This window comes from Grampus griseus (genome assembly GCF_964374135.1).
Source record: "Grampus griseus genome assembly, chromosome: 11".
Taxonomy (NCBI): Eukaryota; Metazoa; Chordata; class Mammalia; order Artiodactyla; family Delphinidae; genus Grampus; species Grampus griseus.
Genome location: NC_139005.1, coordinates 60,840,632 through 60,912,720, shown reverse-complemented (window position 1 = coordinate 60,912,720; position 72,089 = coordinate 60,840,632). Strand labels below are relative to the sequence as shown.

General features: G+C 38.4%; 1 protein-coding gene across 4 annotated transcripts; it reads left to right on the top strand.

The window, feature by feature from the left end:
- The first annotated feature begins 27,066 nt into the window (after positions 1 to 27,066).
- Positions 27,067 to 59,666, top strand: NAP1L1 (nucleosome assembly protein 1 like 1). 4 transcript variants are annotated; one of them, XM_082665636.1, is made up of 16 exons: positions 27,067 to 27,171; positions 37,418 to 37,454; positions 41,735 to 41,820; positions 43,535 to 43,637; positions 50,415 to 50,556; positions 50,806 to 50,886; positions 51,621 to 51,749; positions 53,041 to 53,112; positions 53,951 to 54,090; positions 54,524 to 54,669; positions 54,763 to 54,782; positions 56,298 to 56,420; positions 57,180 to 57,209; positions 57,719 to 57,769; positions 58,783 to 58,826; positions 59,544 to 59,666. In XM_082665636.1, exons 2-15 carry the CDS (start codon positions 37,438 to 37,440, stop codon positions 58,816 to 58,818), a joined length of 1,176 nt encoding a protein of 391 aa, XP_082521762.1. In that variant the 5' UTR covers positions 27,067 to 27,171; positions 37,418 to 37,437; the 3' UTR covers positions 58,819 to 58,826; positions 59,544 to 59,666. The 4 variants fall into 4 exon arrangements, with proteins under 4 accessions (XP_082521762.1, XP_082521761.1, XP_082521763.1 ...); XM_082665635.1 differs by having other exon boundaries at positions 58,783 to 58,854; XM_082665637.1 differs by lacking the exons at positions 57,719 to 57,769; positions 58,783 to 58,826; positions 59,544 to 59,666 and adding an exon at positions 57,443 to 57,668.
- The last annotated feature ends 12,423 nt before the right edge of the window (positions 59,667 to 72,089 follow it).

The following is a 72,089-nucleotide window of genomic DNA, read 5'->3' as shown; positions in this document are numbered from 1 at the left end:
TATATTATTTTTTTTTTAAAATAAAATGATTTGTCACAGTCATTTGGTTAATTCCAAATTAGGTGTGGTTAAAATCATAGTCTTCTGAATTGCCATCTAGTATCATTATGCAAATACAGTAGAAGCAGTGATCCCTAGACTAGATAGAGAAGGAAATAACTCATGGTGATATATTCTTATTCCTTCCTAGGGTCATGATTGGGAGAAATGCCCTTTATAAACAAAATGCTAATGGATATGGCTACTACAAAAGTTAACTTTGCCAAAATTTTTACTTTAAAATTATGACCAGGGAGGGGAGTAAAAAACAGAAAAATAATTTAACTGATTCAAGCAATTTTATATTTTGGAATCAGTGTTAAATGTAAATTACTCCATGATTCATAGACCTTGAAGCATCTTCAGGAGATGTTTGAAGGGCTGGGATTTCCAGGAACTTAACAAAAAAAAATTTTTTATCTTAAAAAAAAGAAAATTGGGGGATGAGAAAGAAGGAAGGGCTGTCGATGAAAGGAGAACTGCATCTGGATAGGTTAGGTTTCTTTCAGAGAAAAAGGGGCATCTATCTGTCTATTCATTTTTAGCTGAGGGACCAGGAGGACAATGAAAAGAGATGGCATAACAATTGTCCTTGTTTGTGTTTGAGTCTCTGGGTTGAAAGAAAAGAAAACCAAAAACTGATGAAAGTGATTCCTTGATACTCAGAGAGATTATGGGCAAGATCTGAGGGCCTAGAACTGGTGGAACTAATGCTTCTTGACACTCTGAGGCTCTGGCCTAAAAGGAACTGCTTTCATTCCTGGTGGCAGTGTAGCGTGAAGTTAGAGAGGAGGTCACTCAAACTGATGGAAACCAGAGAGTTTGGTTGGAATTTCCGGATAGAAATCAGCACTCCTCAATGCCTGGATGACCAGTGGAGACCACACCAGACCCTGACCTTGGTGTTCTCACCACTAACACTGTCAGGAGGGCCAGTGGTGAGGCTTCTCTGAGTCGTATCGGGGGGAGGTTTTAACCTCCCAAATTATGGCAACTTTGTAACCCTCATTTTGCATAAATTGAGAAAACATAATTTTCATTTAGTTAATTTTTAACCTATATTGTCTCTTACAGGATTCCATAAAGATATTCACATGATCCACACATTCATTCTTGATGGTCTGGTACCTTCAGACTAATTTCTACTCTACTCTGACAAGCCACTTGTTCACTACAGATCAAATCTACTCAAATCCCCTTTGGGGATTCCCAGAAATATCTGGGGGATACTTTGAGAGGGAGCTGATTTCCTTCTGGGTAAGGTGGACAGGGGTATAGGTAGGGAGGGCAGGTGGTTGAATAAGGGCTCAGGCTGCTGAATCAGCAATAAAGGCAAGTGTGACCAAGTTTTGTAGTCAGGCCAGCGAGGTCTGCTTGTTTGAGCTGCATGTAAATATGCCTGAATTCCATTACTTTGTCCTCAATGACTTTGGGGGAGTTTCTTCCTATAAAATACTGTTTTCCCTCCCATCTAAAACCACTAATCTTGTTTCCTTCAACACAATCATTTTCAATGACTGTGTACTTTTGTAACAGATGGTTCTAGCACATTTGATCTGCATTATTGTTGGACCCTTAAGCCATTTTGTTTTCTGCTGTAATAATTTATGATACAATGAGCACTCTTCTTGATACAGTTTTGAGTACAGCTCTTATTATTTCCTTAGAATAAAGTCTCAGAAGGGAGATTTCTGGGTCAAAGAATACACAGATTTTTAGGTTTTTAATAGCACTACAGATTATCCTCCAGAGGGTTGTGCCCATTTATGCGCTCACTGGGAGGGCATAGGTGTTTGCCCACATCCATTTCAACAATTGGTACGCATATGTTAAAAACTTTTTACACATTGAAAGAATATTGATGAATGAATATTTCATATTGGTGAATATTGATGTCTTGATTTTTAGCATATGTTTGATTATTATTAGTGAGGTTAGATATACTTTGCCTTATTGGCCATTTGTATTCCTTTCTAAAAAACACTTTTTAAAAATTTCATAGACTTTTAATGTGTGAAGGACAAAAAGAGGTAATAAGCCTTAAATTAGAAGAGAATATTCAACATAAATTTTGGTGTGCCTTTTTTTTTTTTTTTTTTTTTTGCGGTACACGGGCCTCTCACTGCTGTGGCCTCTCCTGTTGCGGAGCACAGGCTCCGGACGCACAGGCTCAGCGGCCATGGCTCACGGGCCCAGCCGTTCCGCGGCATGTGGGATCTTCCCAGACCGGGGCACAAACCCGTGTCCCCCGCATCGGCAGGCAGACTCTAAACCACTGCGCCACCAGGGAAGCCCTAGTGTGCCTTTTTTATGTAGAAAAAAAGAAAGGAAGGAAGGAAGTAAAGGAGGAAGGGAGGAAGGAAGGAAAACTGATGGCCCAAGAATTGTCCTTCCATTGCAAAAATTATATTTCTTTAAGGATTTCTGCTTCCTCCTGAAACCATACCCTGGCGTGTGTGTGTGTGTGTGTGTGTGTGTGTGTGTACATGTGTACATGTGTACATACACACACACACACACACACATATATATATCCTTTTGCCCTGGGTTTTGGTCAGTAATGCCCAGAACTGGCCTTCAGACCAGTCACCCTGTGACACAGTGCCCCAGAATATACTCTTTGTTAACAAGAAAGTGCTGTGTTGATACTTAAATTCTCTGCCTGTCATGTTTGCAAATGTAATATGTTGGGCTACAAATATAGCCTCTGTTGGTGTGTATACAAAAGTTTCTAGTGATTTGAATAATCCATGCCTACAGTTTGTTGTCTTGAGCTAGGCAGGGGTGTTGCCCGAGGAGAGAGTGTTTGTCTGCCTTTCTCATATATCAGTAAGGGAAGGAAAGGGACTAACCATTAACTGAGCACCTATTATTTATTCCTTACAATTGCCTTGAGAGGTTTGTGTTTCTCATCCAAGCATTTTGTAGTTGAGGATCATGAGGTTCAGAGAAAGTGAGTAAAAATCACTGAAGGTTCCCTGGGGCAGCACTGGAGTACCGGAGGGGCTCTAAAACCAGTGCTCTCTTCTAAGCAAACAGCTCCTAAATGCCAGCCATTCAGGCATCAATTTCAGAAACTGCTATAGCTGAACACCATAGTAATAAGCATTTTAACTTAAATTAATTCACTTTAAAAAGTTTAATGTTTGTTTAAAAAGAAAATAGGGCTTCCCTGGTGGCGCAGTGGTTAAGAGTCCACCTGCCGATGCAGGGGACACGGGTTCGTGCCCCGGTCCGGGAAGATCCCACATGCCACGGAGCGGCTGGGCCCATAAGCCATGGCCGCTTAGCCTGCGCATCCGGAGCCTGTGCTCCGCAACAGGAGAGGCCACGACAGTGAGAGGCCCGCGTACCGCAAAAAAAAAAAAAGAAAAAGAAAAGAATATTACTACTGTAAATGGAATCTAGTATCAATGGTCATAAACAGAAGTTATAAAAATCTCCGTGGGCAAAAACGCTTGGCTTTCAGCTCATCCTGAACCTATTTCCACCTCATTGTGATCTTAAAATTTCTGTCTTGTGGCCCTGTGAGGTCTTGGTCAACCTCTATTTACCACCCTGCCCCAGTCCTTCTCTCCGAGAACTGAAGGCTGCATATCAAATAAATGTGAAGGCCATCTGTCTCCAAGCTTGGCCTCAGAGGCCCTCCCTGTCCCACCTCCAGGACTATAATGCTCATCCTCTTATGTACAGTCGATAAGCGTACATACTTTGGGAAACTCTGAAACAAACAGCTTCCTATCCTTCCCTTCTAAGAAAAAATACTAAATGCAAATACTGCTGAGGAATCAAAATACAAATAAAGACTGCAGTTCTGGGCATATGAATTGCCCTAGTCATTCAGTAATGACTTTGGAAAAACACAAAGGGCTAATGTATCCTTTTTAGTAGATAACATTTCTCTTCTAAGGCTCTCCTTGGTGGTATTTATTTATTTTGAGTCTTGTGGGTAGCAAACTAGGCTGGGGCATGACTGATCTATTCATTTATGCTGTCTTTAATGTTGAAGGCAATTGTTACCATTGAATCAATTCTGTCATGAACCAAGCTAGTAGTTATGGCCACCAACACAAATGGCCTAGTGGTGCCTTGGGCTTTTATTTTGTAGGCAGTCATCATCTCTCTCTGATTCATTCAGAATCTGAAAGGAAACATTCTTTGTAGCTGCAAGGAATTTTCTTTGGAACATAAGTGGTTAAATGTTGATTTTCTGAAAGCTTCTTCAGGTGATGACATTTTGGTTGCTAGGTATAGCCTATTCTGTTTGGATATGCAGGTCCCTAATTCCTGTTCTATGTGCACACATGTGCCCTTATTAAGAAGTTACTAGATTGTATCCCAGTGGAATCTACCCTTCAGGACAGCCAAGATTCCAAGTTTCTTGTGTTTTGCATAGCATCTTTTCTCTGTTTTCCTTATGTGGAATCTTGTTAGGTTAAATAAAAAGATCCTTTGCAATTAAAAACAAAAAACAGGAAGCAATGAGAACAAGACTCTAAGTAAAAAAGCCCCCTATGTATAAGGAGCCCCCAACCTACATATGTAATCCATTCCCAAAGTATAGACATTGATAGTTTGGAAAACTGTAGGGGAAGGAAAAAAATCTCTTTCCCTCTACCCTCCTAGGTTCTCTGGCTAGAGCCCTGTAAATTAGACTGGCAAAAAAACAGATTAACAAGAGGAAACCTGGGACTTCTCTTGTGGTCTGGTGGTTAAGAATCTATCTTGCAATACAGGGGACGAGGGTTTGATCCCTGGTCAGGGAACTAAGATCTCACATGCCTCAGGGCACCTGCATGCCACAACTAGAGAGAACAATGCGCCACAACAAAAGATCCCATGTGCTGCAACTAAGACCCAACACAGCCAATAAATAAATAAATTAATTATTTTTTAAAAAGAGGAAAACTTACAAATTTATTTAATATAAGTTTTGCATGACATAGTAGCCTTCATAAGGAAATGAAGACCTGGGAAACAGTTAAGTCTGAGTGTTTTTGTTTTTTAAAGAAGATGTTGGGGGTAGGAGTTTATTAACGTATTTATTTATTTTTGCTGTGTTGAGTCTTCGTTTCTGTGCGAGGGCTTTCTCTAGTTGTGGCAAGCGGGGGCCACTCTTCATCGTGGCACGCGGACCTCTCACTATCGCAGCCTCTCTTGTTGCAGAGCTCAGGCTGCAGACGTGCAAGCTCAGTAGTTGTGGCTCATGGGCCTAGTTGCTCCGCGGCATGTGGGATCCTCCCAGACCAGGGCTTGAACCCGTGCCCCCTGCATTAGCAGGCAGATTCTCAACCACTGCGCCACCAGGGAAGCCCTAAGTCTGAGTGTTTTTAAACTAGGTTTGATGAAGAGTGGAAAGTCATGGAAAAATGTGATAGAACAAAAGGGTAATGAGCTAAGGGTAGTAAACTGGGGAAATTTAGCAAGACCTGTTCACCAGATTCCTCTGTCCATCTTAGAGACAGGGATGCTCCTTTCTTCTGGGTGTAGGAAGGCACCTCTCACAGGAGGGTCTTACGACCTGCTTCAGAGGAAGGTCAGAGAGTCCTTCCCGTACCTGACGTTTCTCAAATTCCTTTAGCGTACAATATTCAAAATGCCAAGGTGCCATATTGTGGGGTAGTGTGTTCTGAACCTCATCACTACTAAACACTTTTTTGCTTAAACAAATGTTCATTGAGAGCCTACTGTCCTCTAAACACCTTTTCCATTGAAACAATAGAATGAATACTGCTTGGGTTCCAGGGCTGGCTCCCTAAAGCCTTTTCACCTAACTTGGAATGAAACTGTACCATGAGCTGTGCAAGTGATGTCTCTGAGCCCTGGGAACAGCAGGCCATGTGATAAGACGGGAGGAAGGGAGGAGGAGAGAGAATGGCACTTTCTGTTGTGGGAACTGACTAGCCCTAGGACCAATGATTAGTAAATACTTATTATTTTCATACCATTTGGGGCTAGCACTATTCTAAATGCTTTATGTAAAATAACTCATTTAAGCAGATATGTTTTGGTTTGCGCTGTCACCCACTTTCCTTCTGTACCCCTTCTCTACTCCGAGAGCACCTCTCTCCACATGACCAGGGCACACGTTGCTGTCCTGTGCTCTCTGCTCTGACTCTTGCCCTGGCCAGATGGACACTCCACGGTGCTCCATGCTCTAAAATCCTCTCTTCTCCAACCCCTACTCATCAAAATTACCATTATTTCAGTGCAGCTGATCTTAGGTGCTAAGAAGAATCTTTCCAGAGATGCTTTTATTTGCAAAGAGGATACCTCAGAAGTCAAAGGCATTTCTGGTGGTGTTTCAGGCAGGTGGGTCTGGCAGTGAGGAGTAGACACGTATGGGTTCCAGGTTACTGAGTGGAAGGGCTTGCCCTTCTGAAGGGACAGTTGGTGGAGACCACACCTCAGAACTGTTTCTGTTTGTACAGTATCTTCCTTTCTCCACTTCTGAACACGAGAAAAGCACAGGGGAAAAGTACCAGCAGAGAGAAACTGGCACACTCAGCGTCTCTTAAATTCTACAGAACATACCAAGCAAGGCAGGGTAAGCGAAGGCAATGCTGTGAAAAAAAATAGGAGTCTTCTTTGGCTTCAGGTTTTCTATCATTGCTGTTAATGTGCTAACACCTGTTACCTAGGGATCACTGGCTGACCTACGTGAAAATTAATTCACACTTACCCCTTTACAGGGAAGTTCTGAGTAGAAAAGAAAGTCTTAAAATTAACTTCTAAAACTCTTAGCCCATGATGCTATTTTGTTTGTTTGTTTGTTTTTAAATATTTATTTATTTGGTTGCACAGGGTCTTAGTTGCGGCACGCGAGATCTTCGTTGCTGCATGCAGGATCTTTAGTTGTGGCATGCGAACTCTTAGTTGCGGCATGTGGGATCTAGTTCCCTGACCAGGGATCGAACCTGGGCCCCCTGCATTGGGAATGCAGAGTCTTAGCCCCTGGACCACCAGGGAAGTCGCCCGTGATGGTGTTTTTTTATCTCCATTCTTAATGATGATGGTGGACTAAAACCTTCAAAGGCAGGAGATGCAGGAGATGCTGGTTTTCCTTAGTCATCTTTTGGGTATAACTTTCTGAAGTAAGAATTAATTATTTCACAAAGGCATGATCTTTGCTTATTTCTAAGGCATGATCTTTGCTTCTAAACAGAAGGTTAGGACTCTATTAGTCTCTGTCTTCTCCAAATTAATAATGCAGAGGTTAAAAGCAATGACATCATTTCAACTCAATATCCATTTTTATTATAGTAAAATTGTTTTATATACTTTCCAAAAGAATTTTAAAAACCGGAGTTCTACTGAAAGAAAAATAAATTTGAGAATAATTATAAGGTACTTCCTGATAAGTAAAAGGGACATTTATGCCTCTTATTTATTTTTGTTTTTTCTAATGAATTGATTGTCAAATGATGTACAATGAAATATCAGTGTATAATAGAATTGCTGACTAATGATCACAAAGTTTACTGGCAGGGACTTTTCTTTTTTTTTTTTTTTTTTTTTTTTTTGTGGTACGCTGGCCTTTCACTGTTGTGGCCTTTCCCGTTGCGGAGCACAGGCTCCGGACGCGCAGGCTCAGCGGCCATGGCTCACGGGCCCAGCCACTCCACGGCATGTGGTATCTTCCTGGACCGGGGCACGAACCCGTGTCCCCTGCATCGGCAGGCGGACTCTCAACCACTGCGCCACCAGGGGAGCCCAGGGACTTTTCTTATTAACTGGCCCATGAAGCCAGGACTATTGCCTGGCCAGGTTATGCCATCATTTATTTACCTTTTGTGGCTGTAGTCACAATTATTAATTAATTATTTGTGTTATTCTTTATATAATCTCTTTTTTCCCTATTCAACTGTGGGCTGCCTGAGGAAATTTGTCATGTTCACCACCATATTTTGCATCCCAGCTGTGAACATAGCCCCCAGTACATAATAGGCCTCATAAATACTTTTTATTTACATAAATATAAATAATCGTATGTTGAGTAAACAAATAATAACACTAAGCACGTGAGGTAGGTTCATTGTGACAGTTCAGCAATGAATTTGGCCAAGTTTCTTGGCAGTTAAGACCCAAGTCAAAACATATTGGGCTTTTGTTCTAATGGAAAATAACATGTACATGAAGAGACACTTTTCTTTGAACTGAACTCAGAGGCACCAAGTAACAGAAATGACCACATCTGTGGTTTTGCAGAACAACCAAATGCTATTCTAATGTATTATCTTACCGATGCTCCCTAAACATTTATATTTTACTAATAAGAATGTTTTTGTAGGTAACAGATTACATGGCCCAGGTACATTGATACCAGTTAATCAAAGCAGAATATAGTTTGGTGTTTAATTGCTCAAACTTTGGAGTCAGAAGGATCTGGGTATGCACACTGGCTGTACATACAAGCTGTGTGATCTGGGCAATATACTCCCTCTGAGCCTTGGTTTCCATATTGTATTAAAATGTAACACTAATCCCCACTCATAAATTTGTTGTGTGAATTAAATGAGATAACTTATGCAATCCTTCTGACAAAGAGTAAATGCTCAATAAACGAGAGCAAGTATTATTAGCTAACAATACTGAAGCAAAACTAGGGGAATCTAAAAAAATTAATAGCAATCATAACGATAAAAGTTTCTTCCAATCTCAGGGGCTTAAGTAAGTATTATGAATTGCATATCACAATCAATTATTGAGTGAATTTTTCTAGTAAGTGTAGGAAATGAAGCTATTTTATGTGGACGGTTAAAGGGAGTCATCTTTTAGATACTAGGTTGTAGAGAGCAAATTTGTTCTGCTGAGAATGAGAAGATCCCACACCTGGTATTCTGACCCAGACAGAATTTCCACTCAGTTGATCAGAAGTGCAGATGGGAAGCGTGCTTGTAAATATAGTCAAACTCTTTTATCAAAAATTTAATTAAGTACTTGATTGAGGTTCCCAAGTTCTATACCACATAAAAAGAAAGGGCAGCAGAACACTATGTGATCCTGGACTGCAGGATGAGTCAGGTAAAAGTGGCACCTCCCATGCTGCTGAATGAATTGAGGTACCTTTGGTGTCTGCCTACGGGTTCTGTTAAAATGTTGCAAACTGCCACATTTTTATAGGCATAACTCTTTGAGTTTGGGGGTAGAGGCCACCAACTAGCATCAACTAGCCAATCGGTCTGATCGATTCTTAGCACAACTTTTTCTGCATGAAACGTAAGAATGTGAACAACACAGAGGAGTCCTCACCCTCCTGTTTTCTGTAGCAGGAAAGCATTTATTCCAATCACCTATTAATCATCAGAATAAAATGGGTCTATGACATAGCTTTTATTCCTAGCTGTATTCTCAGTATGGTAGAATAAAGCATTATAGTGATAATACAAGAATAAATGTTTCTGAAATTTGTAAACAGATTATGCAAGAAAGCTGACATAGTTCAAAACACTAACTGGTCCACGATTTAGGGATGAGAACAGATTGCACCGTCATTCCATCTAGGCTATTCCTGTATGGCTCATTAGAGTAAATAGTTAAGCAATTTTATTTCCTATCTGGCATTTAGGACAGGAAATTTTAAAATTATAATGCCTAGAGATTTTTCTGGGGTGTTTTCTTCAGATGTAAGTAATTGATCCGATCATCTAGAGCAGCAGTCCCCCGCTTTTTGGCACCAGGGACCGGTTTCATGGAAGACAATTTTTCCACGGTAAGGGCGCGCGTGGCTGGGTGTGCGGGAGAAGAGTTCAGGCAATAACGCGATTGATGGGGATCGGCAGGTGAAGCTTCACTCACTCCCCGCCGCTCACCTCCTGTTGTGTGGCCCGGTTCCTAACAGGCCAAGGACTGCTGGGGGACCCGAGAGCTCCAGAGCTCTGCTGTCTAATTCGGTAGTCACCAGCCACATGTGGCTATCTAAATTAAAATTAAAATATCAGTTCCTCAATCACAGCAGCCACATTTCAGGTGCTCAAGAGCTGTAATGTGGCTAGTGGCTACCACATTAAACAGTGCAGATACTGAATGCTTCAATCATTGCAGAAAGTTTTATTGGAGAGTTCTGTTCTAGAATGACTAAAATCACTGGCTGCCAATTTGGGATGGTTCCTAGGACCTTACAAAATACCAAGATCATTCTAAGCTGAACTGAGGCAAGTAATTTGTCCAACTATCAATGGAAGTCTATACTTTTGTAATTCCTCTTGTAAATGTCATGCCCTAAGTAATTCTGTCCTGACAGCTGAGAACAGTTTCTCATCCCAACAATAATGCTATGTTACCAGGTCTCTACTAAGCACAGGTTTTTTTCATTAAATCTACACACTATTTCTATGAGGAAGGTATTGTTATTTTCAAAATGCAGCTGAGGAAAGTAAAGCTCAGAGTGATAAATTTACTTGTCCCAAATCATTCAGTTGGTAAAGGGACAATAGGAATTTAAACCCTATACTATCTTAAGTCGTGAGCCCTATGTATTATTCACCACACTCTCCAGTCTCTCTATCAGAGAAAATTGTAATAGTGCTTCCTGTATATGAGCCCCTTTAGATCTTTAGATTCTTAAGTCAGATTCTCACACTTAATAGTTGTATTACCTTGAGCAAACAATTTAACTACTCTGTGCCTCAGTTTCCTCATCTGGAAAATGGGAGTGATAACAGTAGCTACTTCAGAGGGTTGTGAAAGTTAGGTAGGCATATGTGAAGCATTTGGAACAGTGCCTGGCACTGGGAAGAGCTCAATAAGTGCTAGTATTTTCTCATTCAGTGATTTCTTTTTAAAAGGAGATTGAGAAAGAGCTTTTGGTACTTTGAAGTGCTAATTATTTATAGGTCTGGAAAACTCTTTTCAAACAGTATGTTTTTCAATAAATCAAACAAAGAGATTGGAAGACATACCTTTCCTCATCTCCACCCCCAAAAGTTGGCTGATTTGGGCCAATCTACTAAGGTGTCAAGAAAAAGAGAAGCTTCTCCAAAAAGCCTGAGCACTACAGCAGAAAATCCTCAGAGTGCAGAAGGTTTAACCAAAGCCTAAACAGAGCCTATTTTCACTCAACTTTTTTTTTTTTTTTTTTGAGACTGTAAGAAAGGGACATAGGATTCGGAACTTTGGGTGGAAAGAATATTATCAGAAAGGGACCATGTAAGGATTGCCATCAAATGCAGACCTTATTTAGGACCTTTCATTTTGCAGTTCTGCATCTAGAAGACTCTAGGAGAGCCTTTCTTACTGGCACCTGGGAGGTAGGATTCAGAGTTCATAAACATAGAAAACCTGATGGGTTTCTGGGGCAATATTTTTCATGAACTGGGGCAGAAAAACAGAATGTCAAAGCTGAGCAGCCTTTTACTATCCGGGACAGAAGACTCTGCATTTTATGCCTAGAAAGAAGGTTGGAAGAAACTATGCCTGCTAGCGTAAGGTTATAATAGTGATGGCCATTCACTCCACATACACAGGGAACAGCAATAGCCCCACCCTCAGGGAAGAGGGTTCTGAACCATTCAACTAGAAATAGGAAACAAATCAAGTTCCGATAGCAGGAAAACAAACACCAAAAACCCCAAAACACACACAACAAAATAAATATCCAGGCCTCTCCTTTTCTTTCTCCTTAGAAGTTGTGTGGTCGTAACCTTCTGGAGTCAATTACATTGTCCAACTCTTTGGATAATTCTAGGGAAAGGGGATGATGGTGGATTTCAGGCCCCTGTAGAAATGGAATAGCCCCTCACAGTAGGCCAGAGAAGGAGAAGGAGAATTTCAGAAAGTGGGAATCTTCTGGCAAATCTAAAGCAGCATTTCATTTTCAAGTAGGATTAGTTCTCATCATGTCATCCCTTCTGCAGACTTAGGCATTTCAGGCAGGAGGACAGGAAGACGAATCAGAAGCACCAGCCAAAGGAACCAAAACCACAGCCTCATTTAATGGACTGTCAGACACAATTTAGAAACAAAAAACAAATTAGAATACATTTCCTCCTTATTGCTTTTCCAGTTTTCTCCAAAATGCCCATTATTTTAAAAAATTAAGATCATTTCTACTTCTTTCTCCCTAAAACAGTCAGTATTTTATAAAAGAAAACAATAATAACCTTCTAAATGCCTGATACGTGCCAGGCACTGTGCAAGCCACTGAAGCATGATTTCATCTCATCGTCACAAACCTTGAGCAGGATTGCTAGAAAGTGGCAGACCAGGATCACAAACCCACACCTCAGCACCCTTTAACCAGGACACTGTTCTGTCCTATGTAGAATGTAGGACACCTCACAAATACATTAGTGAAGAGTGCATCGGCCACCCCGCCTTCCCCACCCCATTACCAGCCACATGAGGCCCTTGCTTCTAAAGAATAGAAAGTTTGCTTTTGAAGGTTTTCCTTTCGAACTGTTTGTCAGCGTGGGGTCCCTCCCTATCATTTTCAGTTCAAAGGGGACTCACACCACTGTCTCTCTCTCTCTCTCTCTCTCACACACACACACTTTGATGTTGGTCTCCACCTAAAATTCCTTGAAAGGGTACAGCTGCTCCTACATAAATGCCGGCAGAAGGATGAATGGGGATGTGGGTGGGGCTGGTCTCACCTTCTCTATTTTCCTCACTTTATTTTCCCCTACATCCCACTGAAACCTATATAGTTGTTTCAGGCTTTCCCTAAAGCTGGGGTTTCTAAAAGAAATGATAGGGTTCACAGGAAAATAATTTTAAACTGAATGCTAAATATCACTTCTCCCATAGTCTAGACCAGAGGTTAGCAAACTTTTTCTGTAAATGGTCATACAGTAAATAGTTCAGGCTTTGAATAGTTTGTCTCTTTTGCAACAGTTCAACTCTGCTATTATAGGGAAAACAGCCATAGACAATATGCAAACAAACATACTTGGCCGTGTTCCAATAAAATTTTATTTACAAAAATAGGCATTGGGCTGGGTATGGCCTGTGGGTTAAAGTTTTCTGACCCCTGGTCTAGTACAGTGATGTCAAAAGATATGTAATGCAAGCCACAAATGTGATTTTTAAATTTTTTATAGCCACATTTTAAAGAAGTAAAAAGTAATGGGTGAAATTGATTTTAGTGATATATTTTATTTAACCCAATATATCCAAAATATTATCATTTCAACATGTAATTAATATTAAAAATCATTAATGGGACTTCCCTGGTGGTCCAGTGGTTAAGAATCCGCCTTCCAATGCAAGGGATACGGGTTTGATCCCTGGTCGGGGAACTAAGATCCCACATGCCGCGGAGCAACTAAGACCACATGCTGCAACTAAAGAGACTGCGCGCCTCAACGAAAGATCCTGCACGCGGCAATGAAGAGCCTGCATGCTGCAACTAAGACCAGACACAGCCAAATAAATAAATAAGTAAATATTTTAAAAAATCATTAATGAAATATCTTAAATTCTTTCTTTGTTCTGTCTTTGGAATCTGATGTGTATTTTACGCTTAGAGCACATCTTAATTCAGACCAGCCACATTTCAGCACTCAATAGCTACACATGGGTAGTGGCTATTGCATTGGGTTGGACCACTCTAGACTCTTTGCAGGTATCTCTAGTTCCTCATCTGGTTCCCCTCTTCTTAGGTTTACCTGTCTGCTTACTCATTCTCTACACACAGAGCCTGTACCAGGATCCTCATTCTTTCCCCTGAGTTTGAGTTGTTCAGCATAGAATAGCATTCTGGGATGCTGCCAATGGTCACTTCAAGTCCCATAGAACAATGTGTATGTCTGCAGAGTGGGGTTGGTGATGTCTTAGTTCATTCAGGCTGATATAACAAAAATACTATATACTGTGTGGATTAAACAGCAAACATTTATTTCTGACAGTTCTGGAGACTAAGGAGCCCAAGATAAGGGGTCAGAAGATTCAGTGTCTGGTGAGAACCGGCTTCCTGATTCATGGATGGCCATCTTCTTGCTGTGTCATCACATGGCACAAGGGTTGAAGGAGCTCTCCGGGGTCTCCTTCATAAGGGCACTAATCCCATTCATGAGGGATCCACCCTCATGACCTAATCACCTCACAAAGGCCCCACCTCCAAATACCATCACACTGGGGTTAGGTTTCAGCATATGAATTCTGGGGGGACATAAACATTCAGTCTATGGTGGTGTACCAGGAGAATCACCCAGCAATCCAAGTTCTGAAGGACAGCCAAAATATGTGCGTATATCCCTGTGTGATACCTTTTGAGGTTTCTCCACCAGAATGAGTTTTAGACCCTCCTCTTTATTTTTTTGTCCCATTATCCAGAGAGTAACTATTGGATCTGGATTCTCTCTGACTCTCCTGTCCCTCTCTCTGTCTCTCTCTATTTCTCTCTATCCTGGTCTCACAGTATCTCTGCCTCTGTGTCTCTGTCTCTCTCTGTCTCACACACACACATAAATACTGCTAGCTTCCACCTCACCCTACACACACACACGTGAAGGGAAAATATTTGTTCTTGAAGAATATACCACGTAGTAAATTTGCAAGGCAGAAGAGAAACACATTTTTTCCCCCCTACTTGTCCCGTAATTAGCAATGCTGCCTCACTTACTTTGGACTCAATGCTTCACCACAGCTTAAAAGAATAGTATTCATTCCTTTCCTTCATCTTTTTACCTCTCGGTTTCCAGTTTTATCTGTTTAAGGCTGCCAGAAATAAGAAGCCAACTCATCACTGAGCCACTTACTTCTTATGGCCATACTCCTAGTTACACTAAGACACATCTGAAAGATGTAAGCCCAGCTGAATCCTTCGACCACAGCTGTATTGGCTTGGATGAGACCAAACCACTATAACAGAGGCACAACACTACAGAAGCTTAAAGAGTATAGAGTCTATTTCTCTGTCATGTAATTATTATGAAGAGGGTGATCGATCCAGATCAGAGGTAGGTGTTAGGCTTCTCCATCACCTCCTGGGGCGTGTCCTCATCTGCATTGCTGAAGACACTTAGCCACCAAGCCAGGCTCTATAGCTAGAAAGTCAATGAGAATATGGAGAAGGCAAATCAAATGTCTTAAAATCCAAGCCTAGAAGCAGCACATGCCATTTCTGCTCATGTTCTATTGGCAAGAACTTGGTAACACAGTCATAACTCAATGTGCAGTGGGCTGAGGAACTTAGTCTAGGACAGTAGCCATGTACCCTGGAAGGAAACAAGACTGGATATTCGTAGGTAAGGAAAAGTCTCCACTAAGGGGTATTCTCCTCCCCAGGCTGACTGGGCTATGAGTGTGGAAATCATTCTTCTAATTTCAACTTCATTATTTTATATAATGATTATAACAGTCCTATGGGATCAAAATTATCTCCATTTTACAGATAAGGAAATTGAGACATTGGGTTATGTAACTTTCATAGAATTTTATTCCTTGTTATAGTACATTTTCCTTTTATTATGTTTATTTGGGATATGTCCGCAACTAGATCATAAAGTTGTATCCCCAGTGTTACAAAATTCAACGTCTAAACATACCAATTGCTTAGTAGAACTTTGTTAGTTGAATGACTGAATTAATGATTAACATATATTTATGTGCTGATGCTTGAAACTAAGAGAAGAAGACTTCTTGCTACATAGGTAAATTATTTTGACATTTAAAAAAATTTTTTTATTTTTTTGGTGGAGCCACGCAGCATATGCAGGATCTTAGTTCCCTGACCAGGAATCAAACCCTCACCCCAATCCCTAGTCGGGGAACTGAGGTCGCACAAGCTGCACGGCGCAGCCCAAAGTAAAAACAGACAAACAAAAAAACAGATGACAGATTAACAAGAAAAAAAAAGACAGAATTTTTATTATATTTACATGCACAGGAGTTTACAGAAAATAAGTGAAACTCAAAGAAGCAATTATACTCTGGACCTTTTATACTTTTCTTAACTAAGGAAAGAAAACTTGAGATTAAAGGGATGATAAATTGTGGGGAAGTGACTAAGTAATATATGGGGGAAACTAATAGAAGATGAGGGCTATTTTAGTAAATTCTGCTTATGCAAACTCATCTTGGTGCTGACTCTCCATCTTTGATGATAGGAGTCACTCTTCTCTCCCTGGATGCATAGGGGAGGTACCTTCCTCAAAGGGAAATTTATATCCTGCTTTCAGGCAATGAGGGGAGGGCAGAGAGCTCTCCCTGCATCTGTTGACTTTCAGTTGTCTCAGCTCAAAATAATCCTTTTGCCAAAGGGGCATATTTTGGGTGGCATAGTGTTCTGATCCTCTTCAGTGTTCAGAGAGATTAAATTACTTGTCCAGGTGTACTCGGGTAGTGAGTGGAGGATTCTGGGATTTAAATCTGCCTCTGTCAGCCTCTATAGCTTCTGCTTTTATAATGTAAACATTCAGAAAAAGTCTGCTTTTCCAATTTTATTTCAGATTATTTAAATAATAGTTTCATTGCAAATAATTTGTCTTTTTTACAGTAGCATGATGCTGGTTCAAAGTGCTTTTATGAAATATCTCATTTGATGGTCTAGACAGTAGGATGGCAGGACTTGATAAACTAGTTTCACAGATCAAAAAACTAAGTAACAGAGAATTTAGTGATTTGACCATGGCCAAGCAACCATTTGGGAACATTGTTGCAACCATGATCTAGGTCTTCTGAGTCTCATTACAGTGCCTTTTTTGGGCTATATCATTACTGCCTCTTCTCTAACTGACCACCCAATGAATTTAAATGGGATTATTCAATTTAACCACAGACCCCTGGGGCATAGCCTTCAGGGTAATATGAAGGTCAGTGTTCTAAAATCCCACAACCTGGGACTGAGTCCAGGTTTAGTCATTTACTGTTCTGTGGGTATAATGGAACCCGCCTTGTGGGATGAGCTTGGAAGGAGATAAGGCAGTAGGGAGTATTACAAAGGGGCCTCCATTTCCCTGGCGTCAGGTTTCCTTGTAGAAGAACCTCCACCAGAGAAACCTGCTTTATTCCTTCTGACTGGATAATTTATCCCCAGGGCAGAAGGCATGATGTACCTGATTGGGGAGTTTGGGAGAAGGAACTGGGCAAACAAAGCCCAGTCCCTTCTTGGGTTCCCTTTAATTCAGAATTCATTGTCCAGGTCTGTCTTCTACCTCGCTGGGGGTACAGGAGGGCCTGTGCCTGCAGGGAGGCGGGGGGCCTGTGTTAGAGGTGAGGTCTGAGGAAATCCACTGCAAGTACAAAGCCATGTTCTCCAATTTACCCTATCCGTACTATTTTGATCTCCCTTTGGTTGCCTCCTGCATCTGTCTTTCAGTTGGTTCTAAACTCAGGCAGGGAAAATGGGTTTTATTTACTGGCTCCCTGGAACTCAACTTGCTTTCCTTGTTATATGAGCAGGTGTCCTAAATTCATTGGGAAAAAATGTGTCTGAGCAAAGTTATACATAATTTTTGATGTGTGAACCAAGTTTTAACTTGTAGGTGTGAAATGTTTTTATGTAATTATAAATCTAAATGGGTATTGCTTTTCCACTAAAATCACAGTTTTTATTCGTGGTTCTGCTGCTAAGTATTTCAGAACTTTCAATATGTCATAAGAGCAAACTAGTTACTAGAAAAGAACACCTGAAGAAATGAAATAATAATTATAATACTAATAAAATATCACTAAAGTTGGAAAAATGGAAGTGAAATCCTTCTACCTTTTTTTTTTTACATCTTTACATCTTTTTTTTTACATCTTTTTTTTAGATCATTTTTTTTACATCTTTTTACATCTGTACCTTTTTTTTTTTACATCTTTACATCTTTTTACATCTTTACATCTTTACATCTTTATTGGAGTATAATTGCTTTACAATGGTGTTAGTTTCTGCTTTATACCAAAGTGAATCAGTTATACATATACATATACATATGTATACATCTCTCACTTTGTCACAACTTACCCTTGCCCCTCCCCATATCCTCAAGTCCATTCTCTAGTGGGTCTGTGTCTTTATTTCCGTCTTACCCCTAGGTTCTTCATGATTTTTTTTTCTTAGATTCCATATATATGTGTTAGCATACGGTATTTGTCTTTCTCTTTCTGACTTACTTCACTCTGTATGACAGACTCTAGGTCCAGCCACCTCACTACAAACAACTCAATTTCGTTTCTTTTTATGGCTGAGTAATATTCCATTGTATATATGTGCCACATCTTCTTTATCCATTCATCCGATGATGGACACTTAGGTTGCTTCCATCTCCTGGCTATTGTAAATAGAGCTGCAATGAACATTTTGGTACATGACTCTTTTTGAATTATGGTTTTCTCAGGGTATATGCCCAGTAGTGGGATTGCTGGGTCATATGGTAGTTCTATTTGTAGTTTTTAAAGGAACCTTCATACTGTTCTCTATAGTGGCTGTACCAATTCACATTCCCACCAGCAGTTCAAGAGGGTTCCCTTTTCTCCACACCCTCTCCAGCATTTATTGTTTCTAGATTTTTTGATGATGGCCATTCTGACCAGTGTGAGATGATATCTCATTGTAGTTTTGATTTGCATTTCTCTAATGATTAATGATGTTGAGCATTCTTTCATGTGTTTGTTGGCAATCTGTATATCTTCTTTGGAGAAATGTCTGTTTAGGTCTTCTGCCCATTTTTGGATTGGGTTTTTTGTTTTTTTGTAATTGAGCTGCATGAGCTGCTTGTAAATTTTGGAGATTAATCCTTTGTCAGTTGCTTCATTTGCAAATATTTTCTCCCATTCTGAGGGTTGTCTTTTCGTCTTGTTTACGGTTTCCTTTGTTGTGCGAAAGCTTTTAAGTTTCATTAGGTCCCATTTGTTTGTTTTTATTTCCATTTCTCTAGGAGGTGGGTCAAAAAGGATCTTGCTGTGGTTTATGTCATAGAGTGTTCTGCCTATGTTTTCCTCTAAGAGTTTGATAGTTTCTGGCCTTACATTTAGGTCTTTAATCCATTTTGAGCTTATTCTTGTGTATGGTGTTAGGGAGTGTTCTAATCTCATACTTTTACATGTACCTGTCCAGTTTTCCCAGCACCACTTATTGAAGAGGCTGTCCTTTCTCCACTGTACATTCCTGCCTCCTTTATCAAAGATAAGGTGACCATATGTGCGTGGGTTTATCTCTGGGCTTTCTGTCCTGTTCCACTGATCTGTATTTCTGTTTTAGTGCCAGTACCATACTGTCTTGATTACTGTAGCTTTGTAGTATAGTCTGAAGTCAGGGAACCTGATTCCTCCAGCTCCTTTTTTTGTTCTCAAGATTGCTTTGGCTATTCAGGGTCTTTTGTGTTTCCATACAAATTGTGAAATTTTTTGTTCTAGTTCTGTGAAAAATGCCATTGGTAGTTTGATAGGGATTGCCTTGAATCTGTAGATTGCTTTGGGTACTATAGTCATTTTCACAATGTTGATTCTTCCAATCCAAGAATGTGGTATATCTCTCCATCTATTTGTATTATTTTTAATTTCTTTCATCAGTGTCTTATACTTTTCTGCATACAGGTCTTTTGTCTCCTTAGGTAGGTTTATTCCTAGATATGTTATTCTTTTTGTTGCAATGGTAAATGGGAGTGTTTTCTTAAATCCTCTACCTTTTAAGTTAGAGCCATCAAAGTGATTAGCAGTAGGAATGTTCTGGGATCCTCTTCTGGTGCTAATTTTGATACCAGAAAGTCTTAGCCCACTTGGGCTTTAAATAATGATTCTTTGAACTTGTCATATCTCTTACTGAGGTCTGGGATCTCTTTCACCAAAGGGAGTAGTGCATCAACTCTGAACAAGATTAGGCTGGTAGAAATTGCCTGATTCACCTTCCTTCTTTGGCATCTCAGGTTCTGCTCTCCTCTCCCTTTCCTCCTGCTCTAGTTCTTCCTTGCTGGCTCTTCCTCTTCTGCCAACTCTTCAAATGCTGGGGTTCCTGGTCCTCTTATTTTCTTCTTACCTTGTCTCTGGGCATCCTCATCTATACTCCTTGCACTGAGGATTTCTAAATCTGTACTTCCCATTCAGGAGTTATTCTCCTGAGTTATTCTCCTGAACTGTGTGCACATTTTCAGATTTCTAACTGCTTGAGGCATCACAGCTGTCTGAAACACGGCATGTCCAGAACTGAACTCATTTTGTGCACTCATTCTCCTAATATTGGATGATTCCATATAAAAGTCAGCTTCTGTTGAAAAATTGGAAAATCTTATAATACCGAGTCCATGTGACTACAGCTGGCTGGAGCTGAGGAGTTGTTCACAGTCCCTACCTCTCCCTTTGTCCGATACCTGGCTGACTTCACACAATATGTTCTGGCCTAGCAACTGTAGATGTTTGAGTTTGTGACCATGGTGCTGAATTAAGAAAAATATCAAAGAATCAAATAGCATCACTCTTTTGATTTTATTAAATCCTGGTTCCCCCAGGTACTAAACTAATTGCATCTTTGCATAAGTTACTCAACCTCTCTGTACCTTGGTGACCTCATCTATAAAATAGTGATATTTATAGTAGCTACCTCACAGGGTTGTTGTGAGGGTTAAATGAGATAAAATATGTAGGTAACTTAGATCAATGCCCAACACAGAGTAAGCCACAGTGTTTGCTTCTCAGCCCCTGTTCTTTGTTATCTTTTCTGGATTTCTGTGACATATTTTTCAAAACTATTTGTAAAATTGATGGCTTCATAAGATTTCAGAAAATAGATTTAATTTGGCTCATGACCTGTAAAGACTCCAACCTTAACTGTGTGGAAATATGTAAATGCATTTTCTATTACTAAGAAATCACGTTTCTGGAGTTAAGTAGAGATTCAGTTTGACAACTGAAAGTTAGCCCAAATGGAACTGACAAATACCTGAAACGAACATATTTCATGACTACATGGGAGTTTTTCTGTTTGCAAAATCCATGCCTGGCCAAAGGCAGAAGTTCTTGTTTGAGCAGTTTTGTATCCATACTGTATTTCCTGTATGACCTTGAACAACTAGACCCAAACTTCTTCCAAATGGCTGTTCTCTTGCCAGGAGTGATGTCCTGCTTTCGTCACACAGGAAGTACTTCGCCTTCAAGATTGTTTTCAGTGTCGCTTCTGATACTCTTTTCTCTTACACTGAGTCACAACTACTTGTTTACATGTCTGTTTCTCTTAGAGTGAATTGCTTGAATTCTGAGACATCTTACGCGCTTCACTAGAAAGGACATGATGACTGGCTCAGGCTTTGGTGCCAGGATGCCTGGACTCAAATCCTGGCTCTGCCACTTTTGGGCTTTGTAGCCCAGGGACAGGTCCTGGATCCCTATGAATCTCAATTTCCTCATCTACAGTAACTCACAGGGTTGTTGTGAGGATTAAATGAGCAAATATTTGTAAAACTCTATAGAACAGTATCTGGCACATGGAAGACATTTAATAAATGTTAGTGATTATTATTGTTGTTGCTGTCGACTTGATTTTTCTTTATTTCCATATTTTGTCTCTAGTTTCCTCCAACTGCTCAAATTTACTCTGCTACAACTGATAGAAATCTAATTTTACTGCTCTTTGCTTCTTCTAGTTTAAGAAATAAGCTTTCAAAATATAAATCACAATTTGATCCTGCAGAGACAGAATACTGAGAAATGAAAAATACTGAATGTCTAGTTTTGGCAAAAGGTGCATAGCCACATTCCACTCCTTTAAAAAACAAAAAAGAAAAAACAAAAAAAACTTATCCTGTGGGCTTCCCTGGTGGCGTAGTGGTTGGGAGTCCGCCTGCTGATGCAGGGGACACGGGTTCATGCCCCGGTCCGGGAAGATCCCACATGCCGCGGAGCGGCTGGGCCGGTGAGCCATGGACGCTAAGCCTGCGCGTCCGGAGCCTGTGCTCAGCAACGGGAGAGACCGCAGCAGTGAGAGGCCCGCGTACGGCAAAAAAAAAAAAAAAAAAAGAAAAGAAAAAAAGGATTATTTAATAAAGCATTATGACTTCTGGTTTGTTTTCAATAACATTTCTTTCCTTTCTCTTTCCCTCTCTTGCTTTCCTCCTTGCTTCTTTCATTTCATCCCTCAAAAAAATATTATTGAAGGTCTTTGCCTGTAGTAGTCATTGTTCAAGCCAAGGATATACACAAAGAAGGACCCGACCCTGTAGTAGCTGACAATCTGGTGTAGTGTGTGTTGGGGGAGAAGGAAACATGGGAACAGACATACAGACATACAGGAAAGAGTTGTTTAAAAACAGGCAAGAGAGTGCAGCCAGCTGTGCCCTGGTGAGATAGGGAAGGTTCTCCAGAGGAGATAAAGATTTGAACTAGTTGTTGAAGGATTAATAAAAGGGGAGAGGGACTTCCCTGGTGGCGCAGTGGTTAAGAATCTGCCTGCCAATGCAGGAGACACCGGTTCAAGTCCTGGTCCAGGAAGATCCCACATGCCATGGAGCAACTAAGCCCGAGTGCCACAACTACTGAGCCTGCGCTCTAGAGCCCACAAGCCACAACTACTGAAGCCCGCATGCTGCAACTACTGAAGCCTGCATGCCTAGAGCCCGAGCTCCATAATGAAGAGTAGCCCCTGCTTGCCGCAACTAGAGAAAGCCCGTGCGCAGCAACGAAGACCCAACGCAGCCAAGAAAAAGAAAAAAAAAAGGGGGGGAGAACAGAGGGCATAAAAACACTTGTCATGTTGAGGGGCTGGTGAGTAGTTCAAAAATTATAAAATTTGGGGTCCATGAAAGTGGGTAGTGGGAAGTATGGCTAGAAAAATAGGATGGATTCTGATTGAGATGGGCTTTGCAAGTCTTATTTTGTCATGTAGACATCAAAGAGCCATTGAAGGTTTTATAACAAAGTAGAGTTTATTAGACTTGTATTTTAGAACCATAACTTTGGCATATAGGTCAGAGAAGAATGAGATTGGTAATAGGGAGACCAATTGCAAGTCTATTACAAATAGTTCACATAAGAAATATTGAACATAGGAATGGCTTGTTTTCTCCCTAAGTCGTCTATGTGTGAGAAACAAGGAAAAAAAGTAAAATCTGGGAAAGTAGAACTTTATTTGGCATGTAAGTTAGAAAAGAAAAAAAAACAACACAGCCATCAAAGAGCCACATAAGGGATCCTTGCAGTGAAGGAACTGTATCCTGCCTGACATGATGATACAGAAACTGACACGTGATAACATTGTAGAGAACTAAACACACAAACACACAAGAGGATTGAAGTAAGGGGAAATCTGAATAAGATTGTGGATTGTTGTCATCATTGTGGTAAACTGCGTAAAGTTTATGTGGATCTCTGCGTTATTTTATACAATCGTGTGTGAATCTACAATCATTTTAATAAAAATTTCAACTCAAAATGATCGCAAAATTAAGATATTTTCAAACCAAATATATATTTTATATATATATATATAAATCTCCTTTTGGATGTAGAGGAAGAGATTTAAGGCAACTTTTCCACAATTCCTCACTGGAATTTTGATTGATTTTATGTTGCAGTCATATAATAATTTGGAAAAAAAATGGAAAAAAAGAAAACCAACCAGATTCAAAACTAAGATAAGGTATTTAAATGTGTAGTTTTTTAGATGATAATTATGATTGGTTCCATATTTTACATATTGATTAATTGTGAGGGGAGAAAATAAACATTTATTTACTTACTTACTTACTTTAAATACTTATTTACTTAAATGCAATCACTGCTCTGGGGGCTTACATATATTTTTCCATTTCATGCTGCTGAAAAGGCAAATTTTATTAGAATTATTAATGCACTTTTCAGACGGGGAAGCCTAAGTGTCAGAATGTGTAAGTACTTTTGCAAGGTCACAGTGTTAGGACTAAGCTAAGCCTGTCTGACTTTCAAGCCTATGTACCATGTAAGGTACATGTAAGGACAGTTTTCTTTCCTACCATGTAAGGACAGTTACAGACACAAGCATACTTAAGACAGCATCTCTGTCCCTGACTTCTCTGGTTGAGCTCTACAGTGTCTGTACCCAATACTAAGAAATGTGGAATATAGTACTTTTGTGGTTATCAGTGTGGATTATTTCAGCTCAGGAAAATATGTTTTCAAATTTGTGACAAGATAGCTTTGATAAAATATTTCGCAAAAAATAGAGTCAGATATAATTAGACTTCAGGGCAGTCCCTTCAACCTTTAAACAAAACAAAAACAAAAACAAAACCTCAGTAAGAGGGTTATAACATTTAACTATTATGGAGTGTTTACTATCTGTCAGGTGCCAGGTTAAGCAACTTACGTGCTGTTTAACATCGCACAATGAAATAGGGATGAAACTTGGGCTATTAGACTTCAAGGCCACACTGCTAAACCACTGGGCTCTAATGCTGTAAGCATCTACCAGATGAAATTAATGGGGAATGAAGAAAAAAGGAACTCTAACGAAAAGTTTAGCATGATCCACGATCAGTGACCAGAGCCACCATTATTGTAAATTAATTACATGAGTTAACTACATTGTGTGATTTGGGGGCCTAAGGGGGTCTAAGCCATGAGAAAATCTCAATGCTATGCTCAGATCGGTCACCTTCTACCCCTTTATGTGATTTTATTTTCTCCACAGCTCTTTCACTTACTAATACCGAAGATTATTTCATTACTTGTCTATCACTTGCCCCACATCACCAGAACACAAGTTCAATAAAATTAATTAATTAATTAATGTCTTTCTTGTTCAATGCTGTATTTCTTGTTCAATGCTGTATTTCCAGTGTGTCAAGTTGTTCCTGACATATAAATATATGTTGAATTAATGCATAAATGATTGCCCTTCCTGGGTCTTAAATGGTAGAGGTTTAGATTTACAAACTGTGGTTCAAAAGATCACATTAAAAGGCATGCCTTATTAGCAATTTATTCGTGTTTCATTCCTTAAATTGGCTAGGATAATTGAAAGAAAGGGAGGAGGAAGCCGGAGGAAGGAGCTGGAGTAAAGGAAAGAGAGAATATAAACTGGTAACGATAAAGCCTTTAAATATGGCAGTGGGGGTTGAAGAAATTAGGAGCCTCGGATCAGTGCCTGAAATTGGTGGGGCACCCTGGAGTGGGATGGAAACCATCATGAAGGCTAACTTCTTAATTTGGTCTCAGATGTTCAAACCACCAACGTGTATGGAAAGGAGGTGAAAGTTATTTACCTTTGATTAGACTGCGGTGCTCTTGAGGACTCCATTGAAATTAGTGCCAAGTGTACTGACATTTTGGGCACTGGTCTACCTAGTTTGTGTATTGTAGATTCTTCAGGAGGAGCCATTATTTTTTTAATTTTTAATTTTTTGCAGTATGCGGGCCTCTTACTGTTGTGGCCTCTCCCGTTGCGGAGCACAGGCTCCGGACGCGCAGGTTCAGCGGCCATGGCTCACGGGCCCAGCCGCTCCGCGGCATGTGGGATCCTCCCAGACCGGGGCATGAACCCGTGTCCCCTGCATCGGCAGGCAGACTCTCAACCACTGCGCCACCAGGGAAGCCCAAGGAGTCATTATTGATGTGATTATAATCCTTATTAGCCTTACATCATTGTCAAGTAGGATGTATATGAAGACAGAAAGTTGAGAAAAACAAAATAATCACATAAGAAAACCCAAAATGAATGGATAAACTCAGTAGCACAGAGTGGAAAAGGCAACTAATTTCAATGAGGTTGGGGAGTGCCGAGGGAAAAAACCATATCCTCTAAAACGGATTAGGGGTTGCTGCTAAACATGAGAATTACAATAGATGACTCTAAGCAGTTAGAAGTTTCAAGGAATACAAGAGAGAATAGTTCTCAAACTTTTTAATCTCAGGACCCCTTTACATTCTTAAAAATTGAGGACTCCAAGAACTTTTATGTGTATTATAGATACCTATATTATCATATTTGAAATTAAAATTAAGAAATTTTAAGAGTAGTTATTCGTTATTTCATTTTAAACATTCGTTATTTCATTTCATTTTAACAGAAAAGAATCTTTTATATGAAACGTAACTACTTTTCAAAACAAAAAAAATTGAGTAGGTGGCATCGTTTCATGTTTTTGCAAATCTCTTTAACATCTGGTTGAACAGCAGATGACTGGATTCTAATATTTGCTTCTGTTTTCAGTGTTTCCATATCACATGTCATGTAGCCTCTGTAAAACTCCACTCTACACTTATGAGAGAATGAGAGTGCCAAGGCAAATAACATTTTAGTATTATTATGGAAATACTTTTGACTTTCCCCTTCAAAGAGTCTGGGGACCCTCAGACCACACTTCGAGAACCACTGTTTTAAGAGTTAATATTAGTCAATCCAGCTTCAACTGAAAAATAGCCATGAGGTTTCACAGGCCCTGAGGCTTTACATGGGATTTACTTTTTCAAAAAGATGAAACAACACTGTCCTCATTATAAAGCATCCAGACAATACACAAACATGCTATTTTCATCCATCGAAAGTCCTAAAGGATCGCAAGTCTGGTAGAAGGATGGAGAGGTAGTAATGAAGAGCATCCCCGGAAGCCACGGATACCCACTGAGTTAGGAGAAGCAAAACCAGAAGAAGACGCCGCCGAAGTGGTTAGAAGGAAAGAACTGTTGTTCTGAGGGGGAAAAATGGGCGGGGAGAGAAAATGGTTACCGGGGACCGGAGAGTTGCAGGAATTAGGCCGTGACAGCGTCGGGAACTAAGGAGCGCTCGCCGTTAGGATGCGGCAAGCCGGGACCCGGTGGCTGGCCCCCTGCCCTCACCCTTCCCAGTACCACGCAAGGGGGACGAGGTGAGCGGGGGGCGAGGCTGGCGGGTCTGGGCCCTTCCCGGGAACGGAAGGGGTTGCGAGTTCCTTTCCAGCGAAGCGGGTAGAAAAGAGATGGCTGGAGGCGTAGTAAGGGGCGGAGGCGGGAACCCGAGGAACCCAAGCTTGGCGCGGGAGGTTTGGAGGTCGCGGGGGGGGAAAAGAAGGACGGTTCTGTTGCTAGGCAACCCGCCCTGGACCCGCCTCCCGCTCGCGTTGCTAGGAGACGGCGAGGCCAGGGGGAGGGCGGTGGCGGGGGCCCTACGTGCTGACGCTAATTGTATATGAGCGCGAGCGGCGGGCTCTCGGGTCTTTTTTAGCGCCATCTGCTCGCCGCGCCGCCTTCTGCTCCTCCCGCCGCCGCCCTGAGTCACTGCCTGCGCAGCTCCGGCCGCCTGGCTCCCCGTGCTACCCACCGGTAACGGACGGGAACTCGAAGGGGAAGGGGGGACGTAGAGGCGGCCTGCGCGGAGGGAAGGGGTGAAGGGACGGGGAACCGCGAGCGGGGGCTGCTGGCCGCCCGGGCCTCCGGGGCCGTCCTGTGAGGCCAGAGCCCGAGCCGTTTGCGGAGTCTCGACCCCGCAGTCGGAGAGGGCCCTTGGGATCGGCCGGCGCTTCTCTGGGGAACCGATCAGGACACGCGCGGGGGTCGGTGCGGCCCGCGTGCTAGTCTGCACCGAGCTTTTGAGCTCCACTAGCTTCTCAGCGCGGACGGGAGCGAGGCCGCGGCGACGCCCGGGCGCCCGGAGGAGGCGGCGGCTGCGCCACTAGGGACCGGCAGGCGCCTGGGGTGCGGCCCGGGCCCAGGTCTGTAGCCCACCGCCGCCTCGACGCCCCCGCTCACTCAAAAATAATACTCGGAGGGAGGCCGCTGGGGGATGGAAAGAACCGCGGAGGCTGCGAATTCCGATGGGAGGGAGGGGCTGTGAGGGGACGAGGCCCCTGGGCGGGGAGGGGGCGGGGAGGCAGCGAGGCTCCTGGGCTCCCCGCCCACTGTAGGCGGCGATGGGTCTGGGAGGGGAAACCCCCGGCGGCTTCCCTCCGCACGTGGTCGCCGGCGGGGCCTGATTGGAGACCCCTGTCTGGTTGTCCCTACTTTACTGGAAGTTGTGGAGATGGTGGGACGTGAAAATGAATAGTGAGCCAATAAGTCCAGCCCTTGGGTTTCCAACTCTTCCCTGCTTCTCTTTGGTCTTAGTCTTTTTATTGGTACCGGAGGAAAGTGTGAACGTTAGGTGCTGAATGATGAAGCAGGACCTCCACTGCTAGGATTTTAAAGAATTAACACGTGTAAAGCGCTTACGTTAGCTGTTATTAACAAGAGATTCTTTTGTGTGTCTCAAGTACAAATTAGAATTAGGATGGGTATCTTGACCAGGGTTTTTTATTTGGGGAGAATTGATCCTAATCAGTCTAAGCCTGAACAGTTCTAAGGTGGAAGTAAAGGATTTGGCCTGCAATGTCTTTAATTTTTCTAGGACTTCTATTGCTTTCTTACAAATTAGTTCCTTTGTTCACGTTCCCAGTCTAAGATAGTTAACCAGTTGTTTTGTTTTTAAGGTGAGTGGGGTTATGGTGGAGGAGGTATTACGGGGTGGAATGCGGCGTCAATGTAAACGTACTGAGCGAAGTGTGTAGTCTGCCGCCTTGTCAGTGCGCCCGCTTTGCCCTCAAAAAAAAGAGGCAGGGCAGGGAGACGGGTAATGAGGTCCTTTAGGGGAGGGCTGGGTTTTCCGAGTACAAGAACCGGGCACATGATGTCCTCAAGGAGCCCCAATTTTATTCTCTCACTGTCTGATTATACTGTAAGGACTGCGCTTTAAAAGCTCACAACTTCAAACTGCTTGCCTGATTTCAGGAGAGCTGAGCTGGAAAATGAAATTTGCCATTTTTGAAAATACGTAGCATCAAAATACCTTTGCAGAATAGTATTTAGTTCCTATTTTCTTGTCGGCTTTAATTAATCCTACTTCTATACGTACTTAGTAATACACCTTTGGCTAAGGGAAAAACCTTATATTTAGAAAAACTTATTTAAAGCTGACCGTTGGTAAATGAGGTTTACAGTGATCTTCTGGGGCTAAATCTCATGCTTCTTTCTAAGTTTTCTGAGTTCAAATTAACGGCACAAATCTAAAATGTGCCATTTACTTTTTAAGAAGACTGGTCCTTTTATATCACTCTGAAAACTTTGATAAAATGTATATGTTGCAAAGTACCTATTTTTGATATAGGACCTATTGACAGGGAAAATTACTAAGCTAATACTAAATGTGACACCCTTGTACTCTAGAGATAAAAAAAAAAAAACACACCCAACACTTGTACCAGAACTAATTTAATCCAGGTGCTATTTCTTTTATTGCTTACTCAACTTGCCCATATTGCCTCGAGATGACTGACTGATTCTAAACTCCCCAAAATGTATTCATACAGCGTCCTTTTGCAGGAAAAGGGGCTAAAAAAGGTAGAATCTGATTGACTTAAAGGTATGAAGATGTCAACATACTGCTTTGCTTACTTTATTTTCTGCTTGATTGTAAATTTGAAATATTAATGAAAGGGGATGAACCCTGATCAATTTAGAAAACTAATGAACAATCTATTCATATTCTCAAGTCTAATCAAACCTGTAATTACTTGTGTTCTTAGTTGATTCTTTGAGTAAATATTTTAACTCCTGTTTGGACATACACCTTATTTCATGAGCCAAACAGGCAAATTGGTTGTCTAGATATAAAGTGTTGAGTTGTGATGAGTGCCCTGAAGAAAAAGAAAGTGGGGGAAGTGGGAGATAGTGTAGTATCTATAACCTTCTTTACATGAAGGAATTTGTTAAAACGGCAACATTAAGACCCATTTCATACTAATTTCATCTGAGTAAGTTCTCTCCCTGTTGGGCAGAGTAGGGGTTAGAAGGTGAGCACGGTTGCTTTCACTCATCCTTGTAAGTAAGTTGCTTAGTACTCTGACTGCAGCCCACTAGATCACATTACTGGGCTTGCCATGGAAAGTGGCCTCTACACTTCTGGTTACCAACTGTGCCTTTTACTGCTACATAGTTTGATGTATTTTTACTTGCTCAGAAGTTTTGTACATTGTGATTTTTTTTGGGAAAGGAGGCTATAATTTTGAAGAGTTTATTAATTTGAATTATTTTCTCAGGTAAAGAGGGTACATAAGAAGAGCACAACAGGCAGAAAATATTCTTGCATGATTATTCAGGCAATGTTTTACTCTGTGTGTATATTAACACATTTAATGCTCCTGGAGATAGCTGGTATCAACATTTTGATGAGGAAACTGAGGTACAGAGCAGTTAAAGAACTTATCCAAGGTTACATAATTGAACAATGATGATTTATAATAAGGATTTTATATTGGTTTAAAGGGAGTTCCCTTGACTTAAATTTACACTGTATACATCTGCTGGGAATTTAAAAGCACCCTGCTTGGGTTCCAATGGGCTTCAAGGGAAAGTTCAAGCACTTACAATCCTGAAGATTTCTTCCAACATATGTCTGATATGTGAATAAATTGTTTTAGTTTGTTAATGCTGAGTGAATTTTCAAGAAATATCAGTATGTTTCTCTGCTGTTGGGTCAGATGATCCCTTGATCCCTTGAACAGAAGACAGTGTTCTCAAATAGGAGTTCATTTGGCTTGGGAGTGTAATACAAAAGTCACTTCTAGGTTGACTTTTGATATCCCTGAAGTGAAAAAAGCATAAAGAATGAGATGTGTTGTGCTGGAATCAAGTAAAGTACTGAGCCCCTGGACCACCGAAATTGTTAATAGAACAGCAATGTCCAAAATACAGATTTGTTTAAAATGCATTTGGAATGAGATATGAGGTCTGAAGTAAAGGGAAATGTTTTCCTTGGGATGTTACTGGCTCCCTTGAACTCTTTTGCTTTAAAACATTTGTAGTTCTTTTTTTTTTTAATTCTTTAAAAATTTTTATTTTTTAATTCTTATTTTCTTACTTTTGTATTTTTGGCTGTGCCGCATGGCTTGTGGGATCTTAGTTCCCCAATCAGGGATCGAACCCACACCCCGGGCAGTAAAAGTGCGGAGTCGTAACCAACCACTGGACCGCCAGGGAATTCCTAAAACATTTGTAGTTTTTAATGATTGGCTGTTTCACCATGAAGTAGTCATTTTCTGTAAAGGAATATAACTATAGGTTACTGTATAATCTATGTAGCAGTAGGCTGATAGGGGAGGCCCCTTGGCTTTTGGAATAGTGGAATTGGCATGGGTATTGGAAGTCAGATTTTAATTCCTAGTTTTTTCACTTGTGTGTTGCTGAGCAAGTTGCTTACTAATCTGCAAATAAGAGGAAAGCATGTAATAATTTTCTACAGAGTAAGCTCCATGAATATTAGCTTTCTTTCCTTCTCATTGAAAGTAAGGAGAACAGAATCAGGTACACTGAAATGGTAGGTCATTTGATGTCTGGACATCTAGCTATTATAAGACCACAGAATAATCAAATGATGGTCTGATTGAATCACTTGTTTCCCCCTCTTTCTCCAATGGAAGATTTTCTTCATGTTCAAGTTCTTGGGTTAAGATTTGCCTTCAGTCATGTTATGAGCTGTCTTTCCATTGAGATCTTCTGTAACATATATTGTTTGGGTAGTGGGTTGAACCTTTTGTCGTAAACTTTAACCTCTTTAAACTTTAAAACAGTGATACCACCTTTTGGTTAAGGATTGTATTCTACTTTGAAGCTTTTTGTATTCTTACGTTGTAGATGTGTTTCTTATAAGTGGGATGCAGTTGGATTTTGTTAAATCTAGTCTGACAGTTTTAAAAGGGAGCCTTTAGTTGATTTATGTAATCACTATGATTAGGTTTAAATCTGATTTTTGTGTGTGTACTTTTTATTTGTCCAAAACCTGTTTTTCTTTTAGGTTGATGTAAAAATAGGTATAATTTACTTGGTGTTCCTTGTACTTCGGAAGCTACATGTTCTCCTTCTGAAATTTTGGAGTCACCTTAGAAATTATAACATGCTTACTTAACATTAGAATAATCCATTTCCTCCCCCCCCTTATTCTCACCACTGACAGTGTTATGGTAGTTTAAATTTAACACTACACAGTGGTGATATTATGTCTTTTAAAATATTTGTTTAGGTATACGCTGATAGCCTTATTTCCTCTTATTTCTTCTTGTATCTTTAGATCTCGTGTTTGGGATCACTTGCCTTCTGCCTGAAGAATATACTTAATAGCATTTATTAATGAAAGTGCTGGAGATATTTTTGCCTGATATTTGTTTCACCTGCGTTCTTTTTTTAATTGAAGGAAACTTTTTACTTTTATTCTTATTTTTAAATTTATTTATTTTTGACTGTGTTGGGTCTTCGTTGCTGCGCGCAGGCTTTCTCTAGTTGTGGCAAGCGGGGGCTACTCTTCATTGTGGTGTGTGAGCTTCTCATTGCAGTGGCTTCTCTTGTTACGGAGCTTGGGCTCTAGGTGTGTGGGCTTCAGTAGTTGTGGCACATGGGCTCAGTAGTTGTGGCTTGTGGGCTCTAGAGCACAGGTTCAGTAATTTTGGCACACGGTCTTAGTTGCTTCTCAGCATGTGGGATCTTCCCGGATCAGGGCTTGAACCCGTGTCTCCTGAAATGGCAGGCGGATTCTGAACCACTGTGCCACCAGGGAAGTCCCTCACCTTCATTCTTAAAGGATGTTTTGGTTGGGTGTAATATTCTAAGATCCGTAGTTATTTTCAGCACATTGAGCACACAGTACGTTCTGTTGTCTTTTGGTGTCTATTGAAGAGAAAACAGTAGTCAGTCTTTTGTGCCTTTGAAGTTAATCTAAGTCTTTTCTCTGTGTGCTTTTTGAGGTGACTTCTGTCCCTATTGTCTTACATTTTCACTCATATATCTAAGTGTGGGTTTTTTATTTATTCTGATTGGAATTTGTAGGGCTTGTCTTTCATTACTTCTGGAAAATTCTTAGCTATTTATTTCTTCAAATATTCTGCCCATTCTGTCCTCTACTCCTAGAACTTGTATTAAATCTTTTTTAGACATTATTGTGTCCTAAAATGCTTTTTCAGTATTTTTTATCCTCTAGTCTCTGCCATACTTTGGAAGATTTCTTCTAAGCTCACTTCCAGCTCACTTAATTCTCTCTCCATCTGTGTTTGGTTTACTGTTAAACCTGCCCATTTAGTTTGATTTCTGTTATTTTTATTTCTAGAAGTTCTGTTTAGTTCTTTGCCAGATTTGCTCTATCACCTTTATTTAGTAAATGACTGTTTCTTGTAGGTACTGCTACAGACACTGTATTTTCAAACTTAATAAGCATGATTGTTTTTTCTGTGTGGTCTTTTTGACAATATTTAAGTCCATTCATAGGATGGGCTTCTGTTGTATTCTTTTCTGTTGCCCCTATTGTTCTCGAAAATTACTTTATGAATTATTTAAGGTCTAGGATGAAGGCACCTTTCATTTACATTTGGATATGCAGGTGCCTAGGAATGCTGAGATGGCTTTAAGCTCATAGCTTAAGGTTTTGGGTGCAGTGCAGATGAGGTGAATTTGGGCTTTTGAACAGGAGGACTTGTGTATTATCTCTGAGAATATAGCACTTTGAGGTTCCTGCTTAATTTGGGAGGTTTGCTATAAAGATTTCCTACCTTGAATAAGTCCAGGGCTTTTGGTTTCACCAGACAGTAGTTCAAATTTGATTGGCAGTTGCCCTCAGGGCAAAAGCGGCTTCCTTCTACTTATCCTTTTGCTTCCTGTTTTGCCTTCAGTTTTGTGTTAGTAATTTCTTACTATCTTATTAACATTTTCCCATGCTTTTAAGATTTTAACAGATATTTTATCTGTACTTTTAATTAGTTTTCATTGGTAGAGTTGGTCTGAATAATCTAACTTGTCACTACCAGGAGTGGAAATTCTTCAGAACTCTTAGAAAGCAATTTCATGTCTGATAAATAAAATTCTCATTGATTTTACTTAATGTTGTTGACTGCAATAAAAAAAAAATCAATGCAGGTGTTAACCTAAACTTGTGTTTTTCAGTGTGATCTGAATGTCTGAGGGCCACCTGCCTCAGAAGCTGGGTTTCTTATTTCAAATGCAGATTTTTGCGTCCACTCCTTGGTTTTGAATCTGGGTATGGGAATAGCTCCTTTATTTTTAGTTTTTTGATTTATTTGTAATTCTAGATTTACAGAAAAGTTGTAGTTCAGAGTTCCCGTATGCCCGTTACCCAGTTTCCCCTAATGTTAACATCTTATACTGCCATGGTGCATTTACTGGTCAGTCTGCATTTGTCAAAACTGAAAGAAGCTGTTTTTAGCCATCATTCTAGCTAATTATTTTGCAGGAACACTGACCCCATGTAAAGGGTAATTCAAAATGGACAGAATGAAAAACATTGTGTGTGTTTATTGAGTGTTAACTAGGTGTCAAACACGAATCTTTTACATGAATTTGCTTCTTAATAAGAGAAATCCAATGAGGGAAAAATTTTCTCCTGCTTTTTGAAGATGATGAAATAAGGCCAGAAGTTGTTTGCCTGAGCTAGATTGCTACAAAGCTGGTGTCAACCCAAATGATCTGACTGCAAAATTTGGCATACTTTTCTTTAAAACACAAAAGTGTATACAACCAAGAAACCTAATTTAGCCAGAATGCGCAGATTGGAGAAGGCATCTCTGAAGAAGTGAATGCCATCTTGTTGTATCTTGAATCCTCTGTAATAAAGAATCAAAAGAATTTCATTATAAGAGTTTGAATTCTAAATATAATGCCACAAGGTGGACACTGAGGGTAGAAGTGTAACCATTTTTCTTTGAACATGTTAAAATGATATAAAAATTTGAATTTAGAAGTTTTGGGTGTTTTTTGTTTCATACTTTTGATAATTGCTGGATTTACTACACTGTATATTCAACCCGGCAAATTCTAAAATGTTATTAAATAAGTATCTGTATAGGAAGACCGAATAATGCAGAATGAAACGTAAGTTCTCATTTACTTCCAATCTTTTCTCTCTTATAGGTAGCTCCTGTTAGGTTTCTGGTGTATCTTTCCAGAAATGTCTTATTCACAAGAAAGTATGTACATGTATGAGTATGCACATTCATATATATCCAGATTGGATTTTGCCATACATCCTTTACCCCTGCTTTGGTGCTCTTTCCATATCAACTCAGATCTGCTTCATTTTTTTATTGCACAGCATTCCATTGTATGCACATTAATACTAAGGTTTTTTTTGTAAACTGCTTTGTATACTTTCTATACTCTGAAGGATATGATGCAGTGATTGGAAAAAGCAGATATAATACCTGTAATCATGAATTTTATGGCCTGGTCAGTTGTGGGGAGACAGACATTAGTCAAATAATCACAATAATTTATAATTACAAACTTGAGACATCGTATGATGGAAAGAAATTGAGCTTTATAGGAGTGTGTACAACCCAGAAATCTTACTTAGCCAGGATGTACAAGTTGGAGAAGGCATCTCTGAAGAAGTAAATGCCAGCCTGTCCTGTCTTGAAGAAGTAAATCTTTGAGCTGAGAGCCAAAGAATGTGTAGGACTGGGAAGAGCCTATTAGGCGAGCATGAAACATTTACAGACCCTGAGACCCTTTAATTTTTTTCAAGGTAGGTTCTCATAAGTGAATAACCAAGGCTGGAGATGGACATATTTAAGGCTTTTGTTATTCCCATGGCCAAAGTGCTCTCCAGAAAGATAATGGTTTAAAGGAACACTAGCCATATTTAAGAATGCATATTCACCATAATTTTCCCTGCATTAAAAGAAAATCCTTACTCTGATTTCGTAGACAAGTTTGAATCCCGCTTGTGTTTCTTTGACTGATTGAATATTTTTCTTATTTTTGAATTAGTATCTTCATAATTTTTTGATAAATGTTTTGTTAATGCTAGCTAATTAACCAGCATCACTAGAGAAATTTATCAATGCTGTTAGAAATTATTTACAGCAAACAGAAAGTGTAAAAAATAGATTAGGATACATTAGGAAGAAATATTTCTAAATTGTCTAAAGGGTGGATGTTGGATCAGCAATACTATTCCAAATGAAAGCACTTCACTGCTAAAATCAGTAACTCTTAATTCTTTAAGTGAAAAGCATATTAAGCATGTTGGTATGAGGAATCACATCTTGTAGCATCTTGTGAGTTAAACTAAGGTTTTAATTTTTAAAAGATTAAAAATTGATTTTAATGTGGGATTCTAACCTTAATTTTTTAAAAAGTAATCTGTGCATTACCTATGGCATTCAGCCATTTTTCTGGCTCAGTGTAACACATTTTGTCTTAGTTTTGGCTTTCCTTTTTGTTTTAATTTTATTTTTTGTACAGCAGGTTTTTATTATCTATTTTATAAGGTTTTGGTTTTCTAAAAGCAGTATTCTCTAAATTAATACTAATCTTATAGTACAAAAGAACTTAGGACATGCTCTGATCAGTCCTAACAGTATTCAGGTCTGACAACCAAGAACATTATGGACAGTGTGCCAGCATATCCGGGGTAGGCTGGGGGTGTGGTGGTATTCAGTGATGTGACATGAGGTACATTCGCGGAGATGAGGAAGGTTTACTTGACATAGATTGGGACCAGAGCTTTTTATAACTGCCATTAAATAGTTTAAAGGGCTGACATTTGATAACAAGAATTATTAAACTAAAAAAAAAAAAAAAGATCTCCAGGGGGAGCATAATGAGTACAGTACAGCATGTGGCAGATTTTAACTTTTTAACATGAATTTGATAAAAATTAATACTGTAAAAATCAAGTGGGTTTGAGAGAGGTAAAACAGTTGTCCACACAAAGACTTTTATACACAAATGCTCATAGCAGCTCTATTTATAATAGCCCCCTGCCAAAAGAAAACCCAGATGTCCATCAGCAGCTGAATATTTAAACGTACAATAGAATATATGTTTTCTATGGAATACCATTATACAATAAAAAGTAATGAATATTTGATAAATACTACAACATAGATGAATCTCAGAATAATTTTTCTGAATGAAAGAAGCCGGACTGGGGGGAAAAAAGTACATACTGTATGATGGCATTTCTATAAAATTCTAGAAAGTATGAACTAGAGTGACAGCAGAGCAACAGTTGCCTGGGGTGGGAAGCAGGAAGGGGAGAAGGGAGGTGTTCTAACAGGGCAGGGGAAAAACTTTGAGAGTGATGGATATGTTCATTATTTTGACTTTGATGATGGTTTCACGGGTGTATATATATGTGAAAACTTGTCAAAGTAAAAAAAAAATCAGCTGGGTTTGACCTGTGAGGTACTAAGCAGCCCAGAAATTTAAGCAAAAATTGACCATTCATGGTTGTTAAAGGAATTTGAATAAAGACTCTTTGTATTGTTCCTTTCCTGTGATTCTAGCATACATTAGATTTTCACCAACAGTGCTATTGTAAAAACCCTTGCCCAATAGATTCTGAATGCCAAGTAGTAACTTGTAAGCAGCATCCTCTGAAAAATTACTTCAGTGACTAGTGTCTGTGTTCCGTGTTTTTTCTTGAAATAGTTTTAACGTGATATTCATTTAAAGGTTTTGGTTTCAAATGTTTTTATTGGTTATAAATAAGTCGTATGCTCTTTCTTTTTAACATTGATGTTTCTCTCCATAGATATTTGGCGTTCATACAACATGGCAGACATCGACAAGTAAGTGGCAGATAGTTGGTTCCTTTTTCAGATTTGGCATCACTTTGTACCGTGTGATGTAGTTAACAGCAGTACAAATTATGTACTATGAAAATGTATGGTAATGACATGCTTTAGTGCCTGCTATTTTAAAAGTTGGGTACAATGTATTCAAGACAAAATATAGTATACATAATCACTGTCATAAATATAGTAAACCGTTTGTCAGTATTTATTCTTAGGGAAGTGCTGAGCACAATAATGAGTCATAAATATTTGGAGAATTCATTTTTACCATTTCTCAAAGATTTTACTACTTGCGTTGTAAAGTATCATACATATAAGATAAAAAGTGTGTGAAGCTTATGTGTAGAATTTAAAGAATAACAGTACACTTGTGTACAAGTTTTTAAAAATGGATCATTACTTTTAGAAGCCCTGTGTGCCCCTTTCTCAATTGCATCCTCCTTTTCTCTCCAGAGGTGTCAGTACTATCTTGCCTTTTGTCTAATTCACTTCTTTGTTTTTCTTTAGAGTTTTACAACCTACAAATTCTTAATCAGTGTTTACTTTTGAAAATCTGAATAGCAGTTACAAACTTAGCTGTGTAAAGAAAAAAGCAGTGTCAGTTGAAGGGTCCAAGGTAGGAAAATAAAAAGTAAAGGAGTATCTGGGTCATGGACTGGCTTCAGCTTTCCTGAGTCTTTACAAGGGCTTATTTTGGACAAGTCATTGGGCAAGGTCATACATCCTGGAAACATAGGTTTATTGAAGTTGGCATCTGTCAGGGTTCTAGTGTGGATGGATGTCTTGCAGAAGTATGGTGAAGGAGAATGAGGTGACCTGCACTATTTGTTGCTGTTTGTAATTTCACAATAGTCTGCCAACTCAGGAATAGGTAAAACAGAACATTTCAGGATGAAGGGGTTATGATGTGATTATCCACAGCTGTTGTAGGCAGCAGAACATGGAGGTGGGAGGGCAGGAAACTTATATCATAAGGGCAACACATTCAAGTACTTATACGAATTTGGCCAATCCTCCCATGTATACTGTCTTCAGCATAAAAAGAAGAGTGGCAGCAGACATTTTAGTGATAATGGCTGTCAAAGTGATTGTCTCCTGAATCACACTGCTCCAGTGTGGATTGCTTGACCTTGGTTGCCAATTGTCATTGTGGATTTATTTTATCTTCCTGGGGTTTCCTTTTGTCTCTCCTCTCTTGGGTGCTGTTTGCTATATCCCATGTTTTCTTTTTTTGGTTCTTTGGTTTAGTACCTTGGAAGAGTACAAGGGAAGTAAATTCTTTTGAGATGGCATGACTGAAGATGACTATTTTACCCTTCTGCTTGATATTTGGGGTGTAGAATTGTAATTTAGGAATCACTTTTCTTTAGAATTTTGAAGGCATTGCTCCATTGTCACCTTGCTTCTAGTGTTGCTGTGTTGAAGTTCAAAATCGTCATAATTCTTGATCATTTGTATGTAACACTTTTTAAAAAACGTAGACATGTATGTCTATTTCTGGAAGCTACTCTGGCTTTGGAGTTCAGAAATTTTTACATTGTTAGGTCTGTTTTTTTTTAATCTCTTGTTAGGCATTCAGTGGTGGACTCTCAGTCTGGCAACTTGATAGCTGTCAGTTCTAGGGAATATTCTTGACTTATTTTGTTGATTGTCTTGTTCCCATTTTCTATTTCTGGAGCTTCTGTTATATGTTGGACTGGTTCTTGTGATTACCTTTTGTCCTAGTTTCCATCTTTGTCTCTTTGCTCTTCTTTCTGGGCAAAGCTGAAGAAACTTTATCTTTTAACTCTTGTATTGAGTTTCTAAATTTCTGTTTTAGTTTTCAAGCGTTCCTTTGCTCTCTGTTCCTATTTTTATAGCATCTTGTTCTTACTTCACTGATCGTAATATCTTTTCTCTGGATGTTCTTTCCCCTGTATAGTCTGTTTGGTCTTAAATTTTTCTTTCCTGTTTTGGTCTCCATGTAGGAGGCTTTCCTCAAATAGGAGGTAATACTTGTTTGCTCTTTAAGACTGGGTGGGGGAAATGCATAGTTGAAGGATGTTTTTTAAAAGTTAATTGGTGAATTTGACTGTTGGGGGGGGGGAGTGCTTTCAATTTAGGATTTTAATGTGGGCTCACCAGGGCAGACATTTGTTGTGAGACTCCCCACTGTCAGAATGGCATTTTTTTCTGGGCTGGTCACATACCCCAGTAAAGAGTGTTGGGGTAAAGATACGGCTTCCATACATTTGGGAACTAACTTGGGAGAAGGCAGCTGGGGAGGGGTCTCTGCATTCAGCATTCTATCAGTAGTATGTATATATCTGTGATCCTCTAGTCTGAGCTTCCAGTTCCCTGTCCAGAGAAGAAACTGTTCTGCTAGAGTGAGAAAGAGGATCTAAGGATTTAACTGTTTATTAGTTTTTGCTTAGTTCTCCCTATTTTATCCACCTTCGCCCCCAAGCCCTAGTTCTAGAAGTGTCCTTTTTAAGATTCTGTGTTTAGGCTCGTTCTCAGCTCTACCACTGCTGACTTAGATTTCAGTTGTCGGTGAATTTGCTGCTTTTTGTCTCCTTGTCCTTCAGTATTTGTTTAAAAACGCCTTTGTCATAATTTTAGTGGAGATTTTGGAAGGATTAAGATCAGATGAGTATGTGCAGTCTGTCATCTAACATTCATTTTGTCTTAAACTTCGAAAAAAGAGTAAGTTGGTTGTGGTAGCTTGATTCTGCCCTATGCTTCCCACCCCATTATTTACTATTGGATGCCTGTGAGCTCTTAGGAGGGTAGGAGGAAGAGGAAGATCCTTGTTCTTTAAAGCAGGAGTCCGCAGACTTTTTCTTTAAAGGACCTGATCGTAAGTATTTCTGGCATTTTGGGCCATGAGTTTTCTGTTGCAGCTATTCAGCTCTGCCGTTGTAGTGTGAAAGAAGCCAGAGACAATACATAAATTAATGTGGCTGTGTTCCAATAAAACTTTATTTACAAAAATAGGACTGGGCTGGATTTGGCCATATGACACAGTTTGTGGACTTCTGTTTTAAAGCTTTAAGTTTTAGATGTTCAATAAATGATTGAATGAGATGGCACTGGAGGAAGAGCTGTTCCATGTTGTCTTTATGCTTAACTTTATAGTGAATAAAAGATATTCCCAAAATAATCTGTATTGTTTCTGATGGGAAGGCTGTTTTTTTTTTTCCCTTTGTTGACAGAAACAGATTTTTCTAGCAGAATACAGTTGACCTTTTTTATAGTTCCTATATGAAAAATTAATTTTTCAAATGCTATTTCTAGACTAACCAAATACCATACTAAAATGTAAAATAACACAAGGAATTGTATGATGATCTGTATGTTGAGTTAGATATCCTAATTCCCCATTTTAATGCTGATTGTAATCTCATGTTCAAAAACTAGATTTTTAAGATGAAATGGGAAGAATGTTATTACTTTTTACCTTCTCTTTCAATGGTCCATCCTCCTGGCTTTACTCTAAGCATGAAGTAGACTCAGGTCTTCTTAACTTTTACTGTTCTTCCCCATCTCCCCTATGAAGTGAAGAAAAAAGGAAGGTCCAAAGATAGTAAGTACAGGCTGATGTGGTTGTTCCACAGCCACCAGGGATCCAGGATCCTTCTGTTTTTCCAGACTCCTTAATTTATTCTTAGCTGGTGAGTTCTGTTCTCTAGGATGCCTCATGGTCCAACATGGCTGCTGGAGCTCTAGCCATCATATCCCTGTTCTAGGGAGGGAGCAATATCGAAAAGGGTTACAGCTGTTTACCATTCTATTAAGGAGGCTTTATATATATATATATATAAAATTCTACATTCCTCTTTTTTTACCTTACTGCCAAAAGATGGTTATATAGCCACATCTAGCTGAAAGGTAGGCTGGGCTATGTAGACTTTTTAGCTTGGTTTATTACCATCTCATATAAAATCAGAGTGCTGTTACTAGGAAGAATGAAACCAATGGATTTGGGTAGAAAGCACATACTTTCTGACATTACATCCTCTGAATCACAACCTGTCAAACCACATTTTTAAAGCTTAGAGTATAAACTTTATATTAGACCATATGCTTTTAAATGAAATTTTAAGTATTTCCAATTTGTCCTTGTTTACATATGAAGTTAGAAAACTGAATCACCCTTTGGATTTCCTACTTCATATTTTTGAAAGAGGAATATTCACCTAGAAAATGAACTGAAGTTTTCTATAATTTTTTTTTTTTTTTTTTTTTGGGTAATTGGTATATTTGAACCTTGGTGTGATACTATAATATTATAGCAAAGAACAGTCTGAACTTGATCAAGATTTGGATGATGTTGAAGAAGTAGAAGAAGAAGAAACTGGTGAAGAAACAAAAATCAAAGGTATTATTTTAAATTCCTTCAGGAGCCAGTGATTGCTGGCGCGTGTCTTCTGGAGGGTAGTAGTAAATATCATTCTCTTTTTGGATACTTGTCCACTTTACTGACTAGCCAAACCTGCAGTAACAGTTTTGTGTGTAAATGTATGTTTGGGATGGGGAGGGGGAGGGAGGGAGGGAGGAAGGGAGGGGCAGAGGGAGCTGGAGATGGAGAGGAGTGGTAGTAAGCGAGGAGGGAATGGATGTAGTGACCTAGCAGAAGTCACTGTGTGTACGCTCTACTGCTGGAGTGATGTCATAGCGAACAGTTGCCTGTGAGATACGTCTCAATTTAAGTACGTTATAGGTGGTGGTAGGAGTTGTTTCTAGTGGTGCTTCTAAATAACACTAGCTTAGACTTATTTGAAAATGTTTAGTATTTAATATGTAGAAAATACGTAGTGTGTATGTCTGTTTTTAATCCATTTCAACCGATCAAAAAGAGACATTTATTAAATGTAGACAAAATCATTTCAAAATTTTCTTTAGCAAATTATTTTTAAAGGGGGTAATAATGGTAGTGGGGAATTATACTGCTTTAGGATATGCCCTGTAGCTTAGGAGCCAAGAATATCAACGTACCAGATGACTCAACTTCTCAATTTTTTTTTTTTTTTTCGCGGTACTCGGGCCTCTCACCGCTGCAGCCTCTCCCGTTGCGGAGCACAGGCTCCAGACGTGCAGGCTCAGCGGCCTTGGCTCACGGACCGAGCCACTCCGCGGCATGTGGGATCCTCCCGGACTGGGGCACGAACCCGTGTCCCCTGCATCGGCAGGCGGACCCCCAACCACTGCGCCACCAGGGAAGCCCCTCAACTTCTCATTTTTAAGACAGAATGAGGTTTATTCTGAAAAGACTGCTGAACTTCTAGCTTCAGCTTTCATTGTGCAGCGTTTTTTTAAAAGATACAGAACTGTATCTTTAGTGGCCAGTATTGGTATTTCTGAAAGCATGTTGGTTATCACAGCTGTACATCATCCAATAATAAAATCAGTATTAGAAGTAAATTGATGTCTAAAAACAAATTGGGAAAATTAATCGTAATTTTTTGGTGAAGTCTGTATTGATGGAGGAAATAAGATAGCAAAATAATTTGTTTTGCATAAATCTAGGTTATTTTTAGATTTAATATAATTTTTAGATGCCATTAATAACCAAATTTTGTTTGGCTTTAGTTACAACTTTTGACTATCTCAGTTGTTAACTTTCTCTGTTCAGATACCCACAAGCACATTATACAAGCATCAACGAAACGTTCAGATTCATTTGACCATCTTTGTCCCAGGCTTGAAACTGTCACTGTATTTGCAGTTTTCTTGTATGTGTTGTTTGACTTCAAAGGGTTATCAAGGATCATAGATAGGCATCTGGATGAATCTTTGAGATTCCCAAAACACAAGGTGGGTAAAACAAGGTAGTAGGAAAAGAAAGGATAATGTTCATAGTAGTTGTGGCAGTGGCCTTGAGAAATGGTGTACGTTAGACATCATTAGAATCTGAACTTTTCCTGTACACTGGGTTTTCCTAGAGTGAATTTTCTTTAGCTTGCTGCTCGTCTCTACTCATACCAGCGATTTATGAGCTAGTCAGGAAAGTTTCATGATTGGATTGTCCTATTCAAATAGCATGATAACATTTTCATAAAATCCTTCTTTCAATGCCCTTTTTTTTTTCAAAGCGCGTCAGCTGACTGTTCAGATGATGCAAAATCCTCAGATTCTTGCAGCCCTTCAAGAAAGACTTGATGGTCTGGTAGAAACACCAACAGGATACATTGAAAGGTACAAGTTCTTCTTTTTCATAGTCCTTATTTATCTTTCTATAATCAACGTTGCAGGTGTATATTTTTAAGGCCATCTGGGACTTAATGTATGTCACAATGGAAAGCTAGTGTTCATTAGTATCTAGTATAGGATTATTGGGAGTTTAAAATTTTGCTGAGTACAGGTTTAGAGTTGGTCTTTTAAAGTTTATTTTGGTTCATCTCCGTAGGGAGTATACTGATCTTAAATCATTTCTGAGATTTGTTAGAAATGCACAGAATTAAAAGAAATACAGATTTCTTATTTATTTCATTGGTGATATAAATCACTAATAATAGCCCAAATATCTTATTCTGCTTATAATTTTTTACATAACTTTATAATTCTAAGATCTCTCCACATTGCTGTCTATATGTATCTCTCGTCATTAGTTTCTAGCTTCTAAATGTTTCCTGGTACTCTGTGATGTGTGTCCACCATGCTTTATTATATGCTTTTTCCTTGATGGTCATCCAGTTTGTCTCCCAGCTTCATCAACACGAATTCAGTTGTGATGTTGTTCACGCTTGTGTATGTCCTCTTAAGGAGCTGTGTAGGAATTTCTTGGGATATGTACTTATCAGTGCAATTGTTAATTATGGGATATGTAGACCTTCAGTACTTCCAGGTGCTTTCTGCAATGCCTATATCCAGTATGTGAAGGTCGCTTTACCCTTGTGTCCTTGCCAACAATTGACATCATTCAGCTTTATAGTTTTTCTGTTTTTACCAATCTAAGAGGTGCAGGCTCATTTTGTTTTACTTGTATTTTCTGATTTCTAATGGGTTGAGCTTGCTTTCATAATGATTGCGAGTGAGCCTTTTAGGTTGCTCATTTTGTACCCTTTTGCCCATTCACATTTTGGGGTTTACTATCTTTTTTTAAAAATCAATTTATTTTTGGCTGCGTTGGGTCTTTGTTGCTGCACGTGGGCTTACTTTAGTTGCGGTGAGCAGGGGCTTCTCTTTGTTGCCATGCACGGGCTTCTCATTGTTGTGGCTTCTCTTGTTGTGGAGCACGGGCTCTAGGCGTGTGGGCTTCAGTAGTTGTGGCACTCGTGCTCAGTACTTGTGACTCACGTGCCCAGTACTTGTGGCTCATGGGCTCTAGAGCACAGGCTCAGTAGTTGTGGCGCACGGGCTTAGTTGCTTCACAGCATGTGGGATCTTCCTGGACCAGGGTTCGAACCTGTGTCCCCTGCATTGGCAGGTGCATTCTTAACCACTGTGCCACCAGGGAAGCCCTGGTTTACTGTCTTTTTCTTGTTTTGTAGGAGTCCTTGTGTATTCTAGGTTTTAATCCCTTATCAGTTTTAGACTTTGTAAATAATCTATTGTCATTTCTATTAATTTTGTCCATGGTGTCCTCTATTAAACAAATCCTTAATTTTTATGTTTGTTAAATTTTTTGACATACGGCTTGTTCTTCTGAAGATAAGTCTTTCATTACTCCTTCTACATTTCCTATTGACTAGTTTTACCTTTTACCTTTAGGTCTTTAATCCCTTTAGAGATCACCTTTGTATTTCATATTCAGTAGGCATCTTTCTTTCCTTTCTTTTTTGGTGAGCTAGTTTTTATAATGCTTCACTAAACAGTTCATGCTTCCCCCCATTTATTTGTGTTACCACCTTTATTGTATATCAAATTCTTACAAACACCTTTGTCTCTGAGCAGCACTCTTCTTCATTGGTTTTTTGCTTGTTCTTTTGTCATTGTCCCACTTAATTACCCTGGCTTTATAGTATGTCTTAATATCTGGCAGGGTGAGTTGCTTTCTTCTACCACCCCTCATCCACCATGGAACACACTTTTAAGGTTGATCTTACCATCTGTAGCCCTTTATCCCATGTATGGTTGAGAGTAAGTTTATCAGGGTTCTCTTAAAAAAACAAAAACCCTCAAAATAACAAAAAACTAGAATTTTCTTAAGAATTCCAATATCTTTTTAGTATTAGATTGTCTCATCCATATCCTTGTATTTATTCAGATCATATTCTGTATCTTTTATTACAAAGTTTTCTTCTTGGTTAATTCCTCTATATTTGTGTTGCTGTTGTGAATAGTATTTTTTATTGTATTTTCTGGTTGGCTGTTCTTGATAAAGGAGTACTACTGATTATTATTTTTTTTAAGTTGATCTTGAGTCCAGAAACCTTGCTACTCTTATTGTATAGTAATTTGTTCTGTTATTTCTCACATAGCCCCAAAGATCTTATCTGCAAGTGGCAGTTTTAACTCTAATCTTCCACATTACACCACACTGCGTGTTTATTTTTCTTTCTTTGTAACATTAGCCAGGACTTTCAATACTGTGTTAAACGTTAGCATTAAAAATGGGCATCCTTGTCTTATTTCTTATCTTAACCAGGAATGAGTATGTAATCTCTTCATTAATGTGTCTGTTTGTGATTTATTATGACCTTTTTTCCTTTATCAATTCAGATGGTCTTTTGACTTTTTCTTTGAATCTACTAATTGTATATTAAATATGGTTTTGGAAACCTCAGTTGGGCAGTTAATATTTTATTTAGGGTCCTTATTTATTAGTGAAAAGAGCTTGTGTGTGCCTGTACACACACACACACACACACACACACACACACACACACACACACACACTCACTCACTCACTCACTCACTCACTCACTCACTCACTCACTCACTCACTCACTCTATCCCTGATTTTAGAGTCAAGATTTCAACTGCCTAGAAATGAACAAGATAGCTTTTACTTTTTTCTTTGTTTCCTGGAACAACTTGTATAAGATAGGAATTCCTTGAACAGTTGGTGGAACTCTTCTAAAAATTGACTTGGGCCTTTGGGATTTGGCAACTAGAGGTCCTGGGGAATTTATCCTTTTCCTTTTTTTTTTTCTTTTTTTATAACATACTAACTGACCTCTTCAATTTCTCTTGTGCCAATTGTGGAGTTTTATGTTCTTCTAAAACTGTATGTGTTTTATCTAGGTTTCAAATTGATTAGTGTATAATTCATATTTTTAAAAATCTGATTTTTCCCTTTCATATTCTGTATTTTGTATCTGCATTAGTTTTGCCAGTTGTCTCAATCTTAATGTTTTGATTTTCCATTTGCATTTTTTTTTGTTATTGCTTTTTTTTTCTGGCTTTAATGTTATTTCCTTATGTGGGTTTGCTCTATTTCCTTCCCAGTTTCTTAATTGCCTGCTTAGTTCATTTAATTTAAAAAAATTAATGTGTCTCTTTTACGGCCATAAAACTTTTTATAAATGCTGTGTGAATAAGTATGAAAATTTATATGCCAAAATCAATAGCTTAGGCATATTAGTTGTATTGTTCAGATTCTCTTTATTTTTGCGTATTGATTGACTGCTTGATCTAGCAGTTTTGGGGATGAATGTATAAAAAAATCTTCTTAATTTATCTTTCTCATCCTATAATTCTGTCAGTTGTGGATTGTGTCATAGATTTTGTTTTGTCTGATACTAAGATAGCTGCTCCAGCTTTGTTTTGGTTTTTATTTATCTGGCGTGTCTTTTTCCATCCTTGTATCTTACTCTAGTATGATCGTGTTCTTCTTTATTAGTAATTTCAAACTTTACATTTCTTAGAAGTGGTATTGTTTTGGAGTTAATTGCTCTTCTCTTTTCTTATTATCTAATTTATGGTACTTTTTTCTCCTTTTCTGTTTTCCATTGAAAAGATCAAGTTGTCTTCTGCTGGTTTCAAAGTTAATGCATTTTGTTTTTTGTTATTATGGTAAAATGGATCATAACCTAATACCTCAGTTTATTTACCCCTATTGATCTGTTAAATTCACCAATAATATACTTCCTCTAGGCCTCTTTTTTTTTCTTTCAAGGCAACAATAAAATTTATCAAGATATTTTTGATTCACCCATATGTTATATAGCATCTGGGTTTTTTTTTAACTTCCTCAAAATTATTTTTCAAAATTATTTTTCATGAATATAATATCTGTGGCATACTTCCTAAAGCCTCATATACATTATACAGTTTTTATTTTGCCTTCATATCTGAAAATTTTAAGTTCAAAGTTCTTAAATATCTTAAAAATTCAGTTTTTCTTGTCTACAGTGTTCTCTTTGAAACCCAATATCCCTCTGATACCTTTTCCTTTGTAGGTTGTTTGCTTTTTCATTGGATATCTTTAGAATTTTCTTCTTTCTTTGATAGTCATCAATCTCATTAACGTGTCTAGTGGTTCGAATAAGGGCTTTCATGTTTCTGTAACTGAGAAATTCATTACCCTCATTTCCTCAGATATCCACCTCCCTTCTCTTTTTCAGCTATTGTTTCATTTGGCACCAGTGCCTCCATGTCTCATAGCTTTTCTGTCTGTCTTTCCTACTGCCTTTCTGAAGAGGTTTTAAACCTCATGGATTTTTTCTTCAGTTGAACATACCTTGTTTGTCCAACTTTTGGTTACTTTAGTTAACTGTATTTTTCATACTTAATATTCCCACCTTGTTTTAGCTTTCTTGGTCTTGTTTCAGAGTTAAGATGTATCTTTCTTCAACGCTTTAAATGTATTTACATTCTTGTTTAAATCCTTTGTTTAATAATGCTTCAGATGCTAAATATTTCATTCTTTCATAGTACTCTTCAAGTGTCTAGTTATTTTGGCCTTATACCTCCAGCACACTGGGCGATATCAGTTGCTCTAGTAATAAGTATTAAGGGAGGAATGGAGATTAGACTTCCGTCTGTAACAGTCTCATGGCGAAAGAGAAAGGGGACTGGTTGAGCCTAAGGAGAGCTCCAGTCACCTCAGACTCAGACTTGGCTGACAATTACAGGCAGTTTTCTTGGCTGCTTTGGGAGGAGCCAGTCTCCTTTGGTTGTAATCCATTGTTCCGGGATTGGAGGAGGTGGAAGAGTGAGTGCTTATGGGCTCTGAGCCAGTCCAGCTTTCATCAGCTCTTCATGTTATCCTAGGAGCAATGGCACTGGGCTCTGTGAAGGGTGAAGGGGACAGGCAGTGAGTGTTGAAGGCAAGTGTAGAACTTTAAAGCTTTTCTGCAAAAAGCTTTCTTCCACCTTGTCCTCACTGCTGCCCACTCTGGTCACCACCACCCACCTACCCCCATCCCTGCCTTCCAAGTTGCAGCTCACCCTGTCTGTACCAGTGAAAGACAACCTTCAGTCTTACTCAGAAATTGCTCATGGTGTGATGGTGTGTGTGAGTGTGTGAGAAATAGTTGTTTGCTTCATGGTTCTAAAGTTTCCAGGGTTGATCTTTTTTTTTTTTTGAGATGTGGAGTTGCAGGGAGGCTAGCTGACCAAGCTATTTCACCACCTTGACAACATCTTAATTTTAATTGTAAGAAATAAGAGTTTGTATTTTAGGTTTTTGTTTTTGTTTGTTTGTTTTTACTTCTGATTACCTTAACTAAAGTGGTTAAGTAGAGAATTAATTTGCTTTACACTAATCTGTGTATGGCAGGAAATTCTAACCTGGATTTTGGATCTGTTGTACAGATTCCCTGAACTTATGGAACTTTTGAGTGTGAACATTTTGGGGTGGTAGAGGGATTCATAATTTTAATCATTTTTTGAGGGGCTCATAAACTAGGTGTGTATAACCTTTAAAAAAAAATCTATGCCCTATAGTGAATTGTATATGAATTATATCTTAGAAAAGCTGTTATTTTAAAAATCTACGTCCCCTCTTCATAAAATTTTACATACTTATTTAATGTAATTTCAAATTCCAAATTAAATACTGAGACTAAAAAGAAAATAACGGTGTAGGATACCATTCTTTTTCCAAAAACACATATGCTCCCCTTCTTTCCCCTAATAATTGACACAGGTGAATATGCAGTTGACCCTTGAATAACACAGGAGTTAATCAGTAGTCATCCCCCTGTGTCTGCGATTCCTCCATCCATGGATTCAGTCAAGCACAGACTGTGTAGTACTCTAGTATTTACTATTGAAAAATACCTGCATATAAGTGGACCCATGCAGTTCAAACTTGTGTTTCAAGTGTCAGCTGTACATATTTTATTTATTTATTTATTTAATTTGGCTGTGCTGTGCTACTTGTGGGATTTTAGTTCTCTGACCAAGGATTGAAGCTGTGCCCCCTGTAATGGGAGCTCGGAGTCCTAACAGCTGGCCCTCCAGGGAATTCCCTCAATTGTACATATTTTTAAAAATTATTCAGGTTATTGTTAGGATGGTTAGTCCATGACTTTTTTTTTTTTTTTTTTGGCGGTACGCGGGCCTCTCACTGTTGTGGCCTCTCCCGCTGCGGAGCACAGGCTCCGGACGCGCAGGCTTAGCGGCCATGGCTCATGGGCCCAGCCGCTCCGCAGCATGTGGGTTCTTCCCAGACCGGGGCACGAACCCGTGTCCCCTGCATTGGCAGGCAGACTCTCAACCACTGCGCCACCAGGGAAGCCCAGTCCGTGACTTTTTAACTTTTAGACTGCATTTTACAACTGAGATGCCAGCACTGATGAGCCCAGTGCTGAACTTAATTACGATGAAAGATTTAGGGTTGGTGATACGGTTTACATTTTCTTATCAATTTACTGTACCTGGTTAAATTTCCTCTTTTGAAATGTTTTATGGTCAAGAGGTCTGTGTATTTATATCTCTTGAATTTTAATTACTTTGAATGTACCTTTTGCTTCAAATAGGAAAGCTGTTACTAACTTTTATGCTTCAATTTCAGTATGCTAAAAGAAGTGTTACTTGGGTTTTACTGTGATGCTATATAACTGGTGCTTTCTAACCTTTCAGCTTGCCTAGGGTAGTTAAAAGACGCGTGAATGCTCTCAAAAACCTTCAAGTTAAATGTGCACAGATAGAAGCCAAGTTCTATGAGGAAGTTCATGATCTTGAAAGAAAGTATGCTGTTCTCTATCAACCTCTATTTGATAAGGTAATGCTTTCTAATACTTTGTTTTTTTAATGTAAAATTCAAGAAGATAATAAAGCTCTGGAAATATAAACAAACTTTTGTTAGAACTGTCAGCAAAATGGTTATTAGAGGAATTTGGGAGAACTATCGATAATAGCAATTCAAGTTGTATGAATTAATTAAATCTTTAAGCATTCTTAATGAGGGACATCTAGTTTTTAGCTTCGATGCCAGTGTTTTTATGCAAGTTTTTGTTTTTAATCATTTTAGCGATTTGAGATCATTAATGCCATTTATGAACCTACAGAAGAAGAATGTGAATGGAAACCAGATGAGGAAGATGAAATTTCGGTTGGTATTAACTTAAATTTAGTGTGTTTTTATACCTTGGAAATAATTATCTTTATTGTGAGATGGATAGTGAGTGCACATGATCCACTGTTAGCCCAACTCCACCTGTACCCAAATTCACCTTTTCCTTGCATTTTTATAGCATTTAAAGTTTATAGATTCATATAAACTTTTCGTTTGAACTTCATGATGACATACAAAAGGATTGTTCCCATTTTTAAAGTGCAAATGGAGGTCTCTAAATGTCCTGCCCACAACTTACAGATGGCAGAGCTGTGATACAAATCCAGTGCTCTGTTACATGACCTGTTTCTCCAGCATTGATGTTTTAACATTGGTGATTAAGAGAATATATTTTGATTAAGAGCACCAATGGGTGAGGCAATGGACAGGGTTTATATTTCTTTTGCTTTTCCTCTTTACTGTGCTTAAGTCTTATTTTTTTTTCCTCTTCTCTCCCATGAAGCTGAATTTTTTTTCCCACAGCTCATGATCCTAGTGGCTTTCTTTTTGGAAGGGGTATGGTAGTAGAAATATTATGGAAGTAAGGTCTGGTATGGGTAACAGCAGTGTTTACACAATTAGACTAGAACTTCTTTGGCTAAATGTTAAAATTAGTCATTGAGGGTTTGTTGGGTTCTCTGCCACTGCATGCAAGTTAAGGGGATGTGAAAAATTTTATCAAGATGTCTAATCTGGGTATCCAGTAATGATGAATGCTGTCTTTTATTAAGGAGGAGCTAAAAGAAAAGGCCAAGATTGAAGATGAGAAAAAGGATGAAGAAAAAGAAGACCCCAAAGGAATTCCTGAATTTTGGTTGACCGTTTTTAAGAATGTTGACTTGCTCAGTGATATGGTTCAGGTAATTTTATTCATAAAAAACCCAGTTTACCTCAAAGGGTAAACCTTTGAAGTTTAAATGGCTCTGATGACTAGTCTCTTTATTATTGATTTTTATAGAATGATTGCTTTCTTCTTCTTTTTTTTTTTTTTTTGGAGAGGGCCCATGCCACGCCATGCGGCTTGTGGGATCTTAGTTCCCCAATCAGGGATCGAACCCGGGCCCTTGGTAGTGAAAGCGAGGAGTCCTAACCACTGGATCACAAGGGAATTCCCATGATTGCTTTGTTTTGAAAGAGCTGTTATTGGTAGAAGGAAAATTGCAGCTCTGATTAATGTAATCAAATAAATTATAATTTGTTTTCAAAAATTAGATAATGAAATAGTCCCTTTGGTAATTGCTTATCTCACTGTATGATGCTTTCTCATATATCCCTGTGCCTTCTGTTTTTAGATGTGGAGTGTGGTGGTAGGATGGGGGAGTTTCAGTTGTCCTACCCCAGAGACCTTTTCAGTCTGAAACAACTACTCCAAGGGACATTTGTATTTTAAAAGAATACTGTAAAAATATTTACCTATTTTAACAATTGTCATTTTCCCTGGGAAACTGACACAGATGTCACCTTCTCTGGGAAACTTTGCCTCTCCTAATCTGAATCATTTCTTGAGCCGCTATCATCTGCATTGTAGTACTTGTTACCTTGTATTGTGATTGTTGGACGTTAATGTCAAGAAAAAGAAACTGTCTCAGAACAATGACTGCTTACTGCATTTCTACTTTTTAGCAAAGTAGAAAAGGAACAAGCAGCTGGAAAAGGCAGCAATTAATGATTGGGGAAACTTTTTTTAAAAAATATTTTTGGCTGCACCACATGACATTTGTGGTATATGCATCTTTAGTTCCCCAACCAGGGATTGAACCCGTGCCCCCTCCAGTGGAAGCGCAGAGTCTTAGCCACTGGACCGCCAGGGAAGTCCAGATCTGGAAACATTTTTAAAGCAAACATGAATTATTTAGACTTGATTTTGAACTTTTCAGCCCATTCAGTCTGTATAATGATGTAGTTCTCTATTTAGTCACCTTTTTTCAGCCAATGGTGATAGAAAGTAGAACTAAGTAAACTAGCTTCAGTATAAGGCATAACCTGGAGAATTAAGTCTTTATGGTTCATAATAGTACATAAAACTGAACAATAAAATGTCTGTCAGTTAAGTACTTATTGTCTAATAACAGAACACTAGTATGCCATTCAGATACTCATTTTAATTTTTTTTCTTATTTTTATCAAATTAATTTTTTTTTTAATTTGAAGGAACATGATGAACCTATTCTGAAGCACTTGAAAGATATTAAAGTGAAGTTCTCAGATGCTGGTCAGCCTATGGTAAAAATTTTGAAATATTTTCAATTTTGTAGCATTAGCTGTTTACAAGTTGATAAATGGAACTTTCTAAAGAAAGGTGACATTCAAGGGTTAGACATGGGAGTGGGAAGAAATTAAAACTGATACTTAATTGATGGTAGGAAATAAATGTTTGGATGTTGACAGTTGTGATGCAGTATTTATTCCTTTTCCTCCCTCTGTAAACTATTTTTGAAATATAGTCAATTTTTGATCCTAGATTAAAATGTATATAAAAATAATAGCAAAGGAACATGAATAAGAAAATGCTTATTCTGTATTAAAAGACATGTGTCTGGGAATTAAATAAAACAAAAATGTTAGAGGGCTCCCACTTACCCATTATGAAAGATCAGCCAACGGCTTCTCTCCAAAACCATCAGTATTATGTAAAGCATGGGCAAAGGCTCTGTAGGCTATTAGTTCTTATATTACATGTGATACGGTTGGGCTTTTTCTCTGTCAAGCTAGGTTCTAGTCTAAGGTTTAAAGCCCTCTCTGTGGAGATGGGGGGGTGGGGGGTTGGTCAGTTTATTCAGCTCTACCTAACCTATGTCATAAACATGTTACTAAATAGTAGTGTTAGCTGAACTAAGTTTTATCAGTTTATTTTGTGCCACATTTTGCTTTTAAGATACTTCGGGATTTATCTGACCCTTTCTTTCCCAGAGTAGGACTTTGTCACTTAAGATTTTATATGTTTATAAAAATCATAGATTAAGCTTTATTTACTGAAGCATTGAAATTTATCGTGTAGGAATTTAATTACTTTTTATGATTTTTCTTTTTTTTTTCCTTTCTTTTTTTTTTTTTTTTTAAGAGTTTTGTCTTAGAATTTCACTTTGAACCCAATGAATATTTCACAAATGAAGTATTGACAAAAACATATAGGATGAGGTCAGAACCAGATGATTCTGATCCTTTTTCTTTTGATGGACCAGAAATTATGGGTTGTACAGGGTAAGTTTAATTTTATTACTTTAACAGAGTGTTATATCTGTTTTTACTTTACTTATGATTTGTGATATTTGGTATCTTCTAGTGTGTCTGCTTAGTACATACATACATTTTTATCTCCAAACATTTCAGTAAAACGTTTGCTGAGAAGGGCTTATTCATTTTCCTAGAATTCTCCATAGACCATTACAGATATTTTTCCAAAGGAGTGTACATTTAAATTTATTGTGAGTTTGTGGTAATTGTAAATATATTTATTGAAAAAGTTTGTTTAGAAATAAAAATTTTCTCTTTGTACTGCTACAAAAAAGCTGCACAAATTTCCCCTCTAAATTTGAAATTAAATAGAAATTTAATTAGAAAAATCTCAGCTTTCCTAGCAATTGAAAGTAATGTGTTAATTGTGATAGACCATCTCTCCCCTTTGTTTTGGAAGGTGCCAGATAGATTGGAAAAAAGGGAAGAATGTCACTTTGAAAACCATTAAGAAGAAGCAGAAACACAAGGGACGTGGGACAGTTCGTACTGTGACCAAAACAGTTTCTAATGACTCTTTCTTTAATTTTTTTGCCCCTCCTGAAGGTAAATAGTGTTTTACTTTGGGTATTTATGGTTGTTTTATTGTAAGCTTTGTTTACTTTTTATTCATTTGAATTTCTTTTCTCAATTTTGCAGTTCCTGAGAGTGGAGATCTGGTAAGCTGAATTGTTATTTATTTGTTGAATTGTTTACTAAATATGAAATTAAAGGACTGGTTCTTAAATGTAGGGAGTAGAATAGTTGCTACTAGTATTTTGTTCTGAGGCTTGCAATGCATAGAGGAAGACCTTTACGCATGTGAAAAATTACTCCATTTAAAATGCTTTTGAGGCTTCCCTGGTGGCGCAGTGGTTGACAGTCTGCCTGCCGATGCAGGGGACACGGGTTCGTGTCCCGGTCCGGGAGGATCCCACATGCCGCGGAGCGGCTGGGCCTCTGAGCCATGGCCGCTGAGCCTGCACGTCCAGAGCCTGTGCTCCGCAACGGGAGAGGCCACAGCAGTGAGAGGCCCGCGTACCGCAAAAAAAAAAAAAAAAAAAAAAAAAAGCTTTTGGTGCTTCTACTGAGAAATGGTGAAAGGCTTAAAGAGAGTCCTTTCTTCTGAGACTTGCAAATACTGCTGTGAGGAATTCAAGTTTTCAAGACTAGTTTTCTTCCTTATTGAAAATAGAATGTATTAAATCATTTATACTATTTACTAAACACTAACCAGATTGTACTTAGAGTTCTTTGTGTGGTTATTATTCCGATGGAAATTTGGTTTTATATATGTGGTCATATAGCCGAAAACTGTGAAATGTGCCTAGCACACAGCCAGGAATGAGGAACAGCCTTAAAGAAATCTACACAAGCAAGGTAGGCTAGTTCAGTTTTGAATTTGGCTTAAGTCTGTTGCGAAATATTGATGGTACCAACACAATCTTGAGTTATGGATAGAACACCTCTGCCTGTGATTAGAATTCTTTCCTTCAAAGTCTTCCCCCACGACCCTTTGGTGTTTTATTGTTGTTGTTGTTAGAGTGGATTATGTTGATGAATCAAAATAAACATTCAGGGATTCACAGAATAGTTAACTCAGTGTTTAGTATCACAGAACTAGAACTTTAGTATCATGGAATGATTTTAATTTTGAATAATATCAACAGCATTTCTGTGCTGTACTTTGCCATTAAGTAGAAATCCTAGATTGACTTAGTCTTTATCAAGTAGGACAGTATCTCACTTGGCATTACACAGACGCTTGGATGCTGTCTTTTAGGAAGTGTGAAATGATCTTCTCTGGTCTTATGTGCCATATACATAATGTTATTTGGAAAAGCCTGAGATTCTTTCTTGCTGTTATTCCGGTTGGTGTTTTCAGTAATTAATATTTTAAAAAGAAAGTTGTAGTCATATAGCAAAGTTGCTTTTGTAACTTTTAAGCTAGAGAAAACTTAAGCGATAACCAGTATGTATACTGGCCTGCTTATTTTTATTAAACTTATTTTTATTAAAAACCTGTAAACCTAGGGCATATGTAGAAACTGTTTGATCATGCACATGTAAGATAATTTTAAAAGTTTAAAGTTAAAAGTGAAGTTGAGAGTTTCTGCATATGATTTAAATCCAAGTCTCGCATATGCCAAATTAAATAAGTTATTAAATTCTGTGCTTTTATTTTTCTTTAACAGGATGATGATGCTGAAGCTATCCTTGCTGCAGACTTTGAAATTGGTCACTTTTTACGTGAGCGCATAATCCCAAGATCAGTGTTATACTTTACTGGAGAAGCTATTGAAGATGATGATGATGATGTGAGTGAATTTGAATCCAGCAGTGAAATCGTTTGGTGAGGGTGTGATAGTCAGAATCGGTGAGAGGTTTAATGAATAGATGCAATTGTTAAAAAGCAAGACAGAATAATTCAAAATTAGGCTGATTACTTATGTCCTTTTAGATAACCTCCTTGAATTAAGTAGGTCCTTTTAGGATCTTTGGGTTCATTTATTGTAGTTTTTATTTTCCTGCTATTAGGAAGGCTACTTTCTCTGAAGTAGTAAAACTTTACTATGTTGGGTTAGTGTTGTAAATCCATTACACATCTTTGACCAAACAAAACGTAACCTTGTACATTTTCTACTACTGATAAAAATCTTTATTAGGAAGCATGGAATTTTTATCCATAGGAATATTAAGTAACGATTAAGGTAAAATTAGGCTGCTCTCAAATATTTTGTATATCTTTCTTGTTAAATGGCAATCATTCACATAGCCTTTAGGTCCTTTTTGTACAGGCAAGTAATATTTACAGTCATAGTTATCTGATCATACTTCATCCATGATTGTACTGTGTTCTTTATTTTAATTTTTTAAAGTGTCAGGTTTAGATAATGGCACTGAGCTGGGTGATTCCTGAAGCTATTGTCCTTGTTTTAATTTATAATCAGTCACTATAGGGAATGTATTTTTTCCTCTCTTTAGATATTAGGGGATACAATGGTGGATATTAACTAAATGCTACTTTCAGATGTTTGTTAGTGTCATTCAAATGTCTCCTTTTTTCCCTTTTTTAGTATGATGAAGAAGGTGAAGAAGCGGATGAGGTAATGTTTACCAAATGAGCAAATAATTCTGTTTAACACATTGAGAAGCAAATTGAGTGACTTATGTATTCCTTTGCTATAAATCATTACTCTGTGATATGGGATAAAAAGTTTTTGGAAAAAAATATGGTTTTAGAATTCTACAGCCAAACAATGTATGTATGAGGTTTCAATAAATAAATTGCAAAACTCAGAACATTTTTTTTATTTCAAATAATTCTGTTCTGCTGCAGGGTTATCAGCTCTTTGAAGAAGTCAAAAGCTGCAGTAAACTTTTTCAACGTTGGCTGCAGTAAATCTTTTCAATAAAACCTGTCTGGATGTCTCAAGTTGTGTTGGGAAATCTTTCATATTAGAAGCTTTCAAATTAAATTGCATTGTCACCAAACTCTGTAATCATGAAAATCTGTTGACTTATAGAGTAACTTGTATTAAATTCTCCCTACATTATGAGCCGTTTCTTCCTATTATGTACCTACTTCATGGATGCATTTTGAACTTTAATATAGGAAGGGGAAGAAGAAGGAGATGAGGAAAATGATCCAGACTATGACCCAAAGGTGAGCAAAATTAGTGCTGCTTTCTGTTAAATTTAAGGCAGGTTAAATATGAGTTAGTGTTTCTTAATGTAAAGTTTATTTTAGTCTATTAAAGTCTTTAATAAATCTCTCCTCACTGGCATTTCAATAGTACATGTAATTTCAATGCACCTTTCCTAAGAAACGTTTATTTTTGGTTCTGACCTTTATTTTTCCTAGTTTCAGGCGAAATAACCCTAGGTTCTATTTTAATGGCACATTATCTTGGGCATTTTTTTTAAATGTTTTTTTTAGAAGCACTTAAAATTACTTATTGCTTGTGTTCTTTAGGTTGTTTTCTCCCCAAAGGAAAGCTTATAATAAACATAGGTCAGTTTTTAAATCATCTGAATGCAGGAGTGCACAGGAATAGGGGAGCAATACTCCTAGGTTCTCCCAGTCATCTCTTTGCTCCATATCTGAGAGTCCCAGTTTCTTATTCCTGGGAAGTTGTCATGTGGACTTTATCTCCCACAGAATGCTTAGTATGTTATCAGAATTCATTTGGAACTTCTGGTTTCTCTTTAATGTATTTATTCATTTGCTTGTGCTGTAAAAATATCCAGAAGATACTTTAACCTAGTGAGCAGGTAACAGAGGGTAGTTAAAAAAAATCAAATATTCTAACAGGCATGAATTGGGGTTAACAGCTAAATATGAATGGAATTAGTATTTTAGAATAACTGATCTATTAAAAGGCAAAAATAATTGGTAATATGACTTAACAAATTGCTTGGCTATTTTAAGATGATAACTTAATGTTTTCACTTTATGGAGTTCATTCTACAATGTAAAATTGGGGCTTTTATTTTTTAGCATTTTTGTGACTTGGTAATATTTGAATAAATAATTTGCCATCATTTAGTTTTTTAAATTTGGCAGAAATTTTGACAGAACAGTGAGATAATGTGATAATTAAGATAGTTAACTACTATTGAAAAATAAATTGAAGCAGGTAGAAAAAGATAGATTGACTTGTTGTTTTCCTTTAACAGAAGGATCAAAACCCAGCAGAGTGCAAGCAGCAGTGAAGCAGGATGTATGTGGCCTTGAGGATAACCTGCACTGTAATAGCCTAAACACAACTATTATTTACTTACAGCCTTATGTTTTTGTATTTTCTTGGTAGACTCAAGTTTTTTTTTAAAGGAAAGGAACTGATATTTTAAAGACCAAATTTGTTCTACTTAGCATTTTAACTAGTTTTTCTGCCAGATACATTGAATGCACAAATTCTCTCACGCATGTTTGTTCATTGCTACATATTTGGTTCTTCCTGGAGTATTTTTATCTTGTAACTACTAGATTACAGTTATGAAAATGAACAGAACTGTGAAATGAACCAGATTTTTTGTCTTGCTAATTTTTTTCCTGAAGAACCAAAGTATTTTTTCAGCGGGTAGTTGAATGGGTTTAAGTTCGCTTGCACTAGCTGTGCCTTTCATTACTTTGTTACAGAAATACGGTGACTTATACTAAGACAATTCATCATTTAAAAAACAATACTTGTCAAGACAAGTATATGGTTAAGAATTTCCAGTAAGACCACACCTGATAACTTAGATTGTTAATGGATTTTTGTATTTCAGGTGACAGTTACTATAAAGAAATCTTATTAACTAATAGTATGGTTATTGGTTACCACAGGGAGGTGAATAAAACCTAGTATTTTCAGAAGTTAAGTCTCATTATTTTTATTTTAACTGTACTTTTAAAATTTAACCTCCATTAACTAAGCATCTTTTCTTTGTGGTAGGGTCTACCTTCTGCTTCCCTGGAAAGGATGAATTTACATCATTTGACAAGCCTATTTCAAGTTTTTTGTTGTTTGTTTGCTCGTTTTTGTTTTTGCAGCCTAAAATAAAAATGTCAAATATAATTTTAGTTCTCCAGAGAGAATGTCTTAATTTTGTACTAATTCAGGTAGAAGCAGAGGCCTAGCTTAAATTATGTACCCAGTTTACCGCATTATTGAAAAGGGTGCCAACTTTGGAAGAGGTACTACATCTACTAATGAGAGAGTATTAAAAAAGAAAACAAAATCTTAAATGATTTAATGTTTTTAATAGAAAGATTAAAAGGGTAAATTTTATTTCCTTTGGTCAGAACTAGACAAAAGGCCCCAAGCCTCTACAGTTAATTCCAATTCTTATTCCTTAAAGTATGAGTGTGTCATTTACCCACGCCTTTTGTTTTACTATCTATTAAAATGGGTAGTACTGTTTACTTAACTACCTCACAGATGTGTTAAGGCATATTAAGTTAAATTTTATGAAATGTTTCTCAGTCTCATCAAAAGCTCAAAAGTTTGGACCTATTTGTACCACAAGTATGTGATATTCAGCATTTTATTTATACCAAGTTCTGATAGTTAAACTGGAAAACAAAGATTAAGGACCTTTATTCTGGATCCGGTCAGGCAACCCTTGCAGATCTTTGTGTGGCTCCTATTTTAATAGAAGTGGATGGATGAGCAACTGTTTGAAAAGGTCCAAGAATTTTTTTTCCAGCTCTTTTAATTATGACCATATTGTAGTAAATACTGCAGATATCATGGGACTAAAGTAGAAATAAGACCATTTTTAGAGGGGGGGAAATGCCATTAAATTAGAGACTGTAGAGCCACGTTTAAAATACCTCAGGCTAATTACTGTTACTTTTGCGGATGAACTTTAAAGCTTTGACAGTGAGGATGGACTAATTGGGTTGTAATTATAGGAAGGCCTTAGAGTTCCTTCTATATTATTAACTACTGGAAATCCTTAACCAATTGCAGTAGCTTATAGGGGGGGAAAGGGGAAAATGCCATGAAAACACCTGTTTTTCCTCTTTATTTTCAAAATGATTTTGGTTGTTTTGATTAGACATTCTGTGACTTTTTTTTTTCTTTTGTACCCATAGCTCACCTGAACACAGCTTTTTCTGAACTTAAAATTTTTAATCTAAAGATAGAATCCCATTTTTAATGAACTTAAAGAAGTAGCAAAATCACTATTTTTTTTTTATTCCTTTAGGAAATAGCTGTTGCCAAAGTGAAGAGGTAGATACTATTTCATCTTGTTATATAAGGGGGAATATGGTTTGCAGAGGAATTGTTTTTTTAAATAAAGTTGGAGTTTCAAGGGATATCAGTGTTCATCTATGCCATCTTTCCAGTTTCAAAATGGTTCTATTCCATTCTAGAAATTTGACATATGTAATTTGAAATCCTTAATAAAACTGCATTTAATTTTATAAAATGTACTGGTGATATTTTGGGTGGTTTTTAAAAAAGAATGAGTATATACTTTTTTTTTTTTTGAAAGAGTGGAGAGTAGAGATGTTTTGAGTAGGCTATTCAATGCTTAGGCCATGATGGCCTGTAAAATGTGTCATTTTAAGAGCAACCTCCCAAGCTCTGCTAAATCACGTTTGTTATTGGAAGACTAGACAGAAAGGAATTCCCTAGTTCTACAGATTATACTCTGAGTTAACTATAGATGTTTTTGAGGCCCTTCGAATTTTGTCTTTACATTTTCAGTTTATAGTATTCTCTAGCCCAGGCAGTGACTACCAAGAAATTCTCTATTTCTCTCTAGAAATGGTAAAATCCCATATGATCACCTGTAAAGTAATGCTTAAATTTTTTTTTTTATTCAAATATGGTTATAAGCAGAGAACAACAGTTCCATAAATTGATTGGTTTTTAGATTAACATGGATCTCTGAACGTTATTTTATCTAGTTCACTGAAGCTGTATTAGTATTTATGTGACATAAAAATGTCTTAATTGTGTGGAATTGGCTTACAGAGTAGTGCTTTAAAACGTGGGATTCTACCTCTGTTTCCTTTTTAACACATTTAATAACAACACGTAAACCTTAAAAGGACACATTAGCTTTGATAGAAACATTTTAATTATTCTGTGAACGGGTTAATGGTATTCATTGGTGTATTTGATAAGGCCCTTAAGATAACTGAATTAACTGTATATTTCTGCTGCTTGTAAGACAGTGAATTTGTGGGTTATCTGAGTTGTAGGCCATTCCCATCATTGAAAATAAAAATAAAACTGAATCATTGTAAAAACCTTATTGTACCATGCAGAAATATTAAACTATTTAATATTCAAATATTCTTTGCTTGGTTTTAGGGCTTGGTTTAGAATTTGAGTCCTTTTTTATGAGTTAGTCTTATAAAAATTTTAGCCTTTATATTTTTGACTATTTAAGTCAAGCCAAATGTTATTTAAATGTACAGAATTAATGGATAGTTTTGAAGAAGCATACATTCTTTATAGGAACCTTAGGAAAGAGAAATCAGATGCTAACATAGATTTTAATCTTCTGCACTGTATATATACTTGGTAATTGTGAACTGGATTTTGTTTTGAAAATCCGTGTTTATAATTTAGGTAGTTTGCTACTTAAAGCACTAAGTTGCTAATAGCTGAAAAATAAATGTAAATGATAATGGTGAAATTAACTGAGATTAACTTATATAGTGGTGATTTTTGTATACTGGTTTAAAAATCCAGATGCTAAAATTATAACTTGGAGAAAGCCAAGTTTTTGGATTAATTAAGGATTACTTCAGAGAAATGGGAACATCTTTGTTGGAGTGTAGAATTATTTAAGGATAAATGTTTATTAGAAAACTTAAATTGTATTCAGTTAATTTTATTTTCAAAAAATACAATATACGTGCTATCTTGTGTTTCTTCCATTTGACATTATATACCATACTTTTTCAGTTTTTTAAAAAATTGAGGTATTGACTAAGTGTAAAGTAAACGAGAAACGGAGCACAACAATTTAGAAATAATGAATTGCCAGCAGGAAACAAGTTAATCAAATTGCTTACTTTTCGTGTTGAGAGTTTATAGCTTTTGTAGATCTCTTATTTTGAGTTTTATTATTCTGAAACTCGGGGATGTGTTAGTTAAAAGCAGTACTTTTTAGTTCTTCATCTGTGTGGGTGCTTTTTGTTTTTAAAGAGAAGTCTGTGTCTTCATTGGCCGGCAGGCTATTTGAGGCGGATGGAGCGGGAGGGGTGGGTGGCCCCGTGCTGCACGGGCTGGCTCTTAGGTGATGGAGAACTCGCCTCGGTAGTGCCCAATCATCGCAGGCTTGATTTCCACCTGGTTGAAGGTCTTGCCGTTGTAGACGCCCACCATGCTGCCCGTCACGTTGGGCTGGATGATCACATTGCGCAGGTGCGTTGACCACCTCGGGCTTCTCCTTGGGCGGTGCCGCTTACTTGACCTTGCGCAGGCGCTTCGGCAGCCATTGCTGTTTCCTCCGCAGGCGGCGATGCGGCCGCCGCCACTGCCTCGCGCGCCATGAAGCTGCCTTAGCTGCTCCTAGGATATGTCCAGCGGTCGGTCGAGGTCCAGGCCACAGTAGGTGAACTCGTGGAAGGTCTGCTGCTTTCCACTTCTGCTGTCTTGTCGGTTCTTCAGAAAGGCTAGGTCTTCATGTATTTTACGTTTGAAAATAAGGAACTGGGGGATGTGTTGAAAAATGCGAGTGCCAGAAGTGGACAGATTTCATAGTATTAATATTCATTTTTCTTTCGTAATGAAGTTAAGCAGTTGTTGCTCGGAAATTTTCATGGAGTGGTAAAAGTTTCTGCCAGAATACTCAAATCTTATGTAAGAGCTTTTAGCTGGGAATTCACGTATGAGTAGGAGTTTGTGTAGCGAGGATGGAGCCTCCGAGCAGAGAGCAGTTCAGGTGAAGGTTTTAGAGGAGACACACCATGAGGGTCCTGAAGTAGGACAATCCATGGCACTTTCAAGGCAGTGAAAGAATGGATGACATAAGGGGCGAAGCCATGGAAGGCTTAGCTGTAGAAGTCCTTTCAAAGGGGTTTTCAAGTGATGATGACCTTTCCATGAAGATAACTTTAAAGTAAGACATGATTAAGACTAAGAGGCAACCATTCGTAGGTAAGAACATTGGGGCTGGTTAGAGGCTGGGTCTAAAAGTAGGGTAGAATGTCAAAGTAAGGGATGAAGGTTTTTGGGTTTTTTTGTTTTTTAAATAATAGATTCAAGGTTATCTGCAATGAATCCTCTTAAATTCCAGATTGCTTTTTGCAAGGAAGCCCTTATGGATATTGCAACTTTTCTCTAACTCTAAAATTACAATAGTTGAAAGAATTCCTGTACATCCTTTGCTCAAAATCACCATTTATTGTTTTTGCTACATGATTCTATATTCATGCATATATCTTTTTTCTATAGTACTTGACAGAGTTGGAGACATTGTGCCCTTTTAGCCTCTAAATGCTGTATTTTTTCATTAGGAAGACATTCTTACAGAATCACAGTATGATTAATCAAAGTCAGGAAGTTTTACTGTGTAATCATAGTTCATTTTGATGCTTCAGTCATCTCAGATTTGATCAATGGTATCCTTTTACAATTGGTTCCTGTGTGCTTTTGGTGTGTCCTGCATCATTTGAGCTCTTGCATACTTTATAGCTCAGAAAGATTTTCTGGGATCATTTTAGGCTTTTTTGTACCAGCTCTGAAACTGGCTATTTCCCCAAGGATCCCTGGTTCCCTTTAATGGGCAGTGGTACTTAGAAATCAAGTCTGGGTGATGGGTTTGCTTGTTCTTGGGATGTTATTATTTCTAGGTCTTTTCAGGTGACAGACTTAGGAAATATATTAAAAACTGAGTACACACTGAATATTTCAGAGTTAATCCAACACAATAGGATTTTTTTTCCAGCCTTACCCCAGTACATATTTGTAACTACCTTCAAACAGGTGGGGTTAGTAGTAGCTGATCCAACTGAGAATTGTAGGTGAGGTTGCGCTATAGGAATAAGAAACCATGAATAAAAGTGGAAAAGATTTTAGACTGAAACTTTGGCAGCCCTAGACAAACGACCCTTACCATCTGTTTTTAATGAATATGGGAATAAAATAGTTGATACATTGGATAGTAGAATGGTTAAATATAAGCTTTGGAGTTAATCTACCACTTGTTCTTTTAGCTTCATTATTTTGATGTCTTGTGAAAGATGGTAGTGGGCACTGATGAGAGAACACATTAGTTCTTGAAGTAGTTGAGGAGTACTTAGAACCTGATATATATAATGAGCAATTAGTAAACATGCTTCCTAAACATAAGAAAACTTGGAATTTGTGGTTGGGATCACCTTTTATAATAGATTCTGGCAGTTAATTTCAGAATTAGTTGGGGGTTTTTTGTTCTGTTTTTGTTGTTGATTCTAAAGGCAAAATGGCTCCTGGCTAAGAGGTGTCCCTACTTGGTGTACAAAAGAACCCTGAAACTAAAACTGGATAATAAATATAAACCTATGCCCCCATTTTGAAGGTTTTTGATGTTTTTTATAAAGAGATAAAAATAGAAGAAAAGAATAATTGATCCCCCTTACCTAAAATCAGTCTTTAAAATCTGATTTCATTTTTTAAAAATGCTGACTTATTTCCTTTTGTGAAGTCCAGAAATCATCTAGGGGAAAACTAAATGAAGTTTGACTGTATTTAGATACCTCATGCTCCAAAACTTCCAAGTTGTCATTACTTAGCCCATCCCTTTCCATCCCAAACATTTATTAACCTGGATCCCTGGACATTGTGGGTGGACCGTCTAGGGGTGGACAGTGAGACGTGTCAGTCTTCAGGCCAGATGTGGGTTTAGACCTGGATTAGGCTAGTTGTCCTTTTGCTGTTGAGTTGGCTTGGTGAGTGGACCCAGAACCTTTAGAGCAACTTGCACATCTACAACCTGCCCTGTTTAACCTACATTTGTACTGTTTCAGTTATGCTTGGCTGTCTTTTCTTTCACTTCCTTCTCCTGGGTCTTTTGTGCACATACCTTATTAGCTCAAGTCTCTTTTTCATTGAATTAACACGTACTTTTTTTTGGTTCTTTAGTTCTGAACTGGTATTGCCAGTTCAAGAAGGACTCTAGGAATGCTCGTTCACTGCTGGATTCTCTGATTTCCAGTGTGGAGCCAGGAAGATGGTAGCTATACAGGAAATTTTTATACAGCCAGTGCGTAGATGGAGTAGGGTTTATCTGGACTCCTTCCAATTTACCAGCCATAATACTGTATGGGGCCATGTAACAAGTGACTGATTTTCATTATTTCAATCTCCTAAGTCAACCAGGATGCTCCAAGTTCCTTTGTAGTTGTCACATTTCTGCATACTGAGTTGCTTATTTTGGGAAAACCAATAAAACCAAAAAACTGGACCGTGTATATTGTTCTGTGAACTCAGTGGGGCTATGAGAATGTGGAGAGTTGAATCAATTGTTGCAGTTACCTAATATTGCATAAAAAAGCCACTCCCCACACTTAAAGCATCAACAAGATTTATTTTTGCCGACTGTGCTTGGGTAGTTCATTTCTGCTCTACTGAGCATCATCGGGGCAGCTTTAAAGGATGGGGCCTAGAATCATCTGAAGGCTCTTCACGCACAGGTGGTCAGTGCTGGATGAGACTTCAGCTGGGCTGTGGCTAGAGCTCCATCTAGACTTTGTTTCACAGCATGGTGGCTGGGTTCCAAGAATTAGGCAAAGTTTTATCCTACCCTGGGAAGTCATCACTTCTGTACTCTGTTGGTTATAGTCAAAGCCACCAGGGTTTAATGGGAGAGGACTCTGCATCTTGCTGGAGGAATGATAAAGTTTGGGGAAGGTGAGAGGAACTGGAATCTTGTAGTGGCCACAGTTTGTCTTTGGAAAATACAGTTAGCTATAATAGTATTGATAAAGGCTACAATAGTTTCCCAAAATGAAACATCAGGAAAGGTTAAATTATATATTGTATGCCTGTTTATGGAGAAAGAATGTTTTACTTTATCATACTGGAATCTTACCATTTGAATTTGGACAATTGAGATTACCAAATGTACACCTAATTGGCTCACTCTGATCGTTAAAATGTCAGGCTTGATTAGTAAAAGAGCCTTAAATGGTAAGTATACGATGACCATTAAGTACATATTTCTTTTCAAAGGTTGGGTGTATTACATAGTTTGGGGTTCAGAAGAAAGCTTCATTGCTGTACTGTTTGTATTTCAGACTAGGTGGGACTTTGCATTATAAATCTTAATCAGCATTAAAGAAAAACACCCAAATGTGTATTCAGCCATTTAAGGTAATAGAAATAATGTTTTATTTAATCTTAATACTTGTTTGAAAATGGTAATTATTCCCTCTCGTCATGTAAGGGTAAAAGGTAAATAACAGGGCTGCCCAGCTGATCTTTGTTGGAGTCAAGTGTTTGATGTCAGCTGTTTTGGCCTCTGTCAGTGCTCGCACCTGCTCTGAGAGCTTCATCCTCTGCTTTGTTTTCCTTGACATATGGCTTCCACCTTTAAAGTTGCTTTATTGTCTGAAATGGCTGCTGCCACTCTTACCCATTATTTGCAGGTTTTAGGCAGCAGGTGGGGCTGAAGGACGCAAAAGACTCCTGGCATCCAACCATCTTTAGAGATGGGCTTACGATTTGTGCTTTCAGCACAAAAGTGGGGCTGCTTAACATAGTAGACCCTGGGTAGAACAAAGGCTGGGATCACAGCCACATCAGCCATGCATGCTGAAGAACTTCAGGTTTAGAAAAGGGTTTAGGATATCCTGGAAAACGGGAGGCAAACAGCTGCATTTCAGAAATAAGTAAACCAGTTCCAGAAAGGTGATTTAGGAATACAACCTGAAGATGAATTCTGATTGGAGTCTTATCCATCTTCCGGGTTTTTCGCTTTTCCTTACATGATAATCTTTCCCAGAGCCCCTGCATACACAAGTGAAGTTGAGCCAATGACTTAAGCAAAAGTGTAAATAGAATCTCATTAGAAGCAAGAACTGCTAAATGTTCCAGTTTCTGATCTGTTAAAGGGTGCCGATTGTTGAATAGTTTGTAGTCATGAGTTGTGTGGCGATTTTGTTGCCTCTAACCTGGGGCCTTGCTTTTCCTGATAGGTTTAGTGGCAGTGTGGAAGCTTGCCATAAAAAGGTTTCCTGGGTTCTATCTTTGGTAAGAAGTGTTCCTCCATCTTTCTGGGCCTGGCCACCCTACAGAATTCTTTTATTCCATCTCTTTTATTCCTTGGTTCTCTGTCAGCTGTCATCTGTGATGCACCCTCCACCCTGCAATCTTGGTCTTTGAAACCTGAGTTCCTCTTCTTAAGTAACCTTGCCATTTACAGCAGCACCCAAGCAAGTTTATCATACCACCTGTTTTCCTGTATCCTTGAATTTTTGGAAGGAATTCTCTATACTCACTGCTTTTACTTTTCCTCCTCTACCACCTAAAAAAGGCCTTTGCTTATTTACTGATTTATTCATTTTTTTACAGGTGTCAATGATCAAACTGAAGTCTGTTCTCAGACTGTGTGCTATGTTGTAAAAGAAGACTGCAAAAGAGGGAGTTTCCCCATGTATTCTAGTCCCTTAAAAGGAGAGATTTGCCCACTGGCTATCCGTCAGATACTTGAGTTGCAAGCAACAGGAGCATTTACCTAGTTTGAGTAGAAGTAGATTTAGGATATTAGGTGTTTATGGGCTCTTACTGGAAGGCAGAGGCTTGGATGCTAATCGGCCAGGGCAGTGCTCAAAGTAAACCTGCAAAGGAGTTTACCAGTGCTTCCACTGTCAGTCACTGAAGTACCTGGTGTTTCTCTACTGCCATCCCTGAAGGCCTGGAAGTCAGAGTATCAGTGCAGTGTTGCCTGCTCAAATGTTACTGAGGTTTAGGAAAAGCAAAAACAGCACAAAGTAGATAAGTGACGAGCTCACTTAGGGTTGAGTGGAAGGAGCGTCTAAATTGCAAGGGCAGGTAGGGCTTTACATTTCTGTGGAGGGCTTTTCATGCTAGAGTAAGGAGTTGAGATGTTCTCTTATGTGAATAGGAGGAAACCGAAAATTTTCTGTCATAATTTAGGAATGGAAGTGGTAGCAGTGCAGTGTATTAGTGTGGATTCAAGTGGTTGGGCTGTTACAAGAGCACGAATGAGAGAAATGAGAACCTAAAGTTAGGCTGTTGGCACAATAGAAAGGACAGAGACAGCTGATTGACAGTGTTTGATCTGTAAACGGGTTGTAATAGCCGTGTTTTGAACACTTCTCAATTCTCAGTTGCTCTAAGCTGTGTTATACAAATTGGTCACTAGGAGGCACAGTTCATCAACTTCAGGCGAAAAGGAAGGCAGCTAGAGGGACGCATCTGTGAAGAAAAATAGTTCTGTATTCAGTTGAAGAGTTGTTAACCTTTTCAACTCAGCATTTTGGAAATAAGAATCTTTATAAAATATTTTTACTGAATAGAATTTTTAAAAATGAAGAGATGAATGGCTAAGAAGTCTAAATTGCAGTCTGAACACAGACCTTCATGCACTAATGAAGGTGACCTGACTTGTATTTTCATGATTACTTGGCTTTTAACTATTTCTTTAAAGACATTTGAACTTTATCCAACTCTTTAATAATGATATTTTTCATGAGTTTCTACTTTATATTGCAAATTAGGAAGTTTATAGATTAAAAGTTTTATAATCTTGTAATCAAGTTGTAAATGAAAGTAAACACTTTATAACTTTCTAACTTCTGTTCAATGTCTTTAAGCCAGTATTAATGAACTTCTAAGCAGGTATCGGCCAACTAAGAGAAAATTCTATCAATTCAGTTCCATTACTGTGTTGTTTTTTTTTTTTTTTGATTACTCTTACTAGCAAGCAATAGGATGATGTATAAATACCTCTCAATATTAAGCTGCATGCTGCTCAGGAAAAGGAAGGTTTGTAGGACGTATTTTTAGATAGCATTTATAGACTATAGTAGCATTTAAAGTTCAGAGAGGCCTAGCATGTATAGTTGTTGATTCAATTTTTTAAAACTATCACCAGGGCTTCCCTGGTGGCGCAGTGGTTGGGAATCCGCCTGCCAATGCAGGGGACGCGGGTTTGAGCCCTGGGCTGGGAAGATCCCACATGCCTCAGAGCAGCTGGGCCCGTGTGCCACAGCTGCTGAGCTTGCGCTCTGGAGCCTGCAAGCCACGGCAACTGAGCCCCTAGTGCCACGGCTGCTGAAACCCGTGCTCCTAGAGCCCATGCTCGCAACAGGAGAAGCCACCTCAGTGGGAGGCCCACACACCGCGGCAACAGGGACCCAACGCAGCCAAAAGTAAACTTATTAAAAAAAAAAAACTATTACCAAATACATGTATTGGTATGGCAAGTTTTAGAAGTCTTTTCATAAATTCTTATTACAGTTTGAAAACTTTAAAAAGTAGGATGCATTATGAAAAATCTGTCAAGCATTTGAAGACATTGATTTTCTTTTTATGATAGATGTGGGCTTTCGAGTCTTAAAATTTCTACATATGTTGAGCTCCTGTGTGCCAAGAAATGTATTAGGTGATCGGGACACATCAAAACAATGATTTTTGACCTCTTGGAAGAACTGACATACTCCAGTAATGGGAACAGAAATAAGCAATAGGAATTATAAATTATTCAGTTATGTTAGGAGGTAATACATGCTATGGGAAAAATTAAGGGAAATTGGGTGGTTGCAGTTTTAGAGTGATTAGGAAAGCCCTCATTGAGATGACATTTGAGCAGAGACTTGAAGAAAGTGATTGGGATGTCTTAAATAGATTATAATGTAGATGATAAGACAACAAGGGTAGAATTAGGGAGGCAAAGTTCGGAGGCCATGGCAGTATTTCAGGGGAGAGATTATCAGGGTGGTGATGAAGTGGAGAGAAATGGACAGAATATAGATATGGTTTGAAGGCATAACCGTTGGGATTTCTTGACTCAATTTGTGGATTGGGTACTGGAAAGTGAGTAAAGGATTTTTGCAAGACAGGCATGCTTCTAAACATTTGCCGTCCTGGGGTAGGAGTGCAATGGAGACGCCAGTGATTAAATATTTTAAAGTTTTGTTCAATGAAGATACGTCCCACACTACTATCCTGCCAAATACACCTTCACAAGTACCTGGAGGTCCAGGTTTGAAATTCAGATCCTTAAAACTCCTCTGCCAGAAGCTTCCTTGTGAGGAAGCTGATCCTCTGCCTGTGTCCCACTTTCCTTGTCTTCCCATTCCTGCCTCTGAATTGTATGGCAAGGGGCCTCCTGCACGTTTGTGTGGACATTCCTAGCCTGCATGTTCAAAATCTGTCCACCTGCCTTACACACCAGTGCACACAATGGTCATGTAATACTCTGAAATAGCCAAGGTCATTTAGGCAGGGTATTTGGAGTGAGTACCTGGAGTATAGTCTAGAACAAGTATGAGTTCCAGATAGGCATGTAGTACTGGCTCTTCAAAGCACAGGGCTCCTTTTGTCTTGTTCTAAGGGCAGTACTGCTGCAAGGGTTTTGGCCTGAACAACTGTACAGATAGAATTGCCATCACCTGAGAGGGGGATGCAGGTAAGTAGAACAGGTCAGGGTGAGGAGGTAAGTTTGGGAGTGCGTATATTCTGGTTCTCTAATAGACACCCAAATAGTACTGTAGAGAAAGGGAAAAGGAAAAAAATTCAATTTACAGTAACAGTGGCCTGGAATATATAAAAACTGAAGGGTATTTTTCATTACAGCCATTCTAACCAGCTAAGGCTCTTTAACAAACCATGAACTTTGACTTCAGACCCTTACTGAACCAGTTCTACCCAGGCATTTGTTTTAACCAGTCATATATAAGCCTATGGACTCCATCCTATCCAGCATGCTATTTTTTATTCGCAAAAGCTCCATGAACCCTGCTTTCTATGATCGAAAATTCCCTCAGACTTCTCCCTCTAGCGAACTACTCAGTGCATGTCTTCACCAGTATGTGTTCCCTTGCCTGGGGGTGTTATTATTTTTTAACTTTGGTAGTCTGTTTTATTCTTTGGCAACAAGCAGCTGGATATAAATTTGGGAGTCTTGGGCATATAGATCTTATTGAAAATAATAAGACTGGATGAGATCAAGGGAGTGAGTGTAGATAAAAACCAAGGGCTGAGCTTTGGGGCACTCAAAAGATTGGAAAGAGGAGGAACCTGTAGAGGAGACAGACAATGACCAGGGAGGTGGAAGGAAAGCTAAGTGGTGTCCTCGAAGCCAGTGAAGAACTGTCCTAGAGCAGAAGATGATCAACTCTCAGATGCTGCTGATAGACAACTTGATGCAGCTGGCCATAATATACACTTTGACTTAAGCCTTGTTAGTGACTTGTTAGCTAGCTTTCTAAACTTTAGTAATTTTTAAGTGACATTTGTAGGTTTTCATTATCTACAACTGAAGTTGTGGGGTTTTTTTGGGGGGGCAGTTATTTCCTGTAATTC

Excerpts from the sequence above, each read along its gene's own strand:
- NAP1L1 (XM_082665636.1), top strand. Across the intron at positions 41,821-43,534 it reads TGAAGAAACAAAAATCAAAG|CGCGTCAGCTGACTGTTCAG; the intron begins GTATTATTTTAA and ends TTTTTTTCAAAG. Across the intron at positions 54,091-54,523 it reads GAAATTATGGGTTGTACAGG|GTGCCAGATAGATTGGAAAA; the intron begins GTAAGTTTAATT and ends TTGTTTTGGAAG.